General features: G+C 44.0%; 2 protein-coding genes across 6 annotated transcripts; both read right to left on the bottom strand.

Annotated features, from left to right (window-relative positions):
* Positions 1 to 11,319: 11,319 nt before the first annotated feature.
* PGLYRP3 (peptidoglycan recognition protein 3) lies at positions 11,320 to 23,085 on the bottom strand. 4 transcript variants are annotated; one of them, XM_045790662.2, is made up of 8 exons: positions 23,013 to 23,067; positions 21,757 to 21,864; positions 20,744 to 20,945; positions 18,808 to 18,926; positions 17,828 to 17,980; positions 16,369 to 16,567; positions 12,181 to 12,299; positions 11,320 to 11,498 (listed from the first exon to the last, which is right to left on the bottom strand). In XM_045790662.2, the coding sequence occupies exons 1-8, from the start codon at positions 23,065 to 23,067 to the stop codon at positions 11,320 to 11,322; spliced, it is 1,134 nt and encodes a 377-aa protein (XP_045646618.2). The 4 variants fall into 4 exon arrangements, with proteins under 4 accessions (XP_045646618.2, XP_087721898.1, XP_087721897.1 ...); XM_087865772.1 differs by having other exon boundaries at positions 20,744 to 20,942; positions 23,013 to 23,061; XM_087865771.1 differs by having other exon boundaries at positions 20,744 to 20,953; positions 21,756 to 21,864; positions 23,013 to 23,061.
* Positions 23,086 to 34,792: 11,707 nt separating this feature from the next.
* On the bottom strand, positions 34,793 to 46,182 carry LOC123787765 (peptidoglycan recognition protein 4-like). Of its 2 annotated transcripts, none has more exons than XM_045790661.1 (8): positions 46,137 to 46,182; positions 44,995 to 45,083; positions 43,976 to 44,187; positions 42,439 to 42,557; positions 40,833 to 40,985; positions 39,312 to 39,510; positions 36,260 to 36,378; positions 34,793 to 34,971 (listed from the first exon to the last, which is right to left on the bottom strand). In XM_045790661.1, the coding sequence occupies exons 1-8, from the start codon at positions 46,180 to 46,182 to the stop codon at positions 34,793 to 34,795; spliced, it is 1,116 nt and encodes a 371-aa protein (XP_045646617.1). The 2 variants fall into 2 exon arrangements, with proteins under 2 accessions (XP_045646617.1, XP_087721900.1); XM_087865774.1 differs by having other exon boundaries at positions 43,976 to 44,174; positions 44,976 to 45,083.
* Positions 46,183 to 72,089: the final 25,907 nt, after the last annotated feature.

The raw sequence follows: 72,089 nt of genomic DNA on the forward strand, positions 1-72,089 counted from the left end.
ACACCCAGTGCTCATTACATCAAGTGCCCTCCTTAATGCCCATCACCCAATTACCCTTTCCCCTACCCAACTCTCCTCCAGCAACCCTAGTTTGCTTCCTAGAGTTCAGCATCTCTTATGGCTAACCACCCTCTCTATTTTCATCTTATTTTATTTTTCATTCCCTTCCCCTACGTTCATCTGTTTTGTTTCTTAAATTCCACATAGAAGTGAATGAAGACATCACATTTAGACCCGGAACAGAAGAATGAATAGAAGTTGATCAGGCAAAGAAATGGAGGAGATTTGGGACAACATTCCAGACAGAGAAGGTGCTGAGGTCCATAGTCCATGATCCTGTCTTGATTCATGTCTCCTCTTTGGTGCATCCCCGCTCCTCCCTTATTTCCACTTACCTGCAGATGAAAACCTCCCTGCAGGAAGTAGATATTGGTTGCCTTTAGTTTATTCAAGTGTAAGAACATATGGTATTTTTTTTATACTTCAGCTTATTTGTAACATTGCAAGTTCTCCCTCTCTTTTCCTTTTAAATACCAACCCAGAGAATTTCATTATTACCTAAACTTGGCAGAAGAGCATACCAAAAGGATTGAGCAAGCATCCTTAGCTTCACTGAGCTAGAATCCAAACCAAGATTCTCTATGATTACTTTTTTTTAAAAGAATCTCTGTGATTTTAAGTAGCAGTACCATGTTTAATTTCCTCACACACCAGAAGTCTACAGGTCATGAAGTTCTCTCCATCCTCCACAAGCCACACATCACTCAGAAAAGTCCTTCTATCTGTCATATCTGGCTTGCTATATACATACAATACTATTTCTTATGTGCCTGGGTCAGTAACAGGCTAATATGCCCAAAGATATCTTGAATAGCTAAGGGGCCACATCCAGATCAGTGACCACTAGACCAGAAGATGCATACCTGAAATGTGAACTTCATGACAAGTGTGTAAAAAGAACAAGAAGGGAGGGGGCACCTGGGTGGTACAGTCGATTAAAGTGTCAGACTCAGTTGCGGATCAGGTCCATGATCTCTGGTTCATGAGATTGAGCCCCATGTTGGACTTGTGCTCAGTGCAAAGTCTGCTTAAGATTCTCTCTCTCTCTACCCCTGTCCTCTCCCTTTTTCTCTCTCAAATAAATAAATCTTTTATTAATGTTTTTTATTACATTATGTTAGTCACCATACAGTACATCCCTGGTTTTTGATGTAAAGTTCCATGATTCATTAATTGCGTATAACACCCAGTGCACCATGCAACACGTGCCCTCCTTAATACCCATCAATAAATAAATATTTTAAAAAAAGAATAAGAAGGGAGAATAATTAAGAATTGAGTTAAATTTAGTAAAAAAACAAGAATAAAACTTCCATATTTGGGTACATAAGAATACTGATAATAAATGAAATGATGACTGTGGGTTCTCCATAATGAAAATGGACTAATTGATGACAATGAACAGTGGCATCACACCACACATACACACACACCACACACACATACACACATATACACCATACACACACCCACACACCACACACACACCACACACACACATATACACCATACACAAACCCACACACCACACACACACCACACACACATACACACATATACACCATATACACACTCACACACCACACACATACCACACACACACATATACACCATACACACACCCACACACCACACACACACCACACACACATACACACATATACACCATACACACACCCACACACCACACACACACCACACACACACATATACACCATACACAAACCCACACACCACACACACACCACACACACATACACACATATACACCATATACACACACACCACACACACACACCACACACACATACACACATATACACCACACACCCACCCACACACCACACACACACCACACACACACATATACACCATACACAAACACACACACCACACACACGCCACACACACATACACACATATACACCATATACACACCCACACACCACACACACACCACACACACATACACACATATACACCATACACACACCCACACACCACACACATACCACACACACATACACACATATGCACCATACACACCCACACACCACACACACACCACACACACACATATACACCATACACAAACCCACACACCACACACACACCACACACACATACACACATATACACCATATACACACTCACACACCGCACACATACCACACACACACATACACACATATACACCATACACACACACACCACACACATACACACATATACACCATACACACACACACCACACACACACACCACACACACATACACACATATACACCATACACACACCCACACACCACACACATACCACACACACACATATACACCATACACACACCCACACACCACACACACACCACACACACATACACACATATACACCATACACACACCCACACACCACACACATACCACACACACATACACACATATACACCATACACACACCCACACACCACACACACATACACACATATACACCATACACACACACACACATACACACATATACACCATACACACACCCACACACCACACACACATACACACATATACACCATACACACACACACACCACACACACATACACACATATATACCATACACCCACCCACACACCACACACATACCACACACACATACACACATATACACCATACACACACCCACACACCACCCACACACCACACACACATACACACATATACACCATACACACATCCACACACCATCCACACACCACACACACATACACACATATACACCATACACACACCCACACACCACACACACACCACACACACATACACACATATACACCATACACACACCCACACACCACACACACATACACACATATACACCATACACCCACCCACACACCACACACACACCACACACACATACACACATATACACCATACACACACCCACACACCACACACACATACACACATATACACCATACACCCACCCACACACCACACACATACCACACACACATACACACATATACACCATACACACACCCACACACCACACACACACCACACACACATACACACATATACACCATACACACACCCACACACCACACACACACCACACACACATACACACATATACACCATACACACACCCACACACCACACACACACCACACACACATACACACATATACACCATACACACACTTACACACCACACACACACACCACACACACATACACACATACCACGCATACACTACACACACACCCCACACAAACATAAATACACACTTCAGCCACCATTTCTTTCTACTTCTAGCACTCACAGAATTTCAGGGAGTGAATGATTGATAGCATGTGCTATAGCATTTGTGGTTTCTACATCAAAGAGCATAGATTTGTGACCTGCGGATGACTATCATGCTGGAGGGAGATTTCTGGAAAAATTGTACAGGACAATGGTGATGCAGGGAAAGGGGCCTCAATCTAAGTTCTTGACCACATCTCCTCAGTTATTTATGAAGGAAATGAGAGCACAGTGCCCTCCTTGCAGCTTCTTGAGAAGGTCTAATGGGGAAATGTATGTAGGAGTGCCTGGTGTTTGTTGCCCGATGCCTGTGGATGTTTGGGAGGTAACTGTGAAGGATTTGAATAAAATATAGAAGATGAAGAAGGAGCTATGGCTCATAGATGATGATGAAATCAAAATCCAAAAGATTTCCACAGACTTTAACTATGAGGAAATACTGCTATAATATGACATTAAATCAAGACAAACTGGAGTCCTACACTTAGGTTGAAAAACAGGTCTGGTGAGGACATGATGGGATAAGAGGTGGGGTAATAGCAGTTGTGATGGAAAGATCCACTGAGCAGTGTGACCAAAAGACAGTCTTGGAATGCATTGCTTTATTATTTTTGTATTGAAGTATAATTGGCATACCATGTTATATTAGTTTCATGTATACAATATAATGATTCAACCATTCTATACGTTACTCAGTGCTCACCACAGTTAAGTGTAGTCACTATCTGTCACCATATGTTATTACAGTATAACTCACCATATTCTCTATGTTGTACTTCTCATCTTCACGACTTTTATTTTGTGACTGGAAGTTTATACTTCTTAATTCTTTTTATTTATTTCACCCATCCCTCCCTTCTGGCAATCACCAGTTTGTTCTGGGTATATAAGAGTCTGTTTTGTTTTTTGTTTCTTTGTCATTGCTATCATTATTATTACAACATGAATTCAGAACTACGCAATTTACATAGGGTTTTGCAAGTATCACCTTATAAATTAAAGAATATTGTTGGATCAGGGAAGTAATTACTCCTGTGAACTTTGTCTGAGACAAGGGACCCTGGGTTTTTTGTCCAGTTCTGGCCACCCATTGTAAAAGGAATTTGAACAACCAGAAACTCAGTTCAGTGCTGGCATACACTAGCGATGTGACCTTAAGAAGGTGACATAATCTCTCCAAGCCCAGCCTCAGTTTCCTCAGCTGTCAAAGAGCCCTAAAGAGCTGTCTTAAAGATTAAATGAAATCATATATAATGATTCCCTGCAGGAAGAAAAGACCACTGAATATTATTAAGTACTCAGTATCTTAATTATTCATGTATGGGTGTCCACTCTGTGGGTCTGCTGTGATCTGGTTTGACCCCAGGTCAGTTTCCTCCCAATCCCCCCATCCTCACACCCTGGGATTCTTCTCCCTCCCCTAACCCCCAAATGATGAGCCAGTGGGAGGAACCCTATCCAGGACAGACCAGACAAATAAATTACACTTGCCACCTGCTCCAAGACAAGTCAATAGACAATCACAACACCAGTTTCCCTTTGAATTCTGCATGTCTAAAATGTTTGCTGAGTACTGACTATGCACCAGGAGAAGATACGGACATGAATAGGGTAAACATGGTTTCCACTCTCATGGCACTTATAATCTAGTGGGTCAGTCAGACAATATAAAACATGTACACACATAATCACACCCATACAGAGAAACATGTAAAAAAAATAATTACAAATGAACAGAATGCCAAAGAAGAACCAAATAGAAGAATCCTAATTTGGTGGCTTCAAGAGATGGACTCTTAAAAGAAGGAACATACGAGCTGAGCCTAGAGGATGAATTAAGAAATTCCCCACCTCCCCTTCCACACAGACAGCTGCATCATTCTTGGGTACCAAAAGGCTCCCTACCGTGGGAAGTCACATTTTACTCCAGCCTCTACAGAAAGTCCCCAAGTCCCTACCACACCTCCCAGGACCTCCTACCAATCCTACCACTCTTCCCAGATAATAACACCTTTCCTTCTCTCCCAGCCAGCATTTCTAATTAAGGCCTTGCCCTCAGTCAGCCTGCCAGGCAAAACCTGCTGGGCCAGAAACACACCTATCCTGCTTCTGCTTCTGTGTGGCATTAAACTCGGGAAATTGTGTGCCTTACCCAGAGCCACCCCACCCTTGTCCTCCCGCTCCTCCTCCCACTCCCTGGCACCCTGGCAGCCCTAGAGCAGGGTGGGGCACATTGGTGGGGATCGACAGTGCTAGGCACAGGCCCCTTTCCTGCTGTTTCTTCCTTGCTGCCATATTCTAGATGCTGGGGAGAGCAAAAGCAGAAGGACAAAGTCAGGGCAGACAGAGAAGCAGAAGGGTGGATAGAGACAGAAAATGAGAAGCACTGAGGGGCAGAGGGAGGCGATGTGAGAGAAAGAAAGAAAAAAAGAGGGGCGCCTGGGTGGCACAGCGGTTAAGCGTCTGCCTTCGGCTCAGGGCGTGATCCCGGCGTTATGGGATCGAGCCCCACATCAGGCTCCTCCGCTATGAGCCTGCTTCTTCCTCTCCCACTCCCCCTGCTTGTGTTCCCTCTCTCGCTGGCTGTCTCTATCTCTGTCGAATAAATAAATAAAATCTAAAAAAAAAAAAAAAAAGAAAGAAAAAAAGAGAGATAGGCAGAGCTGAGAGGGAGACAGAGACAAAGAGATACTAAAGAAGAGAGAGAAAGAGAAAGAGAGAGAGAAAGAAACAACTGAAGTGGGGAAGAAAGAAGCCAAAGGGACAGAGGAAGAGCCTGGGAGTATAGGAGGTGGCTGGGCAGGTGGGGTTGGGACACAGTCCCTGCCCCACCCCACCCCTGGCTGTGACCTTCACAGTGAGAAGGTCTCAGAAGCATCCAAGGATGGTGGGGGAACTTTGGTGGTGGAACATGTTTTTCCCCAAATCTCATTGATGAGAGAGGGGGTGTACCAGAAGGTGGGAATAATGGTTGGCCTGGAATGAAGGTGGAATTAACCTGTGAAAAATCTGATGTGCTACAACAGTGGGCAGTTTCAGGCAGTGTGAAGACACAGTATTTTCCACTCTGACAAATTATCTCAAGACCAGCTGAGGGAAGAGCAGCCACCCCCCAGCCTAGGAATGCAGCCTGTACTCACCCAGCTCTGCCCAGGCATAGCTCCTGCCCTTCCACTGCACAGACACAAAGGCCCCCATATGTCCCTGGAGATCTTGAGACCTGTCTGGTGTGGTGCAGCCTGGGGAGTCTGGGTCGGGAGGGAGAAGTCAGTGGGGGGGGGGGGCAGTGAAGAGCCACCAAGAGGCTCAAGTGAAGTCCATGGGCACCTGGCAGAGGAAGATGTCATTTCTGGTCTGGAGAAACAAGAAGCCTTTTGGAAGACCTAGCCTGGATAAGTGTCTTAAAACCTGGTGTAATTGCAGTGGTCAGGAGTGGGGCAGGGACAGTGTGGGCAAAGACTCCAAGACAGATAAGCCCAGAAGGTAAGCCCATACCTTGCCCACCTGGGCTCATTCTGTGAGTAAAGGTAACTTGGACTGACATTGTGGAAAGCCCTAACTTCCATGCTGAGTTGTTTACTTTACTCTGTCAGAAAGGAGTGACCACAAAATGATTTTGACCAGATGTGTGAGAAGAATGGTGTCATGCTCAGAATCTGAGTGTCCCTTCCTTTCTTTAACTCACTGAGTGAACTTGAACAGGTCATCTGACCCCTTTGGGTTCAATTTTCTACAAAATGTAGGGCTTTAGCTATTGTGGACAATGCTGCTATGAACATTGGGGTGCATATGGCCCTTCTCTTCACTACGTCTGTATCTTTGGGGTAAATACCCAGTAGTGCAATGGCTGGGTCATAGGGTAGCTCAATTTTTAACTTTTTAAGGGACCTCCACACTGTTTTCCAGAGTGGCTGTACCAACTTGCATTCCCACCAACAATGGAGGAGGGATCCCCTTTCTCCACATCCTCTCCAGCAATTCTTATTTCTTGCCTTGTCAATTTTTGCCATTCTAACTGGCGTAAGGTGGTATCTCAGTGTGGTTTTGATTTGAATTTCCCTGATGGCTAATGATTTTGAACATTTTTTCATGTGTCTGTTAGCCATTTGTATGTCTTCATTGGAAAAGTGTCTGTTCATATCTTCTGCCCATTTTATGATTTGTTTATTTGTTTCTTGTGTATTGAGTTTGAGAAGTTCTTTGTAGATCTTGGATACCAGTCTTTTATCTGTAGTATCATTTGCAAATATCTTCTCCCATTCCGTGGGCTGCCTCTTAGTTTTTTTGACTGTTTCCTGGGCTGTGCAGAAGCTTTTTATCTTGATGAGGTCCCACAAGTTCATTTTTTCTTTTGTTTCTCTTGCCTTTGGAGATGTGTCATGAAAAAGTTTGCTGTGGCAGATGGCGTAGAGGTTGCTGCCTATGCTCTCCTCTAGGATTTTGATGGATTCCTATCTCACATCAAGGTCTTTCATCCATTTGGAGTTTATCTTTGTGTATGGTGTGAGAGAGTGGTCAAGTTTCATTCTTTTGCATATAGCTGACCAATTTTCCCAGCACCATTTATTGAAGAGACTGTCTTTTTTCCACTGGATGTTTTTTCCTGCTTTATCAAAAATTTTTAAAAAACGAAAAATGGAATAGGGAAGGAAAGCAGTGAGAATAAAGGAAATTTATATATATATATTATATATGGAATATTATTTAGCTGTAAAATAGAACAAAATCTTTCCATTTGTAGTGACATGGACGAAACTAGAGAGTATTACGCTAAGTGAAATAAGTCAGTCAGAGAAAGATAAATACGATTTCACTCATATGCGGAATTTAAGAAACAAAACAAAGGGAAAAATAAGAGAGAGAGAGAAAAACAAAGAAACAGACTCTTAACTATATAGAACACACTGATGGTCACCAGAGGAGAGGTGGGTGGGGGGATGGGTGAACAGGTGAAGGGGATTAAGGAGGGCACTTGTGATGAGCACCGGGTGATGTATGGAAGTGTCGAATCACTATATTGTACACCTGAAACTAATATAACACTATATGTTAACTAACTGGAATTTAAATCAAAACTAAAAAAAAAAAATGTAGGGCTTTAGCCAGATAAGTATTTTATTCTGGAGTCAAAGAAAACTTCATTTGGTGTCTTTTTTTTTTCTTTCTCCCAACTATTAGTTGTGGAAAACAACTGACAAGATGAACTCGAGAACCCCTCTCACGCTGACAGTCCAGGGGCCATGAAGGAGATGTGTCCCTCCTTTACCATGGGCTCCTTCCGACCTGCCAAGACCTGTGTGCCACAAGCTTCAGGCCAGCCTGCTGTCCTAGGGATTGCCAAACTCCTGGGGGCTGCCAGGGCTGGTGCCTGCGAAGGCACGTCCTTCCTGCTGCAAATAGGACTAATAGATACTGAAGGAAAGAGAAAGTTCTTCTTTAACCTCAAGGTCTTCCAGCGGCAGGCAGTTTTTATACTTTTTAGAAAAAGAGACAATAAATTTGTTAGGCATTGACAGAACAAAGAAAACTTTGGGAGCTTGGGGTAGTAAATTAGTAAAAAGTAACAAGAGTTGTTTATATAGCCTTCTGTGCTCTAAATTCCCCACCTCTGGTGATAAGGATGTCTCTTTACCTTCTGCTACAGGGAAGGTACCTTTCACAGGGGGAGATTTATTTCCTGCTTTCAGGGGGATTGAGAAGGGTTTGAGTGCCCTTCTAGCAAGGTTGTCTCTTAAGTTACTTTTATTTAAAAGCATTGGTATGCCAAACTGATACATTTTGGGGCAGCCTGCTCTTGACCTTTATGATAGCAAAACCACAGCAAGAGCAACATGAATAGCCATACCTCCATGAACTTTAGTAGAATCGTTGTCACATGCCAACCATGAGTCTAAGACCTTACCACATTTCATTCACTTAATCCTCACAACAGCTTTCTGAGATGGCAAGAGGTAGTATGAAGCCCACTTGACATGATTAAGGAGAGTTGGAAAGAATTTCTCCATACTGAGGACTCAGAAGAGGCAACTGCGCAGAATGAGCTGCCTCAGAATTTGCCGTGAAAAAAAGCATTTTCCAGGTGAGCGCTCTGCTTTTACTTAGATTGTATATGTGAGACCAATACAAGTTAATAATCTGGAGAAGACTATAGTCCAGACTATGCAGTGTTGTTGATTTGAGGAGGCCTCAGTGAGTGCTGGTGGAGGTGGGGGAGTCTACAGCCCTGTACACAGCCTGCCTGGGCCTGGGGCCAGGGGAGGCCAACAAGACCCTAAGGCCTGGGGATCAGGTTTGAATCAAAGGGAAGAGAACCTTCCTCAATCAAAGGTAAGATTGTAAGAAAGGTGAAGAAATTTGAAGGACACAGTTTTTATCGTGATACTATTTCTTAGCATCTCACATCCACCTTGTTGGCTACCCTCTGTGTGAAGGGCTAGGAAACTCATCTCTGATGTTTTAAGAGATGGAGAAACACAAGGTTCCTCCGGGAAGTCTGTATCCAGCCGCTTCTGGTGGAGAGACCTCAGGGGGTTCTCCAGGAGCCACATCTTGCTGGCTCAGGAAATCAGGAAGTGGCACTGGGTCCCCTGCCTACTTGACCCTCCGGATAAACAATTCCTTCCCCTGCTTACATGCCAGGTGGCCTGAGGGCAAATAACAAAAGGACAGTAAATCCAGTAAGATCGAAGGGACAGTCTTTGAAACACAAAAGAGCTGTAAAAAATGAGAGGATGTTAAAACCTGCCTTGTTGAAGAGATGTAGAACACTCTAAGGGCAAAGACACACTATGAATACCAAAAGTGTAGAGGGGAGAAAAGTCCATGTTTCAGGCTACTTCTTTTTATCCCTCCCCTTCTTCTTCCTCCTCTTGTTTCCAGATCAGGAGAAATAAGAGCCAGCCCATGTGCTTCCAGTGAACAGCCGAATTCTGCCTACCTGATACGGAATACTTTCAAGTGCTTAGCTTGCCTCTGGGCCGGATGAGCCCAGGCCTGGAGGACTGTGGAATGCCAGGCTCTGGATCTCCATTGAACCCCACACCGAGTGGGTACAGCTAGGCAAGGGCAGGCTATAGACACAGGCAACTTGTGTGGACACAGCCCAGACTGGCCTGGATAAACGCAATCTCTGTCCTCGCAGAGCTCAGGAAGGACAGGACACAGGACCCCAGAGGACCCCATTACACATAATCCACCAGAGCTGGCTCTGAGCCTCAGACTGGGAAGGGCAGGAACAGAGAGAAAGCTGGCAGGATGGAGGACTGCCCCAGAAGGCATCCCCAGAGAAGGGGTGGTGGAGCAGACTGAAAAGGGGAGCAGGAACTCGATCCACTCATTCTTTTATTCATCCACCTCTCCAACAAACTTCTGTAACACCTACTAGACTCCAGACACTGCTGAGGAACTGAGGACATGGGGACAAATAAAACTGGAAACCCTCACAATCCAGTGGAGAGGAGAAGCACACCTATAAGTGATGGAGCCCTGAAATAAGGACCACATCTACATGTGGACAAGTCTGTGTGTGAGCAGAGAGGGCTTCAGGCCTTCAGGCCTTGAACCTGGGTCCTGCGTGAGTTTTGGGGGCTGCCGGGCAGATGGCAGGGCTAAGGTACATGGGGCAGAGGGGCAGCCAGAAAGGGAAAGAGAAGTCAAACAAGCATCAGCCCATCTTCCCACCTGGTTTAGGAGCTGGGTGCCCAGGGGAGGGGAAGATGAGGAGAGAGGAAGGTGGGGCCTCCTCAGAGGGCCAGGAATGTGCAGCTCTGGGGTCTCGGAGCTGCTTGGAGGATGGTGCTAGCAGTAGAGGATCACCCTAACCTGAGAGAGGATGGACAGGACAGGGCTCACGGGGAGGACACACCAAGTGTTGAGTCAGGATGGAGGGTGGGGACAGGAAGCCCGGCAGCTAGGCAGGCACAGGGAATCGTTTCAGAAGGAACAGGGGCTCCCTCAGTGTTTGAAATGAGGCCAAGCCTTAATAATGTTGTACAAAGCTTGCCCAGGAGACAGCGTGTTGACAATGTCACTGTGCCCCACCAGCAGGTAGTTGGGAATTAAATATCCCTTGTCCTCTGCACACTGGATCAGGTTCTGGGCTGCCTCCAAGGCTGCAGCATTGGGTGGAGTACCTGCAAAACACATTTACCCCATCAATCATTAGGGTCTCAAGTTTACTTGCTTAGGACAAGGACGAGCACCTAGATTCCAGTCTCCTTCTGTTCCCACCCCTACCACCACCATCATAGCCAACAAATTCATATAAATTGTGGCAGCCCAGCCGAGCACAAAGAGAAAACAAGGTCATTGTGTTCTCTGTTTCCTCCTTGCAAAGCTCCTTCCAGAAAGTTCAAAACTGCTCCGGAAGAGAGCTGCAGTACAATGCATCACTCCTCAGTAGGCGCCATGAGACAGACATAGCACCACTGCATTGTCCGCTGCTCTCCCATAGCAGGCAGGGGTGGTCCCCAACATTGTCACCATGGTTACTAGGGAAAAGGATACATTTGCCAACTGAGCCATAAAAGCACCAAAGTTTGCAAAAGAGTTTGTTCTCTCTTGCTCCCTGCTTGCCTTGGGTAGGGCTATAAGGAGAGATAGAGTGGAGTATTGGGACAGGTGGATTTGGGGAGAAGTTCTGCCTGGCAGGAATTCCTGGTGACATGCATCGTGTATTGAGAGTTCACTTTAAAAGCCAAAATGTTCCAACTATGCTGCCAGGTACCACAATGTTGCCTTTTCCCCATGCTTCCCAGACGTTGTACATAGTAGTTCCTTCCCCAGAGCCCTCACTGCCTTATGCTTACTCCTTACCTACAAAGTTGCCTATGAAGGCAATTCCTAGGGCAATATCGTTGTATCCATAGGTGTGAGAGCCTTGGATATGCCAGCCAACTCCTTCATATACGCCACCATCCTGGCCCACCAGGAAGCTTGGATTGCGCAAAGGAAAATAGAGAAAGTCACTCAAGGAAGGAGAATGGGTTTAATTCACTCCTTGAATCACTAATTCATTCTTTCTTCCGTTTATCAGGTATCTAGTGAACATCTTTTACATGCCAATGTGCACAGAGACAAAAAAAAAAAAAAAAACCCACATCCCTGAACCCAAGAGGTAAAGACAGACAATGACAAGCAGTGATAACAGCAACTTCAATGCACTCCAACATGGTCTTTGTTCCCACAGCTCCACTGAGTCTGACCCTGCCAAGGTGACCAGTGACTGCCTTGACATTAGTACAAAAACAACTAGTTTTTGTTCTAGTTACACTGTCCATCTTGACCACTCTCTTTTTGAAATGTTCTCTCCTATTTTCCTCAACTCTGCTGCTTCCCCCAGGGTCCTCTACCACTCACCTCCCTTTCCTCAAACATAGTGTTCCTCAAGAGTCTGGCCTTCCCCCTTCTCTCTTGTCACTCAGCATATTCTCCCAGGACAGGAGATTCGCCCAGACCCACAGCTTCAATTGCTATCTATAAAAACCAACATGTCCAAAGGAACCCTTCTTCTTCTGCAATTTCCTCAGCCAGAAAAGTGGGCATCACCTGAATGCCTCCCCCTCCCTCTCCCAGCCCCTTCCAACCATTAGACATGACATATGGCTATATTTCCAAGCTTAATTCCTCCACTTCTATCTGTGCCAACTACCACCACGCTGCTCCAAATAGCCATCACCTGCTCTCTGGATTACTGCAATAGCTCCTTCCCCAAAGGTTCACCTCCTCCTAATCCATTCCTGCAACAGCACCCCAAGTGCTTTTGCTAAAATACAAGTCCTATCATGGGGCATGACTTCCAGTTGTCTTTCGAATGGAGTCAGTCTGACAGGACCAACTCCAAGGTCCTCTGATGGACTTCTGAGGGACCCTGTCAGCTTCTCCAGCCTTACCTCTCACCAATCCCCTCACTGAAATCTATCTCTAGGTATGAATTAAGCTCCTTTCAGTTCATCAAAGATATACCCTCTCAGGACCCCAGGTCTTTGCATATGCTGCTCCCCTTACCTGGAGCATTCTTTATCCTTCTTTGCCTCACTAATCCCCAATCCTTACCCACCTCAGAGCCTGGATACCACTCCCTCCAGAAGCCCTTTCCTGGTACTGCTCACTCCCCCTACATCTTGTTAGAAGCTCATTCTCTGCATATCCTGTTCCTCATCTGTCACAGTGTTTATGTTTAACACAAAAAATTGTCATTACTGCTCACTGTCTTCTCTCTACTACTCCACAAGGGAAGATGTGATATCTATTCTGCCAATCACCAGGCACATGGTGGACACCCAATAAATATTAGTTAAAATGTTAGGAAACAGTGTTCAAGAAGGTGCTTTGTCCTAACTGCAGCCCAGTCAGAGTTAAAGATAATGCACCATGAGATTGAGGCAGAAGCAAGTACCATAAAATCAAGGAATGAAGTCAGAGTCCCTGAAGACTAAAGGAAAAAGGAAAACATTCCCTTGGCATCTGGCATTTTCCATTCGGAATTTCCAAATTTATGGACAACTCTCTCTTGTCTGTACTAAATAATCATAGCAAGACAAGGGAAAAGTGAGGGCAATCTTGGAAAATGCAGCAACCATTTCTTCCTGTTTGTAAAGGCTGCTTATTTTTTCATTACATTTTTTATTTTAATTTCAGTATACTTAACATATAGTGTTATATTAGTTTCAGGTGTACAATATAGTGATTCAACAATTTTATACATTACTCAATGCTCATCATAAGTATACTTTTTAATCTCCATCACCTATTTTATCCATCCCACCACCAACCTCCCTTCTGGTAACCATCAGTTTGTTCTCTATAGCTAAGAGTCTGTTTCTTGGTTTGTCTCTCTCTCTTTTCTTTTTCCTTTATTTGTGTGTTTTGTTTCTTAAATTCCACTCACAATGAATTAAGGACCTAAATGTGAGATGTGAAACCATAAAAATCCTAGAAGAGAGTACAGGCAGTAATTTCTCTGCCATCAGCCTAGCAACATCTTTCTAGATATGTCTCCTAAGGCAAGGGAAACAAAAGCAAAAATAAACTATTGGGACTACATCAAAATAAAAAGCTTCTGCACAGAGAAGGAAACAGTCAACAAAACTAAAAGACAACCTGCTGAATGGGAGAAAATATTTGCAAATGACATATCCAATAAAGGGTTAGTATCCAAAATATATAAACAATTTAACAATTCAACACCAAAAAACCACAAGTAATCCAATTAAAAATGGGCAGGAGATATGAACAGACATTTTCTAAAGAAGACACCCAGATGGCAAAGTGTGCTTTTAAAAATGGGCATTAATTCTCAAACTCAATACACGAGAAACAAATAATCAAATAAAAAAAATGGGCAGAAGATATGAACAGACACTTTTCCAATGAAGACATACAAATGGCTAACAGACACATGAAAAAAAATGTTCAAAATCATTAGCCATCAGGGAAATTCAAATCAAAACCACATTGAGATGCCACCTTACACCAGTTAGAATGGCAAAAATTGACAAGGCAGGAAACAACAAATGTTGGAGAGGATGTGGAGAAAAGGGATCCCTCTTACACTGTTGGTGGGAATGCAAGTTGGTACAGCCACTCTGGAAAACAGTGTGGATGTCCCTTAAAAAGTTAAAAATTGAGCTACCCTATGATCCAGCAATTGCACTACTGTGTATTTACCCCAAAGATACAGATGTAGTGAAGAGAAGGGCCATATGCACCCCAATGTTCATAGCAGCATTGTCCACAATAGCTAAATCGTGGAAGGAGCCGAGATGCCCTTCACCAGATATCTGGATTAAGAAGATATGGTCCATATATACAATGGAATATTACTCGGCCATCAAAAAGAATGATTTCTCAACATTTGCTGCAACATGGACGGAACTGGAGGAGATAATGCTAAGCGAAATAAGTCAAGCAAAGAAGGACAATTATCATATGGTTTCACTCATTTATGGAACATAAGAAGTAGGAAGATCGGTAGGAGAAGGAAGGGAAGAAGAAAGAGGGGGTAAACAGAAGGGGGAATGAACCACGAGAGACTATGGACTCTGGGAAACAAACTGAGGGCTTCAGAGGGGAGGGGGGTGGGGGAATGGGATAGGCTGGTGATGGGTAGTAAGGAGGGCACGTACTGCATGGTGCGCTGGGTGTTATACGCAAGTAATGAATCATGGAACTTACATAAAAAACTAGGTGTGTACTGTATGGTGACTAACACAATATAATAAAAAATATTATTTAAAAAATTTCACACACAAAGAAAAGGGCATTAAAGGGAGAGAGCCAGCCAGCCCAGAACAACACATATGCAAAAGCAATCCACCTGATACTGGTTTTGTTGTGATTAAGTCAGAGATGAGTAGGTGAAATTTATCATATGCTAAACCTAAATTCCTTCTATGAAAATTCCAAGACACCTTCCAAGTGGCTTTTGCTATTCCACTAGCTTAATGTGTTTCTTTATTATAGACCTGGCATTAAAGGAACCAAAATAGAACATTTTTGTTTCACTCTATATCTTCAAATAGTTAAGGTATTTTGTCCGTATTGCAGATATGAGGCAAAAGAGGCCCAAAAGGTGAAAAGTTCATGTATCTATAAAATGGAGTAAATAATACCAGAGGTATTGCAGGATTCTAACATCAGAGGGCACAAGTTTGGGGTTGGGTCAGGCCAAGGTAGGGGGTGAGCAGGGCCTGTATACCTGAATGGTTGGAAGGGATTGCATAAAAAGGCATAATCCTTTGATGACCTTCCATAAGGATCTCATGGCCTTGCTTTATCATTATTATTGCTAATGTCTTTTCAGAGTCTTCCCAACCACTCATGGAGAGTATGCCCAGGAGAGTTAACTAACCCTTAACTATGCTCTGACTGATAGTCCAGAGACTTGCATGAATAAAATATAATGTTTTCTGTGAAGCACCTGCCCCCAAGGAAGGGCTCAGGAAATATCAATCCCTTCCCCAGCCTGCCTTCCTACAGCACTGAAGAGAACAACCCACTCACTGATATCCAATGTCACAGAAGTGCTGTGTGTCCATGTGGAAGGACTGTATATCTCGGATGTGAATATGGCAGTCCACGGATACATTACAGGTTCTGTCAGCCGTGTGGATGATGATGACATATTTGGCTGGGAGGTTCATTTCAGGGCAGTGTGTCTCTCTGGCTTCCCAAACTGACCGCGAAATGATGTTGGGGCAAGCTGTGGTAAGGTAAAAAAATCAAGGACATGTGAACACACCTGGGCCCACCTGTGGACAAACTCACAACGGCAGGCTGGGTTATTCTTCAGTCTCCCCAACCTCTGGCACTCATTGACACAACCTGATGTGAGCCTAGCTGTGGAATTCCAGGAAAGTCCAGATAGGGACTGACTGGGTCACATGCTGGAGCCAAGACACAGGCAAAAAAATCTATGGTTTCTGATAACAATTGTGGAAATCATTATATGAACAGAAAGGAAAAGACTGTTGATTGTACAGAGGCATGGCCATTTTATTCAAAAGACAAAGTATGCCTACCTGCTTGATTATGTATTGCAAATGTATGCAGGTGTGTGTACCTATGTAACAGGACAGTATGCAGAAATCAGCTGTCTCTCTACCTGATCATGTGTATATGGAAATAATTCAAAATACATGAAGAACTACACAAATGCTAAAAATATCATTATTGAAGATAGCATCCATCTGAAAGCCAGAAACACTTTATTTAGAGATTTACAGTTTTTAAAAAAGCCTAATAAAAAACATCCTTGAGTCCAAGGAAAGGTCCACTCTAGCAGAGAGGTAGATTAATTATACCGGTTTTAGGTCACTGCTTGTTCACTCCAAAATAGCACATGATTTTCATTACTCAACTTCCTGGAATATTCACTCTGATGTCAGTGTCACCTGTGAACTAGAGTTTTTCTCACTGCTATAGTCATGTGCAGGATGGCTGGGTTTCGCACTTAAAAAGCTGTGTGTGTGTGTGTGTGTGTGTGTGTGTGTGTGTGTGTGTGTGTGTCTATATGTACTCATCTGGTATACACAAACATGTATAAATATTTACCCCACCTCATTCCCATGCTTTCTTTCTTTCTATAGCCTTTATGCAACCTGACATCATTATATATTAGTTGAGTCCTTCATTTTCTGTCTTCCTTCACTGAAATGTGCAGATTTGTATATTTGTTCACAGCTGTATTCTCAGTCCCTACAATAGTGCCTCATATTTGGCAAACATTTGTTGCTTGAGGGAAAATGTGTGCACATATATGTTTATGTCAAGAATGGTCCCATGGCTATATCATTCCAGTGGGAAGAAGAGGAGGCCAGGAAGGTGGCCTGTCAGAATTTGTCAGATCTCAGCATGAAGTGTTCTTGATCCAAGAAGCCAATGAACACCAACAGGACAGAGTGTTCCCCGATGTGGCTGAGTGGTAACTGGGAGGAAGGTGAGGCAAGTTCGAGGGTCTTACCTTTCCTGGACATCACTGGCTGCCGAGAGGCCAGGCAGCCATCTTCTTTCAAGAGGAGTGGCTGAATATACCTGGGTGACAAATGACCCTTTTGGATGGCATAGGAGATCAGGTTCTCCGCAGCTGATAAGGCAACAGGGCTGGGACTGCCCCCTGAAAGAGGATAACGTGGAACATAGAACTGTCAGCAAGATACTCCAATCTGGCCTACACATGGAGGGAGGATAAAATACCCACCTAAGGCTGAACAGCCGATAGATGGAAAGAGAGGAAATTGGTCTGGTAGCCAAATTGGGGGCTTAAGAGACAAGGAGTTATTTGGCCAGAGGTCTTGGAAGCCAAATTGGTGACCTCTCCCAAGTGCCACAGTAGGACTTTATCCACTCCATCTCTAGGTGAAAGAGCTGGGCAGCAGTGAAAGGTGCATGCCAAGGCGGGTCCACCTGATCAAGTTAGGTATGCCCTAGCATGCAGGAAAAGGTGCCAGAATTTACTTTATCCCACAATCAGGCATGTGGTGAGTGCTTTTTACACTCATTAACTTGTAATTCTCACTGAAAACTTTCCAGATGAATGCTATTCCTAGCCCCAGTTGGCAGATTAGGATCCTGGCAGGTGCCAGTTATTCATCTACTAGCTCTTAACTCCATTCCTTTCTGAGTTCTCCTCTGTTTTGCAGGGACCTAGAAACCTGCAAACTATGCTTTTCTGCCTCTGCCATCCACAGCCTCAGTGTCACACAACCTCAGACTCCAGAAGTGATGGTAAGAACTGGAACTATCTCACAGGAGTGCACACCAGAGAGGAGGAAAAGGACAAAAATAAAAGCCATGTCATAGAATCCAAGGAAGAAAAGAACTCAAGAGTGTGGTGAAGACCAGTATGGTATAAGCTGGAAAGACAACAGTGTTGAGACAGGGGAGTGGAGGAAGAGATTGTGGAAAACTTTCTGGCAGAGAGTCTGAGGGGACAACCATTACCTATCTTATTGCCAAAGAAGGCGATTCCCAGGGAGATGTTGTTGTAGCCCTGGGTGTGCACACCTTGGACATTCCAGCCAACGCCTTCATACACCCTGCCGTCGTCCCCTATCAGGAAGCTGCCAGGAAAGGAAACATGAATTTAATGACAAATCCCTATACCAGGTGACTTCTCACCCATCCTCAGAGGGGAAAATCCTTCCAGAGGCTCATCAATAAGTACTATGCTTTTTTTTTTTTTTAAGATTTTATTTATTTATTTAGAAAGAGACAGAATAGGAGCAGGGCGAGTGTCAGAGGGAGAGGGACAAGCAGATTCTCTGTGGAGCAGGGAGCCTGACACGGGTTCAATCTCAGGGCCCTGACATCGTGATCTGAGCGGAAGTCAGACGCTTAACCAACTGAATCACCCATGTGCCCCAAGTGCTGTGCTTTAATGACCTAACAGTGGGACATAGATAACTCATTTAGATCTCCAAGAGATGTGGGAATACACTTTGAATTATGCTGTGACTTAGCTTACATGTGTTTCCCAGAACCTCACTTTAAAAACAGTCGGTTCAAAGTGGAATTCGAACGTATGACTCTCAAACACCTGAGGACATTAGTTCAACATTTATTTTTCCAGGGCAATGAGAATTCATCCATCCCATTTTAAATTATAGGAGCAAGCACATGAATATTTAAAATGAACAAATATAATTCAGGAATCCATATATATATATATATATATATATATATATATATATATATATATATATGAGTTCTTGCAAGCTCTTTGCCACAGAAATTTGTTTAGAACATTCTTTTTTTCACTTTCTTTTAAAAACAATATATCTATTCTTTTGTCCCACCTCCTCCCTCCTTTCTGTCTCTACAATTTTCTTGTCCTCCACTTTCCCACCACACTCATCAGAAATGATGTTTTCACAGGTCTTGCCACATTCTGCTTTTAATAAACTGTGAGTTTCTACAGCAGACTAAGCACAGAAAGAACACTTTCCTGAGGTTGCCTGAAGACCCTGAATGGAGGGGGTCTACCTCCCGCCTTGCAGTGATGTAGCCTGGGGACTAGATGGAACCTCACTATGCCCACCACATACTTGGCTTTGCTGCCTGGACTTTGAGCACGTGTATGTGTGTGCGTATATATAGCTACACATACATTTATATATATCTATATCTACATATCTATATCTATCTATATGTATGTATGTACATGTATATCCTCATTCTTAAGGGGGAAAGAAGAGGTTCTGGGCCTCCACCAATAATCCTCAGCGTGAACACTCCATGAACAGACTAAGGATCTCCATGCCTCACACTTGTTTTAACATGGGCTCTCTTCACTCATCCCTACCACCACTCCTCCTGTGAGATCAGGCCTTAGTGTGGGTGGCCCTTCAGGTGACCCACTGGGACAATGCCCTTCACTGTCTGTATGTGGATGCGGACTGGGTGCTGGAGCAACAGGCAATATGGGAGCAGCTCTGGGTCCACACTCCCTAACCATGTGACTGAGCAAATTCTCTGCCTTCCTCAGACCATGGCATCCTCGCCTGTGACACAGGGGGTGGTAATATTTCTCCTACCCATTCCTCAGAGCGGCTGGAGACGGGGAGCTACCTGGGTAATGCTCATGAAGATCCTTGTAAACATAATGTTCTGCAGGCTCTAGGGGCGACTGTAGTTATTACACGACTTCCCTTGCTTGTTCCAGGAGGCTCAGTGTCCAAGACCACCTCTGAATAAATGGCTCAGAGCTGTTCCTCCTAAACACCTCTGAGGATTCTGCATTTTATTTGTTTGTTTGAACATTTTTCATTCACTATAAAAGCAACATAAGTGGGAAGATGCAAAAACTAAACAAGGGGAAGTAGATGGCCTCCTCAGGGACAGACTTGAATGTGGCTCCAGGACCCACCCATTCTCTTACTTGTAGGCCACATCGCACCAGCCTTTGGTGTAGACAGAATGGGACTGAAGGCTCCGAAGCCTCTGGCTGCAAATATTCTGTTCCTGGCACTCCATCCCTCTGAGCTGGTCCATGATGACATAGGCCACAGGTGGGTTCAGCTGGTCCCTGCAGGCCAGTGACCTCGCCCCCCACTCCGTGCGGGAGACAATGGTGGTAACTTCTGCAAGGGGACCACAGGATGGCACACAGCAGGCCCTATTATTTCTTCCGCAGGCCAGAGAGAGGTCTGGAGGCCTTCACCACCCACAGCCTTTCCTTTCCATCTCCATAGTCCATTCTGGCTCTCTCTATGCAGACTACGTCAGACTCAGAAGTGAAACCGTCTTGTTCTTCAAACACTCCTTCCTTGTATATCCTAGAGGACAACCCCCCACCAGCCCCTCTCTGGTCTGCTTCCAGAATGCAGCCCCTGTGACAACCCAACCAGCCATGGGACTCTGAGCTGCCTTCTCTTGAAGCACCTTAGCATGGATGCCTTGGAATGCCCTGTCTTCACATTTGCCTTGGGTCTCTGAGGTGTCTTTTATCTGGGTCTCCCCTCAGAATGGTGACTCTCTGAGGAAAGCTCTGCCCCTCTCCTTGGACTGGAGCCCACAGGAAAGTTCCCTGAGCATTGGTATGTGTCTCTCTTCCATGTGAAAATGCACTTTGGGCAGGGCTGAGAGCCCTACACAGGACCCCAGGGCTCCACTCCCTTATTATCGTTATCTTGGGAGTTCCCAAGAACTCTCTGAAGGATGGGTGTCTCCACCCTCCTACTGATAGCTGGGGACTGGAGGCCTTGTTCTTGCTCCCTGGGTTTTCCCTCCTTCCTGGACCCCACCTTTGCCTGAGGACTCAGGATAATCCATGCCAGTCAATGACAGATGACCTTTATGGGATTCTACCCCACCCACCAACCCAGCCCAGCCAAAATGAAGTCCTAAGAAACACTTATGGCCACCTGAGGAGCCCCAATCAAACTGCCTCACCATTTCGACCCTTATGAATGAGCTGAGAGATGCCAACAAACAGGTCCAGAAGCCCCTCTGACAATCCTCTGACTTGGGTTTTATTCCAGGAGAACAATGGGGAATCCCCTGCAAAGGAACATTGCACTTGGTGCTGGTCCTTCGAGAACACCCGGACCAGTGAAAAGGCATGGACTTAACATCCCCACCCCGAAGTCCACAGCCTCTCAGCCCCCAAGTCCCCTGACATCCTCTAGGAAACAACACAAAGGAGTGTTGTTTCTGGCCTCACCCCACCTCTGCCTCTCACATCTGCCCCAATGAGGCCTTCATGCTCCCCCAAGTCCCCTCCATTCCAAGGACACTGCCATCTATCCTGCCCCCTCATCTGAGCAGCTCTAGCTTTCCTGGCTCACCTGCATACCTATGTCCAGATCAGAGGGTCACATACCAAGATGGTCACCATTATTTTGGGCTAACATGTACACATGTATCAAGCATGTATTGATCCAGACAAGGTTCTTGAAATACAGAAATTTGCAGATTGTTGTTGACTACCCTCACAAACAGTTCAGTACCAGAAGACATGGGAGCAAAACTCACTAGAACTAGCAGTGTCACCAACATCACCTCCCACAGGCCAGCTCTGTAGTTTGCAAAGCACTTTCAAGAGCATTATCAGATTTGTGGCTTAAAACAAGCTTACGTGATAAGCAGAGAAAATTAACCACTCCTTCAACACAGAGGAGAAACTGAGGCTCAGAGAGGTTAAGTTACTTGTCTAACATGATATGGGTTTAAGCCATGGATTTGGATTCCAACCTAGGCTGTCTGACCAAACTGTGTTCTGTGCCACTACACTCTATGGCCTCCCCAAAGCTGTCAGATGTCTGACCAAACTGTGTTCTGTGCCACTACACTCTGTGGCCTCCCCAAAGCTGTCGGATGACCTTGGGCAAGTCACTTCCACAGTGGGGTCCAGCCTGTATCTTTGTCTATAAGTCAAGGTCACTGAGGGTCTCCACCATGTTTCGAGATTCTGTCCTTCTGTCAAATCATCAGGAGTAAAGTTATGACCATAACACTGAGGCCAAGGTATGCTGTGAAGCCTGGGAACACTGCTGAGGACTGGAACCACTCTCAGCAGGGGAAGGGACACCTGAGCTGGGCTTTGATGGGGAACAAGGATTGGCCGGAAGGAGCAATCTATCAGCAAGGAAGATGATGTCTTACAAATAGCACCAAAAGCACTTCTGACCCAATGAAAGAAAACTCACCCCAGACCCTGAGACCCAGAGAGCAGAAGACTAGAAGCCACAGCAGCATCCTCATGTGATTCCAGGACATCAACAAGGATTGTGTGGACGTTGCCCCTGGAAGAGATGCTGACAGTTAACCCAAATGTGATCATTCCTCAAGTGGGGCACCCACTTCACTGCACTGCACCCCTGCCTGCCTCCCACCAAACTAACAGCCAGCACCTGGCTAGGCCTCTCTGGGTCCCCAGCACAAGGCCTGACTTTTAGCAGGTGCTCAATAAAGGTGAGGGTGCTAACAGCTCTTGCCCAAAGTTATCCAATCAATAGGGGCAGATCAGGATTCATACCCAAGTCTGTCTGACTCCACAGCCTCTGCCTGGAACTTCTCCACAGTTTGTCCAAGTTTCTGTTGCTGGATATTCTCAATGTTGTTGCAAGAGGTTAAACCCCAAGATCTCTGTAGTCCTTTCTGACTGCAGGAATCTTATTGGTTCTCTCAGGCAGAAATGAATTGCTTGTTTGTGCTCAAGCACAATGAAATATCAGCTCCCCAAGATGTCTACCAAAACATCAACTTTTCTCCCAGTTATCCTACTGAGAAATGATAGAAGGAGGTTTCAGATAAAATGAGGTCTATCATTGCTCTCCAGAGTTTTTATATTATAATCAGTAGTCCCCAGATGGAAAATGTTTAAAGATTTTATTTGAGAGAGAGAGTGAGAAAGAGAGAGAGAATGCTCATGCATGAACTGGGGGTAGGGGCAGGGGAAGAGGGAGAATCAGAACTTGCGCTGAGCAGGGAGCCCTAAATGGGGTTCAATCCCAGAACCCTGAGGTCATGACCTGAGCCTAAAGTAGATGCTTAACCGACTGAGACACCAAGGCGCCCCCAGCTGGAAAATGTTTAGAACCACACTTTAAGATCTGAGCGTATAGGAAATTTCTGGATCAGGACAATCTCCTAGTGCATAACGCCCAGTTCCATTCATTTGGGAAAACTGTTGCTGAAGACGAAATGAGCCCATCGCAGATGAGAGCAGGCACTTAATAAACATGTGGAAAAGTCTTCAGCCTTCCTCATTGGCCAAATGAGAGGCAAGGATTAACTTGCCCAACATGGAGGCTGGCCTCCCAGAAAATGAGGGATTTTTGCAAACCTAGTTTGAAACCAGGAATCAATTCTGGTCAATAGGAAGGTTGGATCCTGGTCACTTGCTCATGGTGCTTCCCCAACCAGAAGTGTTAAGGTGGCAAATGCTGTCCCAAGCTTGTCATAACACACAGCTGAAATTGCAAGGATTGAGCTTAGCCCCTCATCATACCAGGTCAGGAACTGGTGGAAACCCCCACTACCACCTCCAATCACAAACACTGAATTGGTGGAATGACCAGGGTTCATCTGCCTTGGCTTACATTGTTATGCATTCTGTATGCTTAAAATAAAGATGAACTATCAGAACAGGGGACAAGTGAGACATAAGCAATAGGGATTCAGAGCTAGACAGAAAGGAAAGAAATTGGGTAGCAGTAACCCCAGGACCCATAGCCTTGGCAAGAAAGATCCAGGCATGGTAGAACCAAACTCATTTAGTAGAATTCAGAATAGAGAAAGTTTTCTTATTTGGAGAAAGAATTCAAGAGGGGACATCAAGGAAACTTTCTCTACCATATGAATATTTTAACCAGATAGAGAGTCCAGTCCCTTCCAAGGGAGGGGGCTCTTCAACAAGAAACACACTCACGCCCATGCTCAGAAATACCTGTGAGTCTCACGCTGTTCCAGCCCCACTGGTCAGGGTGCAGGTGGCTCTCCCTTCATTGGCTGGCAGTTCCTCCCTTCAGACTTGGCCTCTGGCCCTGCCCTCCTTCTCCAGCTGCCACCTCCCAGGTCTTCAGGCTCCCTCTCACCACAGGGCACTCCTTCCCTGGGAAGGGAGCACTTGGGCTCTGGCTTTCCAGAGAGAAGAGGAATACGTGGATCCCTAACAGAAGGTGGAGAGGGGGCAGAGTTCTGAGGCTCCTGTAGGCTCCATCCAGAGCACCCAGAGGAACTGACGGAGACCAGACTCAAGCTGAGAACAAGGCCTCACCCTGTGAATAAGCCCAGGTACCTCCTCCCTGGCAAATGGTGTGATTGCCCAAGGCTCCCTGAGCTGCTTCCTCATCCCCAGTCCTTGGGAAGCCTGGCCAACCCAACACCTAGGAACTTCGTGGCCTTGGAGGCAAATCTGCTCCAGGAGTGTCAAGGCTATGGATGGATGTCACTCATCAACACCCCACCTCATTCCACCTGGAACACCTGGGTCACCAGTGATGTAGGAAAGAACATTATGGTTCAAAGTCGATGGCCAAGAAAGAATTCTTGAGATGTCTTTGGTGCAAAAAGTGGTTTTATTAAAGCATGGAGACAGGACCAGTGGGTAGAAAGAGCTGTCCTGGGATCGTGAGGAGTGGCCCATTATATACTTTCAGCTTGGGAGGGGGTTAGAGATAGCATAAGTCTCTAAGGCATTTTGGAATTAAAGTTTCCATGACCTTGAGGGGGCTAGCTATTGTTGGGAAAAAGTCATTTATTACCATCTAATAAAACCTTAGTCATGAGACCCTTCAGATGTATATTGGTGGGACATATTCTTGGGGGGTGATTACCAACACATATCTTGGGGGGGTTAGAGACAAAAGAAATTTCTAAAGGAGCATTTATATGTTAAAGTAGACTTATAGGATCCTGGGGGCAGGGGGTGGTTCTGGCTAGGATTGCCTTTTGCTCTTAGCAAAGTGTCAACATGGAGGCAGTTGAGTCCCTAGAGGAATGTCACTCTGCTCGTTTCAAGGGCTTGTCAATGGGCCATAGGTAGTAAGGAAATTTAGTAATTTTTCTTCTGCCTTTGTTTCACACATCAACTAGCAGAGGTAGGATGGGGGCAAATAAATAGAAACGTACATTCCAGGAGGCAGCGCACAATATGTCGTCATCACTAGTCCTTATCTGACCTTGTGACCACTGGCAAATACATCAACCACCCTACTTCAGCATTAAACTGTTTGAAACAAATGTCATAAGAAGTATTCTAGGGGCGCCTGGGTGGCTTAGTCGTTAAGCGTTTGCCCTCGGCTCAGGGCATGATCCCAGGGTTCTGGGATTGAGCCTCATGTCGGGCTCCTCTGCTGGGAGCCTGCTTCTTCCTCCTGCTTCCTCCTTCCACTTCCCCTGCTTGTGTTCCCTCTCTCGCTGGCTGGCTCTCTCCCTCTGTCAAATAAATAAATAAAATCTTAAAAAAAAAAAAAAAAGGAAGTATTCTATAAACCAAAGCTCACTCACTCTGGACAGTGACCTCGGTCTTCAGTTCTGGTCTCGCAGAATCCCTGTACCTTCTCTGAGGAGGTCTATATGTAAGACTTTCCAGACATGCTCTGCCAAGAGTACCTAGGTTGTTGCAGCCCCTGAAATGGGAGAACTCAGACCAGAGGTCCTGAAAAAAAGACTGCCCACTTGAAATGCTACTTGAATAGCTGCTGTGTTCTACACACTGATGGGTCCTGTTAAAAAAACAAAATTCAACTGAGTAAATTTGAAGATATAACTGGCTTTGTTAAATGTTTCATGAACCAGGCAATATCCCATCTAGCAAGAGGAAGGGAACTCTAAGGACTTGTACAAAATGAAAGGTAGCGGGGCGCCTGGGTGGCTCAGTCGTTAAGCGTCTGCCTTCAGCTCAGGGCGTGATCCCAGCATTCGGGGATCAAGCCCCACATCAGGCTCCTCCGCTAGGAGCCTGCTTCTTCCTCTCCCACTCCCCTTGCTTGTGTTCCCTCTCACGCTGGCTGTCTCTATCTCTGTCAAATAAATAAATAAAATCTAAAAAAAAATGAAAGGTAGCTGTTACATTCTGAAGCAATATAAAAAATATTAGGGACATCAAAAGAGATTTCAGCTTCCTTATGATTGCCAAGATTAAAGGTTTCAGAGAAATCATCACAGAATTCTCTAGAAAAAATGTATCTTTTGAGAACTTTAAGTGTTCTATACATATTTGCAGCATTAGCATATTCTGGCTATATCATACCTTCAAATCAAAAACACCTTATTGGTTTTGACTGGCTGACTGGCTCAGTTGATAGAGGATGTGACTCTTGAACTTGGGGTTGTGAGCTTGAGCTCCAAATTGGGGGTAGAGTTTACTTTAAAAAAAAAAGAAAAAGAAAACTAGGGGAGAAGTTAAGATGGTGGAGTAGTAGGCAGACTCTGAGCTTGCCTCAACCCTTGAACACAACTAGGTCAAAATCAAATCATTTTGAACAACTAGGAAATAGATCTGAGGATTAAGAAAAAAATCTGCACAGTTGGAGGGAGAGAGCAAGGTAGATGCGAGGTTCTGAGATGTGAATTGGGGGACAGAAAAGCCACGGTGCTGCAGAGGAGAGGGAGCCCTTTTTGCAGAGAAAAATCAGGGAAAGAGCTGGAGGGAAAACAGCACATAGGGTTTGCACAAGATCCCAAGGTCTGGGGATCCCCTGGGTCACACTGGGAAAGAACACTCCTCCTTCTGGAGTACATTTGGAAGACAGTATATTGCCTCTCTAAAGACAAAAGGCCTTCATTCAATAGCAGGGGATGTGCAGAGGGCAAATAACCTGGTCAGTTTTTTGCTGTGCCTTGCCACAGACTCCAGGTACCTGGGAAGCTATGCGACTGCTTTTCTGAGACTGAACAGAGTCAGGTGCAGCACTGTGAGGTTCTTCTCCAGGAAAGGGGAGTCAGCCCATGCCTTGCTGGGTCCTTTAGGATTTGGAGTTTTGAATCCCAGCCACCTGCCAGATATAAAACAAAGAACTGTGACACCAGGTCTGCCAGTGGCCTGGGCACAGACATGTTGAGTGTGGGGATATTTTGGAGGCCTGGGACACAGGAGGGGAGACTGTTTGGTTTTCCACAAAGGCCTCCTCAACAGCAGTGGTCATGAATTCCCCTCCTGGGGGTTGAGAAGGTGGGTAACGTCATCTTCCACACACACCACCCCCTACCTCCCAGACTCCCCAGCCCCCCAGCTCCCAACTTCAACCCCCCACCCACTAGTATAGTCAGACTTCAGAAAGAAACATAGCACCTCCAGTGGAGGGTGGAATCACTTACACCAAACCCTGCCCCCCTGCACCCCACAGGGGCATCTTTTCTAGGGCAGGTCTGACTCTGATCCAGTCCAGCAGGCCTCTGCCTCAGAAGACCAAACAGGCCCCCTTCATGTACCAAGTCTACTGATCATAGGGCTTCAGCTTCAGTTTTGGTGAAAATAGGACCAGGCTTTTTTTTTTTTTTTCTTAATTTTTCTTTTTTCTTTGGAATCTGGCTTATAGTTTTTTGTTCATTTCTTGGTTTGTTTGTTTCCTTTTCTTGTTTTTTGGATCAGGCTTCTTCCCCCCCCCCCCCCATTTCTTTTTTTCTTCATTCTTTTCCTTTGGAATCAGACTTATAGTTATTGTTTCTCTCTTTGCTTTTTTTGTTCTTTTTCCTATTCTCTTTTCTTGGATCAAACTTTTTTTCTTTTTCTTCTTCTTCTTCTTCTTCTTCTTCTTCTTCTTCTTCTTCTCCTATCAGGCTTACCTTAACAAACAAATCAAAACACACAAAGCACACCTAGTTAAAGATCCAAACACTCATCACAGCAAGCAAGCAAAGGGGAACTGTACAGAGGTCTGACCTATGGGAAAGACCACCCAAAACACAACAACAGAGTACACACAGCATACACCAGAAACACTTCCTGAAGTACCAGGCCCTGGACAGTGTAAGACCCCTTCTTAATAAAGTATTACTCTCAAAAGCAGGAATCATAAAAGGCTTTCATAATATGCAAAAGACAGAAACCTAGACATAATGACAAGATGGAGACATTCTCACCAAAAGAAAGATCAAGAAGAAATCATTCAGGGATTTGCATTATATTTGAATACGAAATTAGAACAAAAGGGACGCCTGGGAGGCTCAGTCAGTTAAGCATCTGCTTCACCTTAGGTCATAATCCCAGGGTCCTGGGATCAAGTGCCACATCAGGTTCCTTACTCAGCAGGGAGTCTGCCTCTCCCTCTGCCTGCTGCTCCCCCCGCTTGGGGGCCTCTCTCTCTGATAAATAAATAAATAAAATCTTTTTTTAAAAAAAGGAAATTAGAACAACAGTTGTAAGAATATGAGCTGGGCTTGTAAGAAGCATAGAAGACATGGAGATATCCTGGCTGCAGAGATAAAAGACCTAAAAACTAGTCAAGCTGAAACTTTAAAAAAATGTTATAACTGAGAGGCAAAACAGACTGGATGTAATCGCAATGAGGTTGGAAGAAGCAGAGGATTGAACAGATGATATAGAAGATAAAATTATGGAAAATAACGAAGCGAAAAGAAGATGGAAAGAAAACTATTATATATGAATACAGACTTAGGGAACTCATAGATTCCACAAAGCACAATAATATCTGTATCACAGGAGTCACAGAAGAAGGAGAGTGGGAAAGAGGAGCAGAATATTTATTTGAACAAATTATAGCTGGAGAAATTCCCTAACATGGGGAAGGAAACAGACATTCAAGTCCAAGAGACACAGAGACCTCCCCTCAAAGTCAACAAAAACAGGTGAACACCTCCAGATATTATATTAAAACTTCCAAAAAACGAAGATAAAAGAGAAGTCTGAAAGCAGCTAGGGACAAAAGGTCCTTAACCTACAAGGGTAGACATATAAGGTTAGCAGCAGACCTGTCCACAGAAGCTAGTCAGGCCAGAAAGGACTGGCATCATATATTCAAAGTGCTGAATGGGAAAAATTTGCAGCCAAGAATACTTTATCCAGCAAGGCTGGCATTTAGAAAAGAAGGAGAGATACAGTTTCCAGGACAACCAAAAACTAGAGGAATTTGTGAACACTAAATACCTCCACAAGAAATATTAAAGGGGACATTTGAGCAAGAAAGAGAGTCCAAAAGCAAGACTAGGAGGAACAGAGACAATCTACAAGAACAGTGACTTTACAGGTAATGAAATGGCATTAAATTCAAATCTCTCAAGAAAACTCTGAATGAGTACTAACACTAAATGCTCCAATAAAAGACATAGAGTATCAGAATAGATGGGAAAAAAACCAATTAGAATTGTCAGACATGGAATAAAAAAAATAACATTGCTTTTTTATGTTAAATTAAGTTGAAAAATTCTGACAAATCAATAAGAAAAAGACCACTCAACAATGGAATGAGCAAAAGTGAAGAAGAAACAAATCACAAAAGAGGGTGCTTAGATATCTAATAAATATATATAAATATGCTTAACTTTATTTTTCATCAGAAAAATGTAAGTTAAAATTACAATGAGAAGGAGGAGTTAAGACGCAGAGGAGTAGGGGACCCTAATTTCATCCGGTCCCTGGAATTCAGCTAGATAGTTATCAAATCATTCTGAACACCTGCAAACTCAATGGGAGAGCTGAGAAAAGTATTGCTGCAATTCTGCAAATAGAAAAGCAACCACTTTTTGGAAGGTAGGAGGTGTGGAGATGTGAATCCAGGATGATATATCAGAAGATAAACTGCAGAGGGCAGGGAGCTTGCTTAAGGAGGCTACTGCAAAGTATTATAAACAGCAGAGTTCAAAATCAGAACATTTAGAAGTCTGCTACAGTGGGGGACATCCCTGGCTTAAAGGTGCTCAGGTGGCAAAGCGGGGCACAATCCCAGGTGGGAGAGTGTGGCCTCAGGATCCCCGGGGTCACAAGAAGAATGGGGGTACCTGAGTGTGGCAGAGTTTCCAGGCATCAGAGCAGTGAAGCTGGCTGAAAACAGTGAGTTTAGGCTCCGGCTTTCTGCCCGATGTTGTCATAAACCTTGAACCACTGCACAGCCACACGACCACTCTCTGGGCAGGAGCCTAGCAAAAGGTGAGAGGCCCCCCCCACTCTTTCCCCAAGAGGAAGGGTGTGGGTCCGTGCCACAGGGGTCCATAAAGTTTGGTGACTCAAATCTGTGTCACATGCCTGAGATAAAAACGCTTGGTCACAGGCTGGGTGAACACAGAGTTTGGTCAGAAACCAGGGAGACAAGAGTGATTGACTGTTTTTCTATGAGAGCTCACTGAAGACTGGGGGTGGGTGGGTGCAGACTTTCAGCTCCAGAGGTACAGATAGGGGAGCTGCCATTTTCATCTCCCTCACATTGGTGCTAAAAGCCTTCAGGGATACCAGTCTTTTATCTGTAGTGTCATTTGCAAATATCTTCTCCCATCCCGTGGGCTGCCTCTTAGTTTTTTTGACTGTTTCCTTGGCTGTACAGAAGCTTTTTATCTTGATGAAGTCCCACAAGTTCATTTTATCTTTTGTTTCTCTTGCCTTTGGAGATGTGTCATGAAAAAGGTTGCTGTGGCCGATGTCGTAGAGGTTGCTGCTTATGCTCTCCTCTAGGATTTTGATGGATTCCTGTCTCACATCGAGGTCTTTCATCCATTTGGAGTTTATCTTTGTGTATGGTGTGAGAGAGTGGTCAAGTTTCATTCTTTTGCGTGTAGCTGTCCAATTTTCCCAGCACCAGTTATTGAAGAGACTTTTTTCCACTGGATGTTTTTTTCCTGCTTTATCATCTATGGAACATAAGAACTAGGAAGATCGGTAGGGGAAGAAAGGGATAAAGAAAGGGGCGGTAATCAGAAGGGGGAATGAAGCATGAGAGACTATGGACTCTGAGAAACAAACTGAGGGCTTCAGAGGGGAGGGGGGTGGGAGAATGGGTTAGACCGGTGATGGGTAGTAAGGAGGGCACGTATTGCATGGTGCACTGGGTGTTATATGCAACTAATGAATCATGGAACTTTACATCAAAAACCAGGGATGTACTGTATGGTGACTAACATAATAGAATAAAAAAAATATTATTATTTAAAAAAAAAGAAGAAGAGTGGCACTAAACCCCAGAATAAATCTGAAGAATTACTAGGAAAACAACAACAACAACTATGGATGTACTGTGTGGTGACTAACATAGTATAATAAAAAATATTATTATAAAAAATAAAAATAAAAAATAAATATTTTAATAAATAATAAATAAATAAAATTAAAAAATAAATAAAAAATAAATGAATCATCGGACACAAAGTACAGCACAGGGAATATAGTTAGTGATACTGTAATAACACTGTATAGTGATAGATGAGCACAGCATAACACAGAATTAACTGACTGACATATTAAATACTGAAACTAATATGATATTTCATGTCAACCACACTTAAAGGAATGTTAAAGGAAAAAGTGAATTCATGTGGTCTTCTAGGATTTTTCGAAGGTGACCTTTTGTCACCTGTCTATATCATAATGAATTTATTGATTTATCGCTTTTTGTATCATAATAAATTTATGGATTTAAATTTCATAAGTCTAGGCTTTTTGCAGTCATTTTTGCTATCAATTTTCAAAACGTTCCATTGAGTAGATATTAGATATTGGAATTCTCCCAAGATCTTTTGACCCAACCTGAGAAATATTTTATTGCTTCATCACTACCTGATATGAGAAAATATGTCATACTATTCTTGTATATTTCCTATCCCAGACCTGGAGCCAGTCATTTCTCCAAGAACCTTTGATTTATTTTATTGGAAAATTGTATCTTAAGCTCATAGTCTGGGTGCTAACATACTGCTACTTAATCAAAGTTTCTAGGATTCTTCAGTGGGCAATGGTAAAAAAAATTAAGATGAAACATCTCATGAGCTCATTAGTATGTCATGAGTTCACCCTGATGTTTTCAAATCAAATCCGGGGCTATGGTATATTACTTAACCTGTTCTGTGTTAATCTGTGCCTCCTTTCCCCACCTTGATATCCTGCTTTCAAAACATTGGGGGTCATGGAATTATAAGATCACATAATTACTCATCAAAATTATGATGATGAGTAAAAAGTAATGATGATTCCACATCTCACAGTAAACTTTCTTTTTTCTTTTAAGATTTTATTTATTTATTTGGCAGAGAGAGAGAGCACAAGCAGGGGGAGTGGCAGGGAGAGGGAGAAGCGGGCTCCCTGTAGAGCAGGGGGAGGCTGATGTGGGACTCAATCCCAGGACCCTGGGATCATGACCTGGGCCAAAGACAGTTGCCCAACCAACTGAGCCACCCAGGTGTCCTTACAGTAAACTTTCTTACAATAATACTAATATTAGCACCAATGATGTAATCTCTAAAGGAGCTTAGACACCAATTTACAAATGATCTCCTCATTCTCTCCCCCACTTCTTTCACTTCTGTCATACTTCCATGGCAGCTCATACCCATTATGTACTCTCCTCACTCTAATAATCCGCATTTAGTCCTCCACTTACAAATAAATACACATTAAATGCTCAGCTCTGGCCATTACGCCAATATATTATTTTGGTTAGTTAGCATTCTCTTGCAAATTTCTAAGGATGGGCTCATGGGACAAATCACCAGATTTCTTACACATTGATGAGTTTGTCTGTGACCTTCATACTTGAAAGTCAGTTTGGTTGAACAGAAAATTCTTCAATCATATGATCACATCTTCCCCCTAATATTTAAAATGTTATTCCATTACCTTCTAGCCTAAAGTGTTGTCCAAAAGTCTGATGGCACATTTCTTTCTCTTATTAGTCTCTTCTTTTGTTCTTTTATTTTTTCCTGAATGCCCAAAGGAAATTTTCCCCTTAAAATCCATTACTTTAATACACCTTAGCATTTGCCATTTAACTGGTCATTCTGAAACAGTGGTTTATTGTAGTTCTTATTCTCTCCTGAGTTCTAGTACTTGATTTATACCTTCATACTTCTAATTAATTGTCCTTCCATATCTTACATCATCATTTTCTTGATATTTTCAGCATGGTTTGAGATATCAGTTTACAGTTTTCATCCATAAGCATCTCTTTAGGGCTGCAGGCACAGGCAGCTTGTGTGGACATAGCCCAGTCTCTGTCCTTAGGGAACTCTGGAAGGACAGGTCACAGGACCCCAGAGGCACAGTAACCATTACACATAATCCACCAGAGCTGGCTCTGAGCCTCAGACTGGGAAGGGCAGGAACAGAGAGAAAGCTGGCAGGATGGAGGACTGCCCCAGAAGGCATCCCCAGAGAAGGGGTGGTGGAGCAGACTGAAAAGGGGAGCAGGAACTCGATCCACTCATTCTTTTATTCATCCACCTCTCCAACAAACTTCTGTAACACCTACTAGACTCCAGACACTGCTGAGGAACTGAGGACATGGGGACAAATAAAACTGGAAACCCTCACAATCCAGTGGAGAGGAGAAGCACACCTATAAGTGATGGAGCCCTGAAATAAGGACCACATCTACATGTGGACAAGTCTGTGTGTGAGCAGAGAGGGCTTCAGGCCTTCAGGCCTTGAACCTGGGTCCTGCGTGAGTTTTGGGGGCTGCCGGGCAGATGGCAGGGCTAAGGTACATGGGGCAGAGGGGCAGCCAGAAAGGGAAAGAGAAGTCAAACAAGCATCAGCCCATCTTCCCACCTGGTTTAGGAGCTGGGTGCCCAGGGGAGGGGAAGATGAGGAGAGAGGAAGGTGGGGCCTCCTCAGAGGGCCAGGAATGTGCAGCTCTGGGGTCTCGGAGCTGCTTGGAGGATGGTGCTAGCAGTAGAGGATCACGCTAACCTGAGAGAGGATGGACAGGACAGGGCTCACGGGGAGGACACACCAAGTGTTGAGTCAGGATGGAGGGTGGGGACAGGAAGCCCGGCAGCTAGGCAGGCACAGGGAATCGTTTCAGAAGGAACAGGGGCTCCCTCAGTGTTTGAAATGAGGCCAAGCCTTAATGATGTTGTACAAAGCTTGCCCAGGAGACAGCGTGTTGACAATGTCACTGTGCCCCACCAGCAGGTAGTTGGGAATTAAATATCCCTTGTCCTCTGCACACTGGATCAGGTTCTGGGCTGCCTCCAAGGCTGCAGCATTGGGCGGAGTACCTGCAAAACAGTTATTTTGTCTGCTACAGGTTTCCAGGGCACCCTGCCTAGAGCAGGATCCACTCCTGAATCCTCTCTAACCCACCCCTACCACCATGCTAATATATTCTGCTACTACCAGCCACCCTATAGACAGAAAACCAAGTCAGGACTCAGATTCCTCAGCATTAAAGTTCTTCCTGAATGAAAAGAGCAGAGCCTGGGATAAAACATACAATTGTTTGGGGGATGCACAGAGCCTTTATCCATTGCAAATATTTATTTATTTATTTATTTTTATTATTATTATTTTTTATTATTATAATATTTTTTATTATATTATGTTAGTCACCGTACAGTACATCCCTGGTTTTTGACGTAAAGTTCGATGATTCATTAGTTGCATATAACACCCAGTGCACCATGCAATATGTGCCCTCCTTACTACCCATCACCAGCCTATCCCATTCCCCCACCCTCCTCCCCTCTGAAGCCCTCAGTTTGTTCCATTGCAAATATTTAATCTGGTAGTTCCCAACTGGGGGAATGTAGCCTCCAAGGGGATATTGGGCACTGGCTGGAGACATTTTTGTTTGTCACAGCTAGGCAAAGTGTGTTACAGGCAACCAGTGGCAGAAGACAGGGATGCAGCTAAGGGTCCTACAATGCACAGGTCAGCTCCTCTACAAAGAGTTACTTGATCCAGGATGTCAATAGTGTTGAGTCTGAGAAACCTTGCTTTGGCCACAAGGTGTGCTCTCTGTACTTTCTCATGTCCAGCCCCATCCCCTAGGCACCCAACATCCGTTTTAGTATCACCTTGAACCAGACCCAATGACATGGGCTTCTCTGTCCAGAGGAGCAGCAAAAGTTCCCTGAGTCTAAACAAACTCTAGTCAAGAGGTCTGAGTACTGACAATTCTCAGTGTACACTCTGGATGCAGAGACAAGGGCTAATCCAGGGCTGTGGCAAATAAGGTAAGGGTCCCCACATTATTACCATGGTAAAAACTTAGCAAAGCATATGCACAAAGATTTTTCCCCTTGTCTGATATGTGTTTTGGATGTCAGAAGAGAGAGACATTTGGTTGGGTGCAAAGGAGATAGATTCAGGGTGGGCATTCTGTCTGGGTGGGGGGAGTCACTCCTGGTCACACTCAGCTTAGTCAAATGACAAATCTGAAGCTGGGTAAGTCCAGCATATGCAGGCACTGAAGTGATCCCTGAGTTTGATGCTCTTGTCTTCCATTTGAGACACTCTCCCTCAAACACCATACAATGACTGCTACTGCCCAAAGCATCCACTTACCTAAGAAGGTGCCCATAAAGGCAATGCCCAGGGCAATGTCATTGTAGCCAGGAACACGGGAGCCTTGGACATTCCAGCCCACTCCTTCATAAATGACACCATCCTGCCCCACAAGGAAGCTAGAGGACAATGAGGGGAGATGGAGATCAGCATGACAGACAGACAATCTGGGATTGTTTCATTTATTCATTCACTCATTCATTCAATAACTCATGCCTTTACTCAGCAAACACTGATTAGCTATTAAATTCTAAGCACTGAGTTACAAAAAAGACAGTCTTTGCCAGGAGCATGCTGATAAACCAGCTCTCATCAGAAAGGGGGAAGGGCAGGAAGCCCAATTTATAGCCTTTACTGATTTCTGTTGTGTAAAACTTCCACCATGGCTGATTTTCAGCCACTGGTGATTTAACAAAGGTCCTGGTTCTCCAACAATCCACTCTTGTGAGCCCATCCAGCATACTGCTGCTGCCCCTAGGAAGAAAAAAGTGACAGCTGTCATCTCTGCAACCTGGCCTTCCCCATACCTCATCAATGACACTGTTTTCCTGGAGGTGAGCTGTGGCTGCCTTACCCTAAAGTCAAATTACACACCTCCCACCTTTCCTTGCCTGACCCCTCTGCGCCCACAAACAACCCCCTCACTTCCAGTGCACTCGACCCTCCAAGCTGTCTTTAGTGGCTGCTCCTCACTCCTCTGCACCTTGTCTCCCTGTGTCCTTCCCTTAAACGTGCAGTTCTTCAGGTCTTTCTGATACAAATCTTATATCAAACCCTGTTTGTAGTCCCTTGGCAACAGTCCAAACTCCCCAGCTTAAGTGAAAAGATCCTTCATGAGATGGCCCCTGTTTGCCTCCTTACCTTTCACATCCCTCTCTTTGTCATTTATTTTTATTATGATAAACCTCTTTCAGTTCCTCAAACACACCTTTCTCAGGCTGGCATCCAGGACTTCCCACAGAAGTCCTTTTTCTCTGCCTGTAATATCTTCCCACTCCTCTGATAAGCTCACTCATTTCTTTCTTTCTTTTTTTTTTTTTTTGCCAGATAATATATATTTTTTAATTTTTTAAATTTATTTTTTTATTTTTATTATTTTTTAATGTTTTTTAATTATATTATGTTAGTCACCATACAGTACATCCCTGGTTTTTGATGTAAAGTTCGATGATTCATTAGTTGCGTGTAACACCCAGTGCACTATGCAATATGTGCCCTCCTTACTACCCATCACCAGCCTATCCCATTCCCCCACCCCCCTCCCCTCTAAAGCCCTCAGTTTGTTTCTCAGAGTCCATAGTCTCTCATGCTTCATTCCCCCTTCTGATTACCCCCCCCTTTCTTTATCCCTTTCTTCCCCTACCTATCTTCCTAGTTCTTATGTTCCATAGATGAGAGAAACCGTATGATAATTGTCTTTCTCTGCTTGACTTATTTCACTTAGCATTATCTCTTCCAGTGCTGCCCATGTTGCAGCAAATGTTGAGAACTCATTCTTTCTGATAGCTGAGTAATATTCCATTGTATATATGGACCACAACTTCTTAATCCAGTCATCTGTTGAAGGGCATCTTGGTTCCTTCCACGATTTAGCTATTGTGGACAATGCTGCTATGAACACTGGGATGCATATGGCCCTTCTCTTTTCTTAGGACAGCTGATATGTCACCTCTCAAGTAGTACTTCCTTCACACCCAATTCCCCAGCAAGCTAGTGAGTTAAAAATGTCTCCTGCTTACATCTTTGCACCCTCTATCATAACACTTAATGTACTCTATTAGGATTTATTCATTTAATCATATTTCTCCATCTAGGCAAGAACCATATCTGTGCTACATCTGATAGCAACCCCAGAGCATAACCTCATGCCACAGAGTAGGCACGCAATTGTGTTCTCAGGGAATTAATTTATAGCAAATTGGTGCTTACTCCTAACTACAGATCATTTCACAGTGAGCGGGGTCATGAAAATTATGGTACAAGGGACACAATAAAAGGTCAAAAGTCAGGGGACAGGAAACTGGCCTCTGAAACCTGAATGGAAAAAGGAAAATGTCCTCTCACAGCATCCATCATTTTCCAGTTTAGGTTCAAAACATATAGTCAATTTTCTGGTATCCATTCTAATCAAAGAGAGCAACCCTGTGAATAATCCTGCATAGCAGGATTTAGCAGAGCACTTGGCAAGTCTTAACAGATGAAAGGTGTTGGAAGACGTTTCCTCCTATCTCAAAAGGGTTACAACTAAAACAGAATGGAGAAAGGAGAGGCTACCAGCCCAGAATCACATGGTAATTGTGATTCCACGGTAATCACAATTGGTAAATCCAAGCCAATTAGAATTGGTAATCCAATGATAATTGGTAAATACAGCCAAGGCAGGGCCACTGCATGCAGCTATGCTGTGTAGAGTGGCCTGGCCAGGAGGCAAGGAGAGTCTAAAATCCAACTCCACTAGCTAAGCCATGAAGCCCCTAGAGGAGGGGTCCTTGATTAACGTGTACTGTCTAGATTAGTGGCGGCCCATTCTGAGACTTAACATTCAGTGTAATTGTTTCTGATGGACATGAGATGGTTTCTAACCCATACATCTTATCTGTGAGCTTGGAGAGCACCCTGCAAGAAGTTTTTATTCTCCCATTAGGTCAGTGTGCTCTTTATTTAAAAAATTACAGATCTAGGCATTAGACAGATCAGAGGATGTTATCTGGTGTCTCCCATTGCTTTCAGACAAGAAAGATATTCTCTACAGGCTTCACAATCTTGCATGTATACAACTTCCTTTAGTATCTTTCCAGCAGTCTTGATCTCCATCATGTCAATATATGATCTTTAAAAGACACATTTTGAGTACAACCTCAAGGAGAATGACCACCCCTTTAGCTATATCCTAAGCCTCACCCAGAGTTGTGTGAAAAATCAACATCGTTATACATAGAGCACCTCTCATATGGTGGGCACTCAGTAAACATTATTTTCCTTTCTCTCCCATTCGAAGGTTCATAGTCCACCCTCAGGTGAAAGTAGCCCACATATCCTCAGGTCCACTTACTTATACCCAATGTCACATGAGTTCAGCCTGTCTATGAAAAGGGACTGGATATCTTGGACCAGCAAGCAGCACTCATCAGACATGATGCACGTTCTCCCAGCAGTGTGGATGATGACGATGTACTTAGCTGGGAGGTTCATCTTGGGACAATGGGTCTCCCTGGCCTCCCACGCAGACCGTGGGATAATGTTGGAGCAAGCTGATGAGGCAGACAAAAAAACATGGATGTGTGGACTTGTTGTGGCCACCCATGTCAACCACCTCACTACTGAACATCCCCATGCCCTCTGGGCATCTTGACCTGACTCTGACTGTGGAACTCAAGAGAGCCCAGCTGGGAGTAGAGTATGTCTGCCTGATGGGATTATATTCAAGAGATAAGAATCATAGAGCCATGGGATCTAACCCAAAAACAGAACCCAGAGGACAGCGGGAATGTTGATCCTAAGGAGGCTCATTCCCAAGGGCAAAGATACCTATCTGTCTGCATCATTGTCTTGTGTGTATGTGTGTGTACCTGCATAACAGGGCCCTTTGGACAAATCAGCTGAATTATCAACTGAAAGCATGTCTTTGAGACTCACCTGTAATCCCTAAAAATCTCTGTCAATATAAGCAATTATTCATATTAGTAGATAGCACTAATCCAAAGGCAGAGATAGATTTACTTGGAGCTTTCATATAATAGAGATAATTATATTTAAAACTTTATTAAGTCCAGGAAAAGGTTGAAAGTGGTTATTAACTATACTGTTTTGCTTTGTTTTTTAAAGTAAACTCTACCCTCAATGTGGGGCTCAAACTTATGAGCCCAAAATCAAGATTCACATGTTCTACTGACTGAGTCAGCCAAGTGTCCCTTAACTATATTGGTTTTGATGTTACTGTTTGTTAAACCCCAAATCTACCTTTTATCTAGTGTTTACCACCAGAATTAACCTAACAACTTCCTCTGATGTCAGTATAGGTGGTGATGTAAGCACTTTGGTCTATCAGTACTGTTCTGGTTCTTGGATTCAGAAAGATGTGCATTTGTGCTTGTGTGCTTGTATGTGTTAGATGTCTATTCCTCCCCATGTTTTTTTCCTCCACAGCACTTTTCACCTTATAACATACCAAATATTTTACTTGCTTATTTGCCTATTGTTTTTTCTACCCTCTAGGTTGAAACTTCATGAGGGCACTTCTTGTGTTTGGTTCCATGATATATCCTCAGTGACTAGCAGGTTCTCAGTAAATAATTGTTGACTGATTGAAGAAATGAGTGCACATATATTACACTAGGCTAATGCCATGGCTCTATCATTCTAGGAACCTGAGGGATAAAGAGGTGACCTGGAGGGTCCCTCTTAATGTATGCCATCCCCAAAGGTTCAGGGAGTTGGGTGACCAGTTGCCTATCAGAAAGGATCCAATGAGAGTCTGACTAAAAAGGTAATTCCCAATGGTATTTGGAAATTAGTAGGGGGTAGGCTGGGTGGGTGGGTCTAGAGGGAGGCCCAGTAGGATTGAAGGTCTTACCTTTCTTGGGACTTGCCTTCTGCAGAGGGAGTAGGCAGTTCTCACCTTTCACAAGAAGTGGCTGAACATACTTGGATGACAGGTGGCCTTTCTGGACAGCATAGGAGATCAGGGCCTCCATGGCTGACAGGGCAACAGGGCTGGGACTATGGCCTGAAAAAGAGTCATCTGGGGCAACTTGGGTCTGGTCTGAGTTTCAGGGGGCTGTGGGGGAAGGACTAGATGCCCTGCCAGCCCTTTCACAGCTGTTGGAGGGAAACTGGCTCATCCTCCAGGTTGGAAAGCATGAAAGTCAAGGATCCACCTGGCTCAGGTTGAAGACCTTTCCCAATGACCTGCCAAAATTTCATTCAGTGCTCTTTCTCCACAGAAGAACTGGAACACAGCCCCATGCTCAGGAAAGCACAGCTAGCTGGGTCAGGGTTTCCCATTGGCAGGGGCCTTTCCAGGCATGTGCCAGCCTCTTTATCTGCATTAATGTCTTTATTTTTTTTTTAGAATTTTATTATTTATTTATTTGAGAGAGAGAGACAGCGAGAGAGGGAACACAAGCAAGGGGAGTGGGAGAGGGAGAAGCAGGCTTCCTGCCGAGCAGGGAGCCTGATGTGGGGCTTGATCCCAGGACCCTGGGATCATGACCTGAGCTGAAGGCAGAGGCTTAACAGCTAAGCCACCCAGGTGCCCCTGCGTTAACTTCTTTAATCCTCACCACAAACCTCTGAGGTAGATGCTATTTTTAGCCCCATTATCAACAGAAAGGAACTTGAGGCTTCAAGAATTAACATGCTCAAGACACTACAGCTAATAAGGTGACACCCAGGTAACAATGAGTGGTCACAAAAACAAACCAAGCTGAACACAGAGTCACCTGGTGTTCTGGAAACCACCCTGGAATTGGAAATGGAAGGTGTGAGTTTGCCTTCTGATTCTTCTTGGGTCACTTCCTCTCTGGAATTCAGGCTGTACTTTGTGTAACAGCGATCAGGAAACTTGTCTGGATTTTCTCACAGAGTATTGGGAGGGGACAATAAGAAACTAGACCTGCAAGAGCTTTAACAGTCGAGGGTGCACAAACTCACTGGAATGGTCCTGGAGCATGTATGATAGGATGCTTGGAGAGCTGGGGGGATGGGCAGCAGTAAGACTAGAAGAAAGTAGAAGGGACTTAGGGATTGGAGACCTCAGAGTGGTTTTAAAAATTGTACAGAAAATCTTGAGGTAAGAGAGATAGGAGGAGGAGGTGCCTGGTAGGAAATGGGAAGCAGTGTCTGGTGCTGCAGAATGGTCAGAGCCAGAGAGGAAGATGTGACAGTCACCAACAGAAGAGAGCAGAAGCCCACATCCTTCCATGATGAGAATGGGAGGGTAACAAGAGAAGGCTGGACAGCACCTCTGTTGCAAGATATCCAGAGGAGGAGGAGACAGCTAGGAGACTGAGAAGGAAGCCAGAGCAGGAAGAGGAGAACCAATACCATTCATGTAAGCCGAGAGAGAGGGGAACTCCAGGAAAGCAGATCATGAGGGAAGTAGGAGAAGGTCAAGGAGGCAGTGTGGAAACAAAGAAGTAAGTAACTCTTTGGAGAAGGGCAGCTGGGATGGCCATTACCTTCCTTGGTGCCAAAGAAAGCAAAGCCCAGGGAGATATTGTTGTAACCCTGGGTGTGCATGCCTTGGACTTTCCAGCCAATACCTTCATACACTCTGCCATCGTCCCCAACCAGGAAGCTGTGGAGCAGGGAGATACAGGCTGAATGACTGGCACTGTGGCACATCCCCACAAGAGGAACCACTTATAAGCCTCTAAAGGGAAAAGGGCTCAAGCTATGTTCACTACAGGCAATTTGCATGGACTTGTCCCAGACAGTGGATAGACCAAATTAATAACATTCCCTTAGAATTCAGAACCCACCCCCACACTCCCTACCTCCCTTCTTTGTGCAGATGCCCAGGTTTTATGTAAATCATTCTCCACACTCAGAAGGAGGAGAGGTTCCGTTGCCACCATAGTAGCTAACACAGACCCAATTAGACTGTGAGATTCTTCTCAGCCTCCACATTGCCTCAAACACTGCTCTCCTCCTTCCTCCAAAATGCATGCTACATGTGTCATCTCCACGTAGGCTGTTCATGTGATTTCTCCCTGCCAGGTTACTGTCTTATACAGACTTCTTAGGAAGTAGCTTCTCAAATAAGGACATGGATGCAGGCAGTTTATTTGAGAAGGAATCCCAGAAGCCAGTATGACGGAGCAAGGAGAGTGAGTCAGAAGAAAGAAATCCAACAAATTGTGCACAGTTGGGCTGGCTTCACAATGGCTACCTGGGGCTCAGAACTGTTTCCTCCATCACCTGCCACAAGACAGGTGAACTTGCAAGGAACTGAGTACATGCACCTAATATTTGTCCCTGAGAGGGACTGAGGGCTGAGGAAGTTATTTACCACTCTTGCCTCCCAGTGGGGAATTAACTCTCCTTCACCATCAGGGGTGGTAAAAGCCTGAAGCAGAAAAATGGAGAGATGCAGAGGGTACTCAAAGTGGAAAGCCATCACCATGCATAGGAACTGCCCACAACTAGGTAAGGTCAGAGGTGGGCTGAGGACATGTGGTCCTAGGCACTAAGAGGGTCCACTAGAGTGACCACTAGTGTAAGAGATGCCTTGCCAAGTAAGAGCCCCCTACATGCAGTGAGGTGGGACATGCAGTGGGCAAAGAGCCAGGTTTGAATGAGTCTGTGCTCCACAACCTTGTAGCTGCGTGACTCTGAGAAAACCAGACAATGTCCCTGCCTTTGTCCCCTCACCTGGAGCATGGAGATGGTAATGTATGCCTGACTAACCTCCCATGTTTTTGGTGGAACAAATGCACCCATGCACTTGGTAGTCATTCATAACTATCAGTGTGCTGTGTGAGCCAGTTTTGGAGGGAGATAAGAAGTATAATTATTACTTAGCCTTCCTTGCTTCCTTTTAGGAGATCTCATAGAAAATTCAAAAGGATTTGGAATCTTATAGGGTTTTTAATATTTTATTCACTATAAACCTGATATAACCTCAACCAGGGAAATGAGGAAAGAAGACATGAGTAAGGGTGGGAGAAGTACCCTAAGGAGCAGCATTGACCATATACCCCCACATGGCCTTACTTGTAGGCCACGTCACACCAGCTGTTGTGCATGTGATGGGCCCGCAGCTCCCACAGGCTCTGACTGCATGTAGTCTGGTTGTGACACTCCAGTCCAGGGACATGGTGAGTAACAAGGAAATCCACGGGCGTGGTCAGTGGGGTGCTGCAGCCAACAGCTTCTGCCCCCCACTCCTTGTGAGAGACCACTGTGGAGACATCTGTGGGGTAACCACGAGGGTGAGAAGGATATCACTCACTGCACCCTGCTCCATCATTACCTCACTAACCCCCTAGGCCATAGGTGCCATTCTGGGCTAAGTCTGCCCCATAGGGGTGGAAGAGCCTTTGAAGAAGCCTTCAGCAGGCAGACACACCCTCTCCTTCTCACCTCCACATCTATTTCCACGCCACTGCCCCCACTGCAGAGTATGCACCAGCCCAGAGAAGCTTGGATGCTCTGCTCCCCTATCTAGGGCAGCCCCACTGAGACACACTCCACCCTGAAGCTCCTGCCCTGCTCTACTCCTAGACCCCTGCTTTAGGAAGCAGCTTCTTCCCACTGCTTCCCCTGGGAAAGACCTGAGTGGCCCCTCGGGTTTCATTGCAGCATTAATGCTTTCAGGGCACACTACGCCCACTCACAGTTTGCTCTGTGACTCTGACTGTGTCCTTTGTCCTGCCCTGAGTCCTTTCTAAGGGGACTACATCTCTTCCTCAGCCTAGCAGCTCACTCCAGACAGGGCCTGGCTCTCCCATTCAGTTGGACGACTCCCTCAGGGCAGGGTGTGGGTCTCCATCTTCAGGCTAGGAGACCCTGAGCGCAGAGACTGAATCTCCCTGTCCTGGTTTCTGTCCTCTCCGGGTACCACCCCAGACCCCCAAGGCCTGTGGCATCCCTGCAGGTGGTTTGCTGATGCTCCACTCAGCCCCACCTGCCCCATGCCAGCCACAAGAGGCAGTGCAGATCTTAGAAGCACTCTGGTCACAGAACATACCCAGGTGTCTTTAATCTTCCTCACCATTAAGACTGAGCTTTCCTTTCTCAGTGAGATGAGAGATGTTGCCAAATGGGTCCTGATGGCCCTCTGATACATGTTTGGCTTGTGTTTCATCCCAGGAGAAATCACCTGCAGAAGAACAGTCCATCTTACATTGATCCTCAGAGAGTCCCAGTACTAGCCATCTCAGTGACAGACTTGGGCCAGATCACTAAGGCCCCTCCAGGAGACATTCTCTGGGCTGACCAGAGGACCACCTCCAACAGCATCACATGCATGATTTTCTTCAATACCAACTCCAGGGAATCCCCATAACACAGTTAAATAGCCAAGAGCAGGGAATCAGCAATATATCTGTTTCTCATGAGCTGCATCTATATACACTATTGGGAAAACAACACACAATAACAGTAACCTGGAAATGTATTTAAGCATCCCAAAAGCACAAGTTTCTCTTTTGAGTGGATTTTACCAAGTAGAAACAATGAGAAGATGATGTGGAAGAGGGATTAGAATTACTTACACAAATCAAGTCAGTTCTTCCAGCCCTGATTTGGAAGCATGTGCTATCCCAATCTCCTGTGTGTGTGACTGTCATCCTAGACCCAAAGAACTTCCTTATTGAGAAGCATAAACCCCAGCCACATACAGATAGAATTATTGCTTCCATTGCTCAGGTGCAAAATCCTTCATGTGCATTATCTCATTTAATCCTCAAAAGTTTGGGAAATCATAAATTTATCTCAATTATCAGGTGCAAAAATTAAGGTTTAAGGGTCTGGGAAACAAACTGAGGGCTTCAGAGGGGAGGGGGGTGGAGGATTGGGATAGGCCAGTGATGGGTATTAAGGAGGGCACGTATTGCATGGAGCACTGGGTGTTATATGCAAACAATGAATCATGGAACTTTACATCAAAAACTAATGATGTACTGTATGGTGACTAACATAACATAATAAAAAATTAAAAAATAAATAGATAAATAAAGGGCTGAATAATTTTCCTAAAATCATTGCTGGAGGTAGGCCAAAGATTTGAAACCAGGTTAATAGACTTCAAGTTCTGTGTTCCAGATGCAAAGCTATTCTTTCACCCTAAGAGAGAGGCAACACTTAAAGAACTCTACTGTGAAAGTAGATGATCCTTCTTAGTTACCCTCTGATCCAGTGAAGGAAAACTCACCCCAGGCTCTGAGACCCAGAGCCAAGACACAAAGCCACAGCGGCATCCTCATGTGGTCCCAAAACACTGACTGGAGAGGGTGGAACTCAGCCCTAGGAGAGACATAGTTAACCAGAACATGCTTCACTCCTCAGACAGGGCACCCACCCCACTGCATGACACTTCTGTCTGCCTCCCTGCCAAACTATGGGCCCCCTGAGGGCCAGCACCTGACCAGGCCTCTCAAGGTCCCCAGTACATGTCAGGTATTCCTTGGATGGGTAAACACCTTCATCCTCTTTCCCTGGGCAACTAGATTTCACTCCTATGTACAAGGCCAGCATAGACATTCACACATGCAATCTTATTTAATCGTTATGCTAACCCTGCCATGTAGGAACGTTAACGCCCATTCTTATAGAAGAAAACTGTAAGATCCAGGAATAATAGAATTAAGAAATGCAAACACACATGGATGGGTCTAGTGCAGAGAATTACTTCCCAGTTGGGGATGGGTGGGGTGAGAGAGGATACAAGAGTCAGTGGGGGACAGTGTCCCCAGTTCTAGGGCAGAAGAGATCTGATCTTAATGCTCCATGTGGTACATCCAGTCCCTTCCAAGGGAGAGGGCTCCTCAACAAGAAACACACGCACACCCACACTCAGAAATACCTGTGAGTCTCACGCTGTTCCAGCCCCACTGGTCAGGGTGCAGGTGGCTCTCCCTTCAAGGCAGTTCCTCCCTTCAGACTTGGCCTCTGGCCCTGCCCTCCTTCTCCAGCTGCCACCTCCCAGGTCTTCAGGCTCCCTCTCACCACAGGGCACTCCCTCCCTGGGAAGGGAGCACTTGGGCTCTGGCTTTCCAGAGAGAAGAGGAATATGTGGATCCCTAAGAGAAGGTGGAGAGGGGGCAGAGTTCTGAGGCTCCTACAGGCTCCATCCAGGGCACCCAGAGGAACTGAGGGAGACCAGACTCAAGCTGAGAACAAGGCCTCACCCTGTGAATAAGCCCAGGCACCTCCTCCCTGGCAAATGGTGTGATTGCCCAAGGCTCCCTGAGCTGCTTCCTCATCCCCAGTCCTTGGGAAGCCAACCAACCCAACATCTGGGAACTTCCTGGCCTTGAAGACTGTAAGGGGAGCAAATTTTGCCACCCCAAGATATGACTCTTTGGCATATTGTTTATTCCAACCTGGTTATTTTTTTAAGGAAATACACAAGAGCCAGGAGACATTCTGATAACCAAGAAGTCACACTTTTGTAAGATGCATTTACATGAATAAGGGAAATCTCCACTTGTAAGGGTGTCTCCTTCAGTACCAGGAAGAGGGGGTGGCTGTCAAACCTCCAGATGACACAATCAATGGAGAAAGCAATGACTTGAATCTGTTTAAACTTTGATGTTATCGGCTATGCTTTTCCTGGTGACCTCCCACAACTGACTCCTTGCCGCGGACATTTTTTGTCTTTAGCTGAAAATGGTTTTCAAGGTGATGGTTTTGGCCATTTCAGTGAGTTACTCAGTTTTCCTGGGGCTCTGCCATGTATACAGGAGGTATATAATTTCTTAAGCTTTGATTAATTTTCTCCTGTTAATCTGTCTCACTTCAATTTGATTTTTTAATAATAATCTTTTATTATGTTATGTTAGTCAGCATACAGTACATCCTTAGTTTTTGATGTAGTGTTCCATGATTCATTATTTGCATATAACACCCAGTGCTCCATGCAATATGTGCCCTCCTTAATACCCACCACTGGCCTATCCCAATACCCAAACCCCCTCCCCTCTGAAACCCTCAGTTTGTTTCCCAGAGTCCATAGACTCTCGTGGTTCATTCCCTCTTCTGTTTACCCCTCTTTCATTCTTCCCTTCCTATAAATCTTCCTGCTATTTCTTATGTTCCATAAATGAGTGAAACCATATGATAATTGTCTTTCCCTGCTTGACTTATTTCACTTAGCATAATCTCCTCCAGTCCTGTCCATGTTGCAGCAAATGTTGTGTAATCGTTCTATCTGATAGCTGAGTAATATTGCAGTGTATATGTGGACCACATCTTTGTCCAGTCATCTGGTGAAGGGCATGTTGGCTCCTTCCACAATTTAGCTATTGAGGACAACGATGATATGAATATTGGGGTGCATATGGCCCTTCTCTTCCCTACGTCTGTATCTCTGGGGTAAATACCCAGTAGTGCAATTGCTGGATCATAGAGTAGCTCAATTTTTAAATTTTTAAGTGACCTCCACACTGTTTTCCAAAGTGGCTGTACCAACTTGCATTCCCACTAACAAGGTAAGAGGGATCCCCTTTCACCACATCCTCTCCAACATTTGTTGTTTCCTGCCTTGTCCATTTTTGCCATTCTAGCTGGCGTAAAGTGGTATCTCAAGGTGGTTTTGATTTGAATTTCACTGATGGCTAATGATTTTGAACATTTTTTCATGTGTCTGTTAGCCATTTGTATGTCTTCATTGGAAAAGTGCCTGTTCATATCTTCTGCCCACTTTTTAAAATGTTTTTTTATTATATTATGTTAGTCACCATACAGTACATCCCTGGTTTTTGATGTAAAGTTCAATGATTCATTAGTTGCGTAGAACACCCAGTGCACCATGCAATACGTGCCCTCCTTACTACCCATCACCAGCCTATCCCAATCCCCCACCCCCTCCCCTCTGAGGCCCTCAGTTTGTTTCTCAGAGTTCATAGCTCTCTCATGCTTCATTCCCCCTTCTGATTACCCCCCTTTCTTTATCCCTTTCTTCCCCTACCGATCTTCCTAGTTCTTATGTTCCATAGATGAGAGAAATCATATGATAATTGTCTTTCTCTGCTTGACTTATTTCACTTAGCATTATCTCCTCCAGTGCCGTCCATGTTGCAGCAAATGTTGAGAACTCGTTCTTTCTGATAGCTGAGTAACATTCCATTGTATATATGGACCACATCTTCTTAATCCAGTCATCTGGTGAAGGGCATCTCGTCTCCTTCCACGATTTAGCTATTGTGGACAATACTGCTGTGAACATTGGGGTGCATATGGCCCTTCTCTTCACTACATCTGCATCTTTGGGGTAAATACCCAGTATTGCAATGGCTGGATCATAGGGTAGCTCAATTTTTAACTTTTTAAGGGACCTCCACACTGTTTTCCAGAGTGGCTGTACCAACTTGCATTCCCACCAACAATGGAGGAGGGATCCCCTTTCTCCACATCCTCTCCAGCAATTGCTGTTTCCTGCCTTGTTGATTTTTGCCATTCTAACTGGCATAAGGTGGTATCTTAGTGTGGTTTTGATTTGAATTTCCCTGATGGCTTATGATTTTGAACATTTTTTCATGTGTCTGTTGGCCATTTGTATGTCTTCATTGGAAAAGTGTCTGTTCATATCTTCTGCCCATTTTATGACTTGTTTGTTTCTCATGTATTGAGTTTGAGAAGTTCTTTGTAGGTCTTGAATACCAGTCTTTTATCTGTAGCATCATTTGCAAATATCTTCTCCCATTCCGTGGGCTGCCTCTTAGTTTTTTTGATTGTTTCCTTGGCTGTACAGAAGCTTTTTATCTTGATGAAGTCCCACAAGTTCATTTTTTCTTTTGTTTCTCTTGCCTTTGGAGATGTGTCATGAAAAAGTTGCTGTGGCCGATATCGTAGAGGTTGCTGCCTATGATCTCCTCTAGGATTTTGATGGATTCCTGTCTCACATCGAGGTCTTTCATCCATTTGGAGTTTATCTTTGTGTATGGTGTGAGAGAGTGGTCAAGTTTCATTCTTTTGCATGTAGCTGTCCAATTTTCCCCGCACCATTTATTGAAGAGACTGTCTTTTTTCCACTGGATGTTTTTTCCTGCTTTGTCAAAGATTAGTTGCCCAAAGAGCCGAGGGTCCATTTCTGGGGTTTCTATTTGTTCCATTGGTCTATGTGTCTGTTTTTGTGCCAGTACCATGCTGTCCTTGGGATCACAACTTTGTAGTATAGCTTGAAATCAGGCAACGTGATGCCCCCAGCTTTGTTTTTCCTTTTCAACATTTCTGTGGCATTTTGGGGCCTTTTCTGGTTCCACACAAATTTAAGGGCAGTTTGTTCCAGTTCTTTGAAATTTTTCATTGGTATTTTGATCAGGATGGCTTTGAAAGTGTAGATTGCTCTGGGTAGCATAGACATTTTAGCTATGTTAATTCTTCCGATCAATGACCATGGATTATTTTTCCATCTTTTTGTGTCTTCTTCAATGTCTTTCAAGAGTGATTTGTAGTTTCTAGAATATAGATCCGTACGTCTCTGGTTAAGTTAATGCCAAGATAACGTATGGTTGTTGGTGCTATTGTAAATGGAATGGATTCCCTAATTTCTCTTTTTTCAGTCTCACTGTTCTTGTATAGCAATGCAACTGATTTCTGAGCATTGATTTTGTATCCCGCACATTACCGAATTGCTCTATAAGTTCTAGTAGTTTGGGGGTGGAGTCTTTTGTGTTTTCCATATAGAGTACCATGTCATCTGTGAAGAGGGACAGTTTGACTTCTTCCTTGCCTATTTGGATACCTTTCATCCCTTTTTGTTGTCTGATTGCTGTTGCAAGGACTTCTAGTACTATGTTGAATAATATGGTGAGAATGGCATTGGTTCATGTTCCTGATCTTAAGGGAAAGGCTTCCAGCTTTTCCCCATTAAGAATGATATTTGCTTTGGTCCTCTCATAGATGGTTTTTATGAAATTGAGGAATGTACCCTCTATCCCTACACTCTGAAGTGTTTTAAATAGGAAATGATACTGTATTTTGTCAAATACTTTTTCTGCATCTATTGAGAGGGTCATATGGTTCTTGACTCTCTTCTTGTTGATATGATGTATCACACTGGTTGATTTGTGAATGTTGAACCACCTTGCATCCCAGGGATGAATCCCACTTGGTCATGATGGATGATCCTTTTAATGTACTGTTGTATCGCATTAGCTAGGATCTTATTGAAAATTTTGGCGGTCATAATTATCAGGGAAATTGGTCTGTAATTCTCCTTTGTGATGGTGTCTTTGCCTGGTTTGGGGATTAAGGTAATACTGGCCTCATAGAATGAGTTTGGTACTTTTCTTTCTCTTTCTGTTTTTTGAAACAACTTCAGAAGAATAGGTATTATTTCTTCTTTTAATGCTTGGTAGAATTCCCCGGGGAATCTGTCAGGCCCTGGACTCTTGTTTTTCGGGAGGTTTTTGATCACTGTTTCAATCTCTTCATAATTAATCAGTCTGTTTTAATAATCAATTTCTTCCTGTTTCAGTCTTGGTAGCTTATAGGTTTCCAGGAAGGCTTCCATTTCTTCCAGGTTGTTTAATTTATTGGCATAAAGCTGTTGATAACAGTTTCTAATGATAGGGGTCCCCTTTTTCACCTGGTCCCCTGAGTCGAGGTGGATAGGTACCAGAACATACTGAAAACACACAGAATCAGCTTGAGACACAGGAAGATACATCTGGATATCTACAAATGAAAATCTCCAGCACTGAGTATTGAGGTACAAAGTGGGGAGCCCTGAATCCGCTCACAGATATCGGAAGATAAACGGAAGGGGGAGGGAGTCTCCACGTTCAGGTGCTGGGAAGCAGTAGTCACCTGCACTGGGTAGCAGGCTGACTCCTGGACCAGCACCCGTGAGAGAGCAGACTGAGACCGTGAGCCTGGGAACGCTCGCGACCAGTCTGAAAACCGGACCTCCGGAGTGTACGCGAACCACACTGAAACGGAGCTCCAGAGCGCGAAGGGGGGGCAGCTGGTGGTGCTAGAAACACAAAGGACAGAGACCTGCTAGCCCTGGGGGTGAGGACTGGGACGCCGGTTGTGGGGCACACATCCTGGGATGCTGCAGGGTTTAGCAGCACCAACAGAAACAGAGTTAAAGTGGCCAGAAGAGCTCAGTGGAGAGCAGACTGCAATCTCTCTGTTCTGAGACAGAGGCTGGGATTTGGCCACTGCTGCTCTGACTCTCAGAAGAGGCACAGAAAACCACCAGGGAAGGCCTCCAGAGAACAAAAGCCTGGAAATACTGGCTCACAGTGTGCCTATCCCCATCACCCCTCGCAGGGGACACGGAGACTCTACCCAAAGAGGGTTGCCTGAGTATCAGCACAGCAGGCCCCTCCCCCAGAAAGCAGACTGAAAAATCAAGAAGCCCACATCCCTAAGATCCCTACAAAACAAGTGCACATTGCATGGGTCCTGGTCAATAATTTGGCTCTGGACAACCCCGCAACCTCTCCTCATCAGAATGACGAGAAGGAGAAATCCCCCCCCAGCAAAGAAAAGACAGTGAGTCTGTGGCTTTGGCCACAGAACTGATGGATATGGCTATAACCAAATTATCAGAAATGTAGTTCAGAGTAACACTGGTTAAGATGATGTGTAGACTTGAAAAAAATATTAACAAACATATTAACAAGAATATAGAATCTCTAAGGGCAGAAATGAGAGTGAATCTGGCAGAAATTAAAAATGCTATGAATCAAATGCAGTCAAAACTAGATGCTCTGACGGCCAGGGTAAATGAGGCAGAAGAACGAATCAGTGAACTGGAGAATGGGTTGGTAGAAGACAAAGATAAAACAGAAACTTGGCTCAAAAAAATCCAATCTCAAGAATGTAGGTTATGGGAGATTACTGACTCAATGAAACTCTCCAATGTCAGAATCATCGGCATCCCCAAGAGGGTGGAGAAAAACAGAGGTCTAGAAGAGATATTTGAACAAATTGTAGCTGAAAACTTCCCTAATCTAGCAAGAGAAAGAAGCATTCGTGTCCAAGAAACAGTGAGGACCCCTTCCAAGCTCAACCACGACAACCCTATGCCAAGTCACGTCATAGTGCATTTCGCAAATATTAGATCCAAGGATACAGTATTGAAAGCGGAAAGGGCAAAGAAATTTCTCACATACCAAGGAAGAAGTATCAGGATTATGTCAGACCTGTCTATACAGACCTGGAATGAGAGAAAGGGTGAGGGGGGCATTTTAAAGCTCTTTCAGAGAAAAACGTGCAGCCAAGGATCCTTTATCCAGTAAGGCTGTCATTCAGAATTGATGGAGAGATAAGAACATTCCAGAATCTCCAGTCATTGACCAATTTCATAACCACAAAACCAGCCCTACAGGAGATATTAAGGAGGGTTCTATAAAAGTAAAAAGGCCCCAAGAGTGATACAGAATCCACCAAAATCCTAGAGGAGAGTGTAGGCAGCAACCTCTTCTCAAACTCAATATGCGAGAAACAAATAAGCAAATCATAAAATGGGCAGAAGATATGAACAGACACTTTTCCAATGAAGACATACAAATGGCTAACAGACACATGAAAAAATGTTCAAAATCATTAGCCATCGGGGAAATTCAAATCAAAACCACACTAAGATACCACCTTACACCAGTTGGAATGGCAAAAATTGACAAGGCAAGAAACAACAATTGCTGGAGAGGATGTGGAGAAAGGGGATCCCTCCTCCATTGTTGGTGGGAATGCAAGTTGGTACAGCCACTCTGGAAAACAGTGTGGAGGTCCCTTAAAAAGTTAAAAGTTGAGCTACCCTATGACCCAGCCATTGCACTACTGGGTATTTACCCCAAAGATACAGACGTAGTGAAGAGAAGGGCCCCAATGTTCATAGCAGCATTGCTCACAATAGCTAAATCATGAATGGAGCCAAGATGCCCTTCACCAGATGACTGGATTAAGAAGATGTGGTCCATATATACAATGGAATATTACTCAGCCATCAAAAAGAATGATTTCTCAACATTTGCTGCAACGTGGACAGGACTGGAGGAGATAATGCTAAGCGAAATAAGTCAAGCAGAGAAAGACAATTATCATACGGTTTCACTCATTTATGGAACCTAAGATGTAGGAAGATCTGTAGGAGAAGAAAGGAAAGAAGAAAGGGGTGGTAAACAGAAGGGGGAATGTTCCACGAGAGACTATGGACTCTGGGAAACAAATTGAGGGCTTCGGGGGTGGAGTGGGATGGGCTGGTGATGGGTATTGGGGAGGGCGTGTATTGCATGGTGCACTGAGTGTTATAAGCAAGTAATGAGTCATGGAACTTTACAGCAAAAACTAGGGATGTACTGTATGGTGACTAACATAATTAATAAAAAATGTTATTATTAAACAAAAGAAGAAGAAATGTTAATAAAAAATGGAATTTCTAGAAGGATCTGGAACCTCGGGGCATAATGAGGACAAACACCAGGTTCTGCAAGAGATTGGAGAGGAGGGATTGGAAAGCAGACGCCAGGCAACACAAGAGGAAACAATAGATTTTTCTATTTGGAAGGTGAAGTTTCAGAGAAGTCTTGAGGATTTGAGTGAAGACAGCAGGTGGAATGGTGGGGTGGGTTCTGATTTGGGAGTGCTGCAGGTGGGGATTTAAGGAGCTACTTACAGGAGGGAACTCACTGTGGAAGTGGGGGGCAGGGGTCAGGCTGCTGGGATCAGGCTGTCTCAGATAATACAGGGTGCTGATTGGTAGGGTGATCAAGCTTGGTGTGGACTGGCCCAAAGTCCCAGAACAGTGGTCTGACGTTACCTGTGGCCACCCTAATGCACCAGACACACAGAATGAGAAGTGGAGGGGCAGGGGTGTCTGGAGGTTTGTGGTCAGGGGTCTGGATCCAGAAACCTCCATGGAAGAGGGGTGCCTGGCTGGCTCAGTCGGTATGGGATGCAACTCTTGATCTGAGGGTTGTAGGATTCAGCCGCAGGTTGGGTGAAGAGATTACTTAAAAATAAAATCTTTAAAAAAGGGAGGAGGTGCTTGGGTGGCTTGGTCCATTAAACATCCAAATTTTGATCTCAGCTCAGGTCTTGATCTCTCTTGATCTCAGGACCACACTGGGCAGACCATCCTTAACACCCATGGAATCAGCCTGAGACATAGGAAGATACATCTGGATCTCTAAAAATGAACATCTCCAACACTGAGTATTGAGGTACGAAGCAGGGAGCTGTGAATCTGCGCACAGATATTGGAAGATAAACGTAAGGGGGAGGGAGCTGCCACGTTCGGGCACCAGGAAGTGGTAGCCACCTGCACTGAGAGAGCAGACTGAGACCCTGAGCCAGGGAACGAGTTACCAGTCTGAAAACCGGAGCTCAGGACCACACTGGGCATGGAGCCTACTTCAAACAAAACAAAACAAAACAAAACAAAACAAAAAAACTCCAAGGCATCTGGGAGTCCTGGACTGAAGGGTGAGAGGGAGGGAGGGAGGGAGGGCAATGAGGATGAGGGGAGGCATGAAGGAAGAGGCAGCAGGTTGTGTGGCCAGGAAGGGGCTGGGTCCCCAGGCACCATCTGCCCTGTGGGGAGAGGGAGACTGACTTCCTTTGCTGGGGGGAGCCTCATGCCTCACATGGGGCAGGAACAAGGCCCTGAGAGCTATGAGGCCTGTGTTATTGGTGGAGTCCCCCAAGACTCCAGCAAAGCCTGGAGTCAATGCTAGAAATGACTAAAAGCCAGACAATCCAGTTTCCTAACTTAGTAGGTAAGAAAATGGTGGCCTGGAGAAGGGAATGAATGGCTTCCAAAGCCCACCCAGCAAGTCTTGCAGAGCTAGGACTGGAACCCAGCTCTGGTATCCCCAATCTGCCATGAGTTTTCACCCAGGGTCCCACAGGCAACAGGGTACAGGCAAGGCCTGGGGAGGTCCCACTGTGTATCTGGTGTCACCTTCCATTACAAAATAAACAACTTAGAAGGGGCAAACTTCCTTGTGGGGCAATGGTGGAGAAGGTGAGATGGGCAGAGATAGCCTCACTCTAGGTCTTGGGTGTGGGGGAAGAAGTACAAAGACAGGACTGGAGCCTCTGTCTGCTCACTTGTTTGCCCGTTTGTTTAAACATAACACATGGCTGAGTTCCTCAGCCATTTCACACCCTTTTTCCCAGTGGCAACCTTCAGAGTCACTGTCCAGAACCAGGAAAATTGCCGCAATTCATTGTAGGGGCCAAGGGCAGGCCACGTCAAAGTGTGCCACTTGGGCATACAAATTATTCTAAATAAAAGTTACTTAAGAGACACCCTGTGCTAGAAAGGACGCTCAGGCTCTCCTCCATTCCCTTGAAAGCAGGAAATACTTCCCCATGTGAAAGTTACCCTCCCTGAAGGAGGAGGTAGAGACATCCTTACCACCAGAGGTGGGGAATTGAGAGCAAAAAAGGCTGTGTAAACCACCTTTGTTACTTTTTACTAATTAACCACCCTGCTCAAACTCTTTTTAGAATCCCTTACTAAATGAAGCTCCCAAAGTTGCTTTCTTTATACTGTCAATGCCTCACAGATTTATTGTCTCTTTGTCTAAAAAAATGTATAAAAACTGCCTGCCTTAGTCACTTCCTTGGGCCTCAATTTCATTATTGGGTCTCTGCATGCACGTAATAAAACTTTGGTATTTTCTTCTATTCTGTCTCATGTCAATTTAATTCTTAGTCAAGCTAAGATATTGAGGCTAGAGAAGAACCTTCCCTTCCCTTCATCATGTCCTAATAAGAGGCTCTGAGTCTCCCCAAGAAAAGGCCCCACTTCCCACCACTCACATCTCAACCTCCACCATTGGTGGGCAGTGAGGAGGCTGGGTGAGGTTGGAGCCCTAACTGAGGGAGCCTGGTATAGACTGCCTGGGTCAGGACCTTCACACACAACCCTGGCTTCCTCCAAGTCTGGGTGAGCCTGGAACCATGGAGCCTGCTACAGCCTTCTAAACTGATAGAACCTACTGGCAACATGAGACACCCCTCCCCCCCACCAGTGTGTACTCCCATCTGTTTCAAAGCCTGTCTAGCCACTTACTCTCACAAACTGCTAATCTCATTCTGCCCCCCATTTTGCTTTCATCCTGAGTGGACAGTACAGACTCACAGTCAATAGCTCTGCAGAAAGTCACAGGGCAAAAAACTAGCGCTTGTTTCACATTCATTCATTTCTTCATTTATTTGTGTACTCCCACATTTATTCATTGAACAAATGTTTATTTCATGCTTACTGAACCAGTCTCTTGATCCAACCTAGGACAGCAGAGGTGAGCCAGGTAGTGTTCCTACCAGGAGAAGCCACAAAAGAGCAGTGGACACAGACCTGAAGGTCAAGAACTGCACGGCTGAGCAGAGGTTACATGCCACCTACCTGAAGTCACCCTTTGGTTGGCACACACCTGGCTTCACTGTTAATGCTTTTATTTTTCTGTAAAATTAGTTGACACATTGTATAAGCAGGTGTTTTCATATAAGAATTCAGATTTCCTGAGGGGGGCAAGATGGCAGCAGAGTAGGGGACCTTGTTTCATCTGGTCCCTTGAATTTAGCTGGGTATCTATCAAACCATTCTGAACACACATGAATTCAACCTGAGATGTAAGATTATCTGGATCTCTACAAGCAAAAAAATGACTACTTCTTGCAAGATAGGAGGTGCAGAACTCTGAATCTTTGGAGGAAATATCTGAAGATAAATGGAGAGGGGAGGAAGCCTCTGTAAGCTGGCCACTGGGAAGTGACATAGCACCGGAGCAAAAAAATCAGGACCCTTAGAAATCTGCTCTAGCTAGAGACATGCCTTTCTGCAAAGGGCACAGGGAATAAATAGGGTAGAATTGTAGGTGGATCATTATGGTCTCAGGATCCCAGGAGACTCAGAAAGAATGGGGGAGCCTGAACCGATAGAGTGCCCAAACAATGGAGTGGGGAGACTGGTTATGGTTAGTGAGCCCAGAAGGCAATCTCAGCTCTGGTTACCATAAACCATGAGCCAAGCTGTTAGGGAGACCACTGTCTGCCTGACAACCCAGAAAAGGACTAGTAGGTGCAGGCTGTTTAACATCCTAGGGGAGATATAAAATGGCTTGCACCCACAACAGAGCAACAGCTGTCAGGGCGGTGTGGCCCACAAAAGGACACTGGAGCAGCACCCAGTGAGACCTGGGAGCCATGGAAGAGGGTGCACTCTTGAGCCCATGGCCACTAGCAATTGCAAAGTCACAAAGTGCAGAGTCACTGGAGAGTCCTGGGACTCCCCGGGAAGACATGCAGCAGGTGAGAGCCACAGAATTCAGTGGTTTGGCACATAAAGAGGCTGCACCCATGACTGGGCAACAGCTCTCAGGGCAGTGTGAGGCCTGAAGGGACACTAGGGCAGCACCCAGAGTGTTCTGGGAGCTGTGGAAGAGGGTGAATGTGCGAGCCCTATAGCCTCTAGCAATTGCAAAGTCACAAAGCTCAGAGACGCTCACGAATCCAGGTATCTCCCCTGGGACAGGTGCAGTGGGCAAGACTTGCATGACTCTGTGGAGTTTGGTACACATAGACGTGGAGACGGTTTGACATGGAGGGTTTATTGAAGAAAGTGGGACCTTGATCTTGCAGCTCTGGGCCAGAGATTACCGCACAGCCATATTTGCTCTGACCCTCTAAAGAGAAGTGGAAAGCCACCAGGGAACAAAAGCCACACAGACCACCAGCTCACATTAAGCCCATCCTCCTGACAATGGGTGGGGCAATTCCATCCAGGCAAAGGTGCCTGAGAAGCCAAGCAGCAGTCCCCCCCCCCCGCCCCGCCCCAGAAGACAGCCTGGAAGAACAGGTGAATGATAAGGTTATTTCCCACAGGACTGTAAAACTGCAATGCCAAGGGAAAATAATATAGGGAGATCCAGGTCTTCCCCCACGACTCATTTATACCTCACGCTAAAATTTTACATTTCTTTTTTGTCTCTTTCCTTAAACTTTCTTTTTCTTTTCTTCTTCTTTTTTTTTTTTCTGTGTTCCCATTTCAAATAGATTCTTATTTCCCAATTTATGTTTTTAAGTAGCTTTTAAACTTTTTTTCATATCTATGTTTTATAGATTTATGCCCCATACTAGCCCATTTTACACTCTATTCAATTTTATCTTGACATATATAAGTTCTGATTTCTTTGCAATTTTGGGTTCTAGTGTCTTCTAACATACAGACCAAAAATCAATCAGGAACACGCAGATCACCCTGCTTTGTCCACCCTGAAAGATTACAATATCTCTCCCTGCCCCCTCTTTTCTTTTTTCTTTCTCTTCTTCATTCTTTTGTTTTGTTTTGTTTTGTTTGTTTTGTTTTGGATCATCTTGGCTTTGGTTGCGTATCTGTGGTAGCTTTCCACCTCTTCGGGTTTTGTTTTGTTTTTTTTTTTTTTTTGGCATGCATTTTGCTTAGGTCATGACTGATATTTTGGCCTCTGTTCATTTGCTTAACCATACCTCAGAAGGATGGTTGGAACTCTCAACAAACAAGAGAACCAGAGTCAATATATTCTGCCACAGAACTAATGGATATGGATATAAAAAAGATGTCAGACACAGAATTCAGGATAGCAATCATGAAGTCAATAGCTAGGCTTGAAAAAAGCATTAATGATGAGATAGAATCTCTAAGAGCAGAAATAACTAATCAGTCCAAACTAAAAAATACTATGAATGTCGTACTGTCTAAACAGGATACTCTAACAGCCAAGGTAAATGAGGCAGAAAAGCAAATCAAAGATCTAGAAGATAAGCTGAGAGAAAGGTAGGGAGCTGAGGAAGATATGAATAGGCAGCTAGTAGCCCTGAAAATAGAGAGATCAATGATGCCATGAAACGTCAGGATTATTAGGATCCCCAAAGGTGTGTTGAGAGAGGACTAGAAAGTGTATTTGTTTGTTTGTTTTTTTTATAATAATTTTTTATTATGTTATGTTAGTGACCATACAGTATATCCTTAGTTTTTGTTGTAGTGTTCCATGATTCATTATTTGCGTACAACACCCAGTGCACCATGCAATATGTGCCCTCCTTAATACCCATCATGGGCCTATCCCAGTCCCAACCCCCTCCCCTCTGAAGCCCTCAGTTTGTTTCCCAGAGTCCATAGTGTCTCGTGGTTCATTCCCCCTTCTTTTTACCCCCCCTTCATTCTTCCATTCCTTCTCCTACTGATCTCCCTGCTGTTTCTTATGTTCCGTAAATGAGTGAAACCATATGATAATTGTCTTTCTCTGCTTATTTCACTTAGCAAAATCTCCTCCAGTCCCGTTCATGTTGCTGCAAATGTTGGGTAATCGTTCTTTCTGATGGCTGAGTAATATTCCATTGTATATATGGACCACATCTTCTTAATCCAGTCATCTGTTGAAGGGCATCTCAGCTCCTTCCACTATTTAGCTATTGTGGACAATGCTGCTATGACATTGGGGTGCATATGGCCCTTCTCTTCACTACATCTGTATCCTTGGGGTAAATACCCAGTAGTGAAATGGCTGGATCATAGGGTAGCTCAATTTTTAACTTTTTAAGGGACCTCCACACTGTTTTCCAGAGTGGCTGTACCAACTTGCATTCCCACCAACAGTATAAGAGGGATCCCCTTTCTCCACATCCTCCCCAACATTTGTTGTTTCCTGCCTTGTTGATTTTTGCCATTCTAACTGGTGTAAGGTGTATTCTCAAGGTGGTTTTGATTTGAATTTTCCTGATGGCTAATGATTTTGAACATTTTTTCATGTGTCTGTTACCCATTTCTATGTCTTCATTAGAAAAGTGTCTATTCATATCTTCTGCCCATTTATTGATTTGTTTATTTCATGTGTATTAAGTTTGAGAAGTTCTTTCTAGATCTTGGATACAAGTCTTTTATCTGTAGTGTCATTTGCAAATATCTTCTCCCATTCCGTGGGCTGCCTCTTAGTTTTTTTGACTGTTTCCTTGGCTGTGCAGAAGCTTTTTATCTTGATGAAGTCCCACAAGTTCCATTTTTTCTTTTGTTTCGTCTGCCTTTGGAGATGTGTCATGAAAAAAGTTCCTGTGGCCGATGTCAAAGAGGTTGCAGCCTATGTTCTCCTCTAGGATTTTGATGGATTCCTGTCTCACATCGAGGTCTTTCATCCATTTAGAGTTTATCTTTGTGTATGGTGTGAGAGAGTGGTCAAGTTTCATTCTTTTGCGTGTAGCTGACCAATTTTCCCAGCACCATTTATTGAAGAGACTGTCTTTTCTCCACTGGATGTTTTTTCCTGCTTTATTAAATATTAGTTGCCGAAAGAGCCGAGGGTCCATTTCTGGGTTCTCTATTCTGTTCCATTGGTCTATGTGTCTGTTTTTGTGCCAGTACCAAGCTATCTTGGTGATCACAGCTTTCTAGTACAGCTTGAAATCCAGCATTGTGATGCCCCCAGCTTTGTTTTTCCTTTTCAACAATTCCTTGGTGATTCGGGGCCTTTTCTGGTTCCACACAAATTTAAAGGCTGTTTGTTCCAGTTCTTTGAAAAATGTCATTGGTGTTTTGATTGGGATAGCATTGAAAGTGTAGATTGCTCTGGGTAGCATGGACATTTTAACTATGTTAATTCTTCCGATCCATGAGCATGGAATATTTTTCCATCTTTTTGTGTCGTCTTCAATGTCTTTCAAGAGTGATTTGTAGTTTCTAGAATATAGATCCTTTATGTCTCTGGTTAAGTTAATTCCAAGTTAATGTATGATTTTTGGTGCTATTATAAATGGGATGGATTCCCTAATTTCTCTTTCTTCAGTCTCATTGTTCGTGTATAGGAATGCAACTGATTTCTGAGCATTGTTTTTCTGTCCCGCCACATTATTGAATTACTCTATAACTTCTAGTAGTTTGGGCGTGGATTCTTTTGGGTTTTCCATATAGAGTATCATGTCATCTGCGAAGAGAGACAGTTTTACTTCTTCTTTGCCAATTTGGATACCTTTTATCCCTTTTTGTTGTCTGATTGCTGTTGCTAGGACTTCTAGTACTATGATGAATAATAGTGGTGAGAGCGGGCATCCTTGTCGTGTTCCGATCTTAAGGGAAAGGCTTCCAGCTTTTCCCCATTCAGAATGATATTTGCTGTAGGCTTTTCATAAATGGTTTTTATGAGACTGAGGAATGTACCCTCTATCCCTACACTCTGAAGGGTTTTAATCAGGAAGGATGCTGTATTTTGTCAAATGCTTTTTCTGCATCTATTGAGAGGATCTTATTATTTTTGGCTTTTTTCTTCTGGATAAAATCTATGACACTGACATATTTGCGAATGTTGAACCACGCTTGCATCCCAGGGATGAATCCCACTAGGTCATGATGGATAAGCCTTTTAATGTACTGTTGGATTCTATTAGCAAGGATCTTGTTGAGAATTTTGGCGTCCATATTCATCAGGGAAATTGGTCTGTAATTCTCCTTTTTGATGTGGTCTTTGCCTGGTTTGGGGATCAAGGTAATATTGGCCACTAAGAATGAGTTTGATCACCCCCTATTTTCTGAAGGGATGTAGAATAATGAGGGTGATGTTAGTTGAGGGCGGTTCCTATACACTGTTCATTCTTACAGATATGTACATAGACCTTTCCTAATTCTTCCACAACCACTTTGATTCATGCTTCCCTATTCATAATCAATCATGTTACTGATAGATATAATCTTGACACCGTTGTTTCCTAGAGATAAGCTTATGGACTTTTCCCTAGGACTACAAACCCAAATTTGAGAAGGGATACCTGTGTATGAGAGAGCTTTAGTTGAAGGAAGGTTTCTAGACACTGTTGTCTATTACATATAAGAATATGGAACACTAAACATTTTTCCATATCACTATGGTGATCTCTTCCTTACTCGTGAAAGATGATGTTCGTTGCTGTTTCCTTGTATAGTGCTGTGTCTCTGAGATAAATGCTTGGCACTTTCTTCAGGCTTCCACGACCACTTTGGTTAATGCTTCCATATTCATGAATGATGATGTTAGGGCTAAGTGCATTCCCATACACTGTTGTTTCTTACAGATAATTTTATGACATTTTCCTTACGTTGCCACAACCACTTATGATAGGGATTCCACATTTACCAAAGTTATTGTACATTGTAAAATGGTTCCTGTACACTGTTGCTTCTCCACTATATGTTCATAGGCCTTACCTCATGATACCATAACTGCCTTGATTCTTGCTTCAATCTTCAGGAAGGCTGATGTGACTTGAAGGGCATTATCCTGACACCATTCTTTCTTAGCTATAAGTATGTGGACCTTTCCTTGGCCTACACACCCAATGTTGAATACGGATCTGTATTGAGGAGGCTGATGTTAGTTGAAGGTGTTTTCCTGTACATGGTGGTTTATTATCAATAAGGATGGGGCACAGTCCTCGAGATTCCAGAACGTTTTGATTAATGCTTCCATTACATGAAAGATTATGTTAATTGTTAATGGTTTTCGGTAAAATGGTGTTGCCTAGGGATAGGTATGTGGTCCTTTCCTTCAGATTCCACCTCCACCTTGGTTCGGATTTCCATATGCATGTATGGTGGTTATTCTTTGTAAGGAGTTCTTTCCGTACACCGTTGTTTCTTAAATATATGTATGCAGTCCTTTCGTGATTCATACACCCTCTATTTCTGAAGGGATATAGAATCATGAGGGTGATGTTAGTTGAGGGCAGTTCCTATACACTGTTGTTTCTTACAGATATGTACGTAGACCTTTCCTCATGCTTGCACAACCACTTTGATTCATGCTTCCCTATTCATAATCAGTGATGTTACTGGTGGACATTATTTTGACACCATTGTTTCCTAGAGATAAGTGTGTTGACTGTTCCCTAGGACTACAAACACAATTTTGAGAATGTATACCTAAGCATGACAGAGCTTTAGTTGAAGGATGGTTCTTATACACTGTTGATTCTGGCATAGAAGAATGTGGCAAACCTCTTTCTTACTTGTGAAAGATTATGTTCGGTGGTTTTTCCTTGTAGAGTGTTGTGTCTCAGAGATAAGTGTTTGGCACGTTCGTCAGGCTTCCACAAGCACTTTGGCTCATGCTTCCATATTCATGAATGATATTGTTAGGACTAAGTGGGTTCCCATACACTGTTGTTTCATACAGATAAGTTTATGGCATTTTCCTTGCATTGCCACAACCACTTACAATAGCGATTCCACATTAACCAAAGATATTGTACGTTGTAATATCGTTCCTGTGCACTGTTGTTTCTCTGTTATATGTTCGTAAGCCTTACCTAATGGTACCATAGCCACCTTGATTCATGCTTCCATCTTGAAGAAGCCTGATGTGACTTGAAGGGCATTATCCTGACACCATTGTTTCTTAGCTATAATTATGTGGACCTTTTCATAGGCCTACACAATCAATGTTGAAAAGGAATCATTATTTAGGAGGCTTATGCTAGTTGAAGGTGTTTTCCTGAATAGGGTGGTTTTTTTACCAATAAGGAAGGGGCACAGTCCTCGAGATTCCAGAACCTTTGATTAATGCTTCCATATTCGTGAGAGATAATGTTAATTGTTAATGCTATTGTGTAAAGTGGTCTTGTCTAGGGATAGGTATGTGGTCCTTTACTTCCGACTCCACCTCCTTCTTGGTTCCTGTTTCCTTATGCATGTACAGTAATGTTCATTGTAGGGGGCTCTTTCCTGTACACTGTTGTTTCTTAGATATATGTATGCGGTGCTTTGCTGATTCATACACCTCCTATTTTCTGAAGGGATGTAGAATGATGAGGGTGATGTTAGTTGAGGGCGTTTCCTATACACAGTGGTTTCTTACAGATATGTACGTAGACCTTTCCTAATGCTTCCACAACCACTTTGATTCCTGCTTCCCTATTCATAATTGATGATGTTACTGGTGGACATTATCTTGACATCGTTGTTTCTAGAGATAAGGGTGTGGACGTCTCCCTAGGACTACAAACCCAAATTTGAGAAGCGATACCTATGCATGAGGGAACTTTAGTTGAAGGACGGTTCCTAGACACGGTTGTCTATTACAATAAGAATGTGGCACAATGATCATGTTTCCATACCACTATGGTGAACATTTGCTTAATCGTGAAAGATGATGTTTGTTTGTCTTTCCTTGTATAGTGTTGTGTCTCAGAGATAAATGTTTGGCACTTTCGTCAGGCTTCCACGACCACTTTGGTGAATGCTTCCATATTCATGAATGATGATGTTATGGCTAAGTGGGTTCCCATACACTGTTGTTTCTTACAGATAAGTTTATGCCATTTTCGTTATGTTGCCACAACAACTTATGATAGGTATTCCACATTGACCAAAGATATTGTACGTTGTAAGATGGTTCCTGTGCACTGTTGTTTCTCAGTTATATGTTCGTAGGCCTTACCTAATGGTACCATAACCACCTTGATTTATGCTTCCATCTTCAGGAAGGCTGATGTGACTTGAAGGGCATTATCCTGACACTGCTGTTTCTCACCTATATGCATGTGGATGCATGAGTAGGGGAGAGGGGAAGAGGGAGAGGGAGAAGCAGACTCCCTGCTGAGCAAAGAGGCCAAGGTAGGGCTCAACCCCAGGATGCCAGGATCGAGAGACCTGACCTGAGCTGAAGGCAGCCGCTTAACCTTAACAGACTGAGCCACCCAGGTGCCCCATGAATAACATTCTGATCTTCAAGGACAGGAAGTTCAGAGTGAGAATGAGAATTCTGGACTAACAGATCTTGCTTTTTTGTTTGTTTGGTTTTGTTTTGTTTTAAATCCTTAACGTTCCTTTAATCTCGCCACATAGTTGAGTTACTCTCCCACAATCGCCTCTCCTTGTTCAACCCAATATACAAGCATTTAGGGTTTCCTCCTTCTCAGGATCTTCATTTCCTCAGGAGGGCTTTGTCATGTGACACTTGTAGGAAACAAATTTGTATGCTCCTTTTCCTGTTCATCTGTCTCATGTCAATGTCATCCTCAGGGTCAAAAACAAACCCTACGAGGATGGAGGTAAAGGTCGTGCCTTGGGGGGAGGGTTAAGATGGCAGAGGAGTAGGGGACCCCTTTTTCAGCTGGTCCACTGAGTCAAGTTGGATAGGAACCAGACCAGCATGAACATCCACGGAATCAGCCTGAGACGCAAGAAGATACATATGGATCTCTACAAATGAACATCTCCTGCGCTGAGTATTGAGGTACGAAGCGGGGAGCTGTGAAACCGCCCACAGATATCAGATGATAAATGGAAGGGGGAGGGAGCCGCCATATTCAGGCGCCAGGAAGCGGTAGCCACCTGCGCGGGGGAGCGGGTGGACTCGCGGACGGCACCCATGAGAAAACAGACTGTGATCGTAAGTGGGGAGCACGTGCCACCAGACTTCTCATGGAACTCCGGTGTGGTCACTGGATCCAGACTGAGACTGGGAGCTCTGGGAGCGCGCGGGGGCAGCTGGCGGTTGGTGGTGTTAGAAACACAAAGGACAGAGACGCGCCGGCCCTGGAAGTGAGGGCTGGGATGCTGGGTGTGGGGCGCACATCCCGGGACGCTGCAGGGTTGAGCAGCACCAACAGAAACAGGTAAAGTGGCCAGATCATCAGTGGAGAATGGCCCGTGATCCCCTCTGTTCTGTGACAGAGGCTGAGATTCGGCCGCTGCTGCTCTGACTCTCAGAAGAGGCATAGCAAACCGCCAGGGAAAGCCACCAGAGAACAAAAGCCTGGAAATACCAGCTCACAGTGTGCCTATCCCCATGCCCCCTCGCAGGGGACACAGAGACTCTACCCAAACAGGGTTGCCTGAGTATCGGTGCAACAGGCCCCTCCTCCAGAAGGCAGGCTGAAAAATCAAGAAGCCCACATCCCTAAGATCCCTATAAAACAAGGGCGCACAGCCTGGGTCCTGGTCAATAATTTAGGCTCTGGACAACCCCACAACCTCTCTTCATCAGAATGACGAGAAGGAGAAATCCCCCCCCAAGCAAAGAAAAGACAATGAGTCTGTGGCCTCTGCCACAGAACTAATGGATATGGATATAACCAAATTATCAGAAATTGAATTCAGAGTAACAATGGTCAAGATGATGTGTAGACTTGAAAAAAGTATTAACGAAAATGTTAATGAGAATATAGAATCTCTAAGGGCGGAAATGAGAGCAAATCTGGCAGAAATTAAAAATTCTATGAGCCAAATTCAGTCAAAGCTAGAGGCTCTGATGGCCAGGGTCACTGAGGCAGAGGAACGTATTAGCAAATTGGAGGATGGGCTATTGAAGAGAAAGCGAAAATAGAAGCTGGACTTAAAAAAAATCCATGCCCACGAATGTAGGTTATGGGAGATTACTGACTCAATGAAATGATCCAATGTCAGAATCATCAGCATCGCCAAGGGGGTGGAGAAAAACAGAGGTCTAGAAGAGATATTTGAACAAATTGTAGCTGAAAACCTCCCTAATCTAGCAAAGGAAACAAACATTCGTGTCCAAGAGACAGAGAGGACCCCTCTCAAGCTCAACCACGACAAACCTACGCCACGTCACGTCATAGTGCATTTCGCAAATATTAGATCCAAGGATACGGTATTGAAGCAGTCAGGGCAAGGAAATTTCTCACGTACCAAGGCAAAGGTATCAGAATAATGTCAGACCTGTCTACACAGACCTGGAATGAGAGAAAGGGTTGGGGGGGCATTTTTAAAACTCTTTCAGAGAAAAACATGCAGCCAAGGATCCTTTATCCAGCAAGGCTGTCATTCAGAATTGATGGAGAAATAAAGACCTTCCAGAATCGCCAGTCATTAACCAATTTCGTAACCACAAAACCAGCCCTACAGGAGATATTAAGGGGGGTTCTATAAAGGTAAAAATGCCCCAAGAGTGATACAGAACAGAAAGTCACAACTGATACAAACAAAGACTTTACTGGCAACATGGCATCATTAAAATCATATCTCTCAGTACTCAGTCTTAATGTGAATGGTTTGAACCTTCCCATAAAACGCCACAGGGTTGCAGATTGGATAAAAAGAAATGACCCATCCATTTGCTGTCTACAAGAGACTCATTTTGAACCAAAAGATACATTCAGACTGAAAGTAAAGGGATGGAGTACCATCTTTCATGCAAATGGACCTCAAAAGAAAGCTGGGGTAGCAATTCTCATATGAGATAGATTGGATTTTAAACTACAGACTATAGTTAGAGACACAGAAGGGCACTATATTATTCTTAAAGGATTTATCCAACAAGTGGATAAGACAATTATAAATCTCTATGCCCCCAACAGGGGAGCAGCAAGATACACAAGCCAACTCTTAACCACAATAAAGAGACATATAGATAAAAATACACTAATAGTAGGGGACCTCGACACCCCACTATCAGAAATAGACAGAACACCCTTGCAAAAACTAAGCAAAGAATCAAAGGCTTTGAATGCCATACTCGACGAGTTGGACCTCATAGATATATATAGAACACTACACCCCAGAACCAAAGAATACTCATTCTATTCTAATGCCCAAGGAACATTCTCAAGAATAGACCATGTTCTGGGTCACAAAACAGGTCTGAACCGATACCAAAATACTGAAATTATTCCCTGCATATTCTCAGACCACAACGCTTTGAAAGTGGAATTCAACCACAAGGAAAAATTTAGAAGAAACTCAAACACTTGGAAACTAAGAACCATCCTGCTCAGGAATGATTTGATAAACCAGGAAATCAAAAATTAAACAATTTATGGAGACCAACGAGAATGAAAACACAACGGTCCAAAACGTATGAGACACTGCAAAGGCAGTCCTAAGGGGGAAATACATAGCCATCCAAACCTCACTCAAAAGAATAGAAAAATCTAAAATGCAGTTTTTATATTCTCACCTCAAGAAGCAGGAACGGCTACAGAGGGACAGGCCTAATCCATGCATGGGGAAGTAGTTGACCAAGATTAGAGCAGAAATCAAGGAATTAGAAACCAGAAGTACAGTAGAGCAGATCAACAGAACTAGAAGCTGGTTCTTTGAGAGAATTAATAAAATTGACAGACCACTGGCAAGACTTATCAAAAAGAATAGAGAAAGGACCCAGATTATTAAAATTATGAATGAAAAAGGAGAGGTCACAACCAACAACAATGAAATTGGAAGGATTATTAGAAACTTTTGTCAACAGCTTTATGCCAATATTATTAAGCAATCTGGAAGAGATGGATGCCTTCCTGGAAACGCATAAACTACCAAGACAGAAACAGGAAGAAATTGATTTTTTAAACAGGCCAATTAATTATGAAGAGATTGAGTCAGTGATAAACAATCTTCCAAAAATAAAACTCCAGGCCTGGACGGTTTTCCTGGGGAATTCTACCAAAAATTCAAAGAAGAAATAATACCTATTCTCCTAAAGCTATTTCAAAAAATAGAAACAGAAGGAAAGCTTCCAAACTCATTCTATGAGGCCAATATTACCTTTGTCCCCAAACCAGGCAAAGACCCCAACAAAAAGGAGAATTACAGACCAATTTCCCTAATGAGTATGGACGCCAAAATCCTCAACAAGATCCTGGTAAATAGAATCCAACTGTACATTAAAAGGATTATCCATCATGATCAAGTGGGATTCATCCCTGGGATGCAGGAGTGGTACAACATTCGCAAATCTATCAGTGTCTTAGATTTTATTCAGAAACAAAAATTCAGAAATCATATGATTCTCTCAATAGATGCAGAAAAAGCATTTGACAAAACAGCATCCTTTTCTGATTAAAACCCTCCAGAGTGTAGGGATAGAGGATTCATTTCTCAAGCTCATAAAAGCCATCTATGAAAATCCTACAGCAAATATTATTCTCAACGGGGAAAAACTGGAAGCCTTTCCCTTAAGATCAGGAACACGACAAGGATGCCCACTCTCACCACTGTTATTCAACATAGTACTAGAAGCCCTTGCAACAGCAATTAGGCAACAAAAAGGCATAAAAGGTCTCCAAATCAGCAAAGAAGAAGTCAAACTCTCTTTGCAGATGACATGATACTCTATATGGAAAACCAAAAAGAATCCACTCCCAAACTATTAGAAGTTATAGAGCAATTCAGCAATGCGGCAGGATACAAAATCAATGCTCAGAAATCAGTTGCATTCCTATACACGAACAATGAGACTGAAGAAAAAGAAATTAGGGAATCCATCCCATTTACAAAGCACCAAAAACCATACATTACCTTGGATTAACTTAACCAGACGTAAAGGATCTATATTCCAGAAACTATAAATCGCTCTTGAAAGACATTGAGGAAGACACAAAAAAATATCCCATGCTCATGGATCGGAAGAATTAACATAGTTAAAATGTCCATGCTACCCAGAGCTATGTACGCTTTCAATGCTATCCCAATCAAAATACCGATGACATTTTTCAAGGAACTGGTACAAATAGTCCTTAAATATGTATGGAACCAGAAAAGGCCCCAAATCGCAAGCAACTGTTGAAAAGGAAAAACTAAGCTGGGGGCATCACAATGCGGATTTCAAGCTGTACTACAAAGCTGTGATCACAAAGACAGCATGGTACTGGCACAAAAACAGACACATAGACCAGTGGAACAGAATAGAGAACCCAGAAATGGACCCTTGGCTCTTTGGGCAACTAATCTTTGATAAAGCAGAAAGAAATATCCAGTGGAAATGAGACAGTCTCTTCAATAAATGGTGCTGGGGAAATTGGACAGCTACATGCAAAAGAATGAAACTTGACCACTCTCTCACACCATACGCAAAGATAAACTCCAAATGGATGAAAGACCTCGATGTGAGACAGGAATCCATCAACATCCTGAAGGACAACATAGGCAACGACCTCTACGACATCGGCCAAAGCAACCCTTTTCATGACACATCTCCAAAGGCAAGAGAAACAAAAGATAAAATGAACTTGTGGGACTTCATCAAAATAAAAAGCTTATGCACTGCCAAGGAAACAATCAAAAAAACTAAGAGGCAGCCCACGGAATGGGGAGAATATATTTGCAAATGATGCTACAGATAAAAGACTGGTACCAAGATCTACAAAGAACTTCTCAAACTCAATACGTGAGAAACAAATAAACAAATCATAAAATGGGCAGAAGATATGAACAGACACTTTTCCAATGAGGACATACAAATGGCCAACAGACACAAGAAAAAATTTTCAAAATCATTAGCTATCAGGGAAATTGAAATCAAAACCACACTAAGATACCACCTTATGCCAGTTAGAATGGCAAAAATCAACAAGGCAGGAAACAGCAATTGCTGGAGGGGATGTGGAGAAGGGGATCCTTCCTACATTGCTGGTGGGAATGCAGGTTGGTGTAGCCACTCTGGAAAACAGTGTGGAGGTCCCTTAAAAAGTTAAAAATTGAGCTACCCTATGACCCAGCCATTGAAATACTGGATATTTACCCCAAAGATACAGACATAGTGAAGAGAAGGGCCATATGCACCCCAATGTTCATAGCAGCATTATCCACAATAGCTAAATCGTGGAAGGAACTGAGATGCCCTTCAACAGATGAATGGATTAAGAAGCTGTGGTCCATGTATACAATGGAATATTATTCAGCTATTAGAAAGAACGAGTTCTCAACATTTGCTGCAACATGGACGGCACTGGAGGAGATAATGCTAAGTGAAATAAGTCAAGCAGAGAAAGACAATTATCATATGGTTTCTCTCATCTATGGAACATAAGAACTAGGATGATCAGTAGGAGAAGAAAGGGATAAAGAAAGTGGGGTAATCAGAAGGGGGAATGAAGCATGAGAGACTATGGACTCTGAGAAACAAACTGAGGGCTTCAGAGGGGAGGGGGGTGGGGGAATGGGATAGACCCTTATGAGTAGTAAGGAGGGCACATATTGCATGGTGCACTGGGTGTTATATGCAACTAATGAATTACCGAACCTTGCATCAGAAACCAAGGATGTACTGTATGGTGACTAACATAATGTGATAAAAAAAAAAACATTAAAAAAAAAAAAAAGGTCGTGCCTTGGTGACATCTTCCTTTCCAGCATCTTTGTATTCTACCTCTTTCATGGCCTTGTTCCTTCAGTGTGCTGCCCTGCTCTCAGCTATCATCCAAAAAAAAATGCCACAAATATGGGCAATGCCTTTCCAAGCTA

Source organism: Ursus americanus, chromosome 12, assembly GCF_024610735.1.
Source record: "Ursus americanus isolate L20-20 chromosome 12, mUrsAme1.1.p, whole genome shotgun sequence".
NCBI lineage: Eukaryota > Metazoa > Chordata > Mammalia > Carnivora > Ursidae > Ursus > Ursus americanus.

Coding starts and splice junctions, on each gene's coding strand:
- PGLYRP3 (XM_087865771.1), bottom strand. CDS start 23,061: ATGCTGCTGTGGCTTCTAGTCTTCTGCTCTCTGGGTCTCAGGGTCTGG. Junction 16,568..17,827: donor GCCAGTGATGTCCAGGAAAG/GTAAGACCCTCG, acceptor ACCTTACCACAG/CTTGCCCCAACATCATTTCG. Junction 12,300..16,368: donor TTCTGTGACATTGGATATCA/GTGAGTGGGTTG, acceptor GCGCAATCCAAG/CTTCCTGGTGGGCCAGGATG.
- LOC123787765 (XM_087865774.1), bottom strand. CDS start 46,182: ATGCCGCTGTGGCTTTGTGTCTTGGCTCTGGGTCTCAGAGCCTGGG. Junction 44,175..44,975: donor AGGAAAGCTCAGTCTTAATG/GTGAGGAAGATT, acceptor GTTACCCCACAG/ATGTCTCCACAGTGGTCTCT. Junction 39,511..40,832: donor GAAGGCAAGTCCCAAGAAAG/GTAAGACCTTCA, acceptor CTGCCTCATCAG/CTTGCTCCAACATTATCCCA.